The sequence below is a fragment of the Pyrgilauda ruficollis genome, unplaced genomic scaffold (assembly GCF_017590135.1).
Source record: "Pyrgilauda ruficollis isolate IOZ18807 unplaced genomic scaffold, ASM1759013v1 scaffold158, whole genome shotgun sequence".
In the NCBI taxonomy this organism is placed as follows: Eukaryota; Metazoa; Chordata; class Aves; order Passeriformes; family Passeridae; genus Pyrgilauda; species Pyrgilauda ruficollis.
Genome location: NW_024514543.1, coordinates 310,442 through 381,413, shown reverse-complemented (window position 1 = coordinate 381,413; position 70,972 = coordinate 310,442). Strand labels below are relative to the sequence as shown.

At 45.3% G+C, this 70,972-nt stretch overlaps 1 protein-coding gene across 7 annotated transcripts; it reads left to right on the top strand.

Annotated features, from left to right (window-relative positions):
* Positions 1–12,824: 12,824 nt before the first annotated feature.
* On the top strand, positions 12,825–69,717 carry MYO7A (myosin VIIA). 7 transcript variants are annotated; one of them, XM_041461916.1, is made up of 49 exons: positions 12,831–12,944; positions 13,970–14,122; positions 16,786–16,803; positions 19,634–19,818; positions 21,259–21,380; positions 23,136–23,278; positions 23,366–23,479; positions 24,269–24,422; positions 25,069–25,145; positions 26,375–26,494; positions 27,700–27,842; positions 28,200–28,410; positions 28,870–29,005; positions 29,415–29,521; positions 32,886–32,942; positions 38,007–38,144; positions 40,191–40,349; positions 40,690–40,782; positions 42,128–42,222; positions 43,310–43,394; positions 44,264–44,482; positions 44,633–44,740; positions 45,291–45,500; positions 46,036–46,239; positions 47,054–47,230; positions 48,875–48,964; positions 50,175–50,302; positions 50,830–50,956; positions 54,273–54,392; positions 55,102–55,275; positions 56,435–56,662; positions 57,075–57,245; positions 58,227–58,344; positions 58,625–58,751; positions 58,866–59,035; positions 59,138–59,328; positions 59,881–60,005; positions 60,726–60,883; positions 61,373–61,526; positions 61,641–61,796; positions 62,154–62,259; positions 63,943–64,056; positions 65,142–65,229; positions 66,027–66,133; positions 66,333–66,518; positions 67,362–67,478; positions 67,952–68,035; positions 68,565–68,684; positions 69,384–69,717. In XM_041461916.1, exons 1-49 carry the CDS (start codon positions 12,846–12,848, stop codon positions 69,471–69,473), a joined length of 6,576 nt encoding a protein of 2,191 aa, XP_041317850.1. In that variant the 5' UTR covers positions 12,831–12,845; the 3' UTR covers positions 69,474–69,717. The 7 variants fall into 7 exon arrangements, with proteins under 7 accessions (XP_041317855.1, XP_041317854.1, XP_041317853.1 ...); XM_041461915.1 differs by having other exon boundaries at positions 25,069–25,160; XM_041461917.1 differs by lacking the exon at positions 32,886–32,942 and having other exon boundaries at positions 12,846–12,944.
* The last annotated feature ends 1,255 nt before the right edge of the window (positions 69,718–70,972 follow it).

Here is a 70,972-nt window from a genome sequence, read left to right as displayed (position 1 = left end):
GTGTGAGATGAGCAGGCAGTCTTTCCAATAGCATAGATGCTGGAAATGAAACAACATTTGCATCCAGCAAAATGCAGTGGGGGCATTAACCATATTTCCATGCTGATACTGTCAGCTAATTCCTGAAACATAGGCTTAATTAATATATCTATATGATGATACTCTTGGCAGTCTCAAAATTAAATCTGTATGGCAATTACTGAGTTTCTCAAAGCAAGTATAAAATTGATGAGTATTACTCACATGAATTAATTTCCCTTCACATGATTTGGGTTTGCACATGAGTACCCATTAGCTGCCAGTTTCTGAACAAGCCATGCTAGGCTCCCTGAAAACCCCACAACCAAACCAAAACTTTGGTTCCAGGAGTAACATTTAACAAAACTTATTTGTAATGCTACCTTTCTCAAAATGGGTTTTAGAGGCCATATCCCCCTTGTGAAGCATATGCAGAATGTACTGTCCGTGTAATAAAATATCCATGAGGAATATAAGAAGCACCAAAACTATAGAAATTATTTACTGTGCCAAAATGCTGAGCCTATTTCTTTTGTGGTTTCAATTTTACAGCTCCTAGAGTTCAGGATGCCCATATAATAGTCTTATCCAACTGGCAGTCTTGCCAGCCAACATTCCTTAGAAACTTCATGTAAGACACAGGTCCAACTTCCTTTTCCAAGCTGTAACTATTGCTTTGTTTGCAGTGACTGGGGATTATTTGGCGGGACTTGGATTTTGAAACAGATTTCTGGGTTCGTGTGTGTGAAAAGGACTATGTCTGGTTGATGGTCACTTTCTGAAGGCCAGATCTCTGCAGTGTGTGCCCAACAAGCTCTAAACCACTAGCTGTAGAGCTGTTCCAAGCTTGCAGTTTGAAGGCATCCACAGTGCACATCTGTGTGTGTCCTGATCCAACAAGTCGACTGTCTCGGCTGGGTCTGGCAGCTGCAGATGTGATTTGAGCAGTGATGGTTGTCTCAATCTCTATCATCTTGTATTAGCCTAAAAACTCCACTCCATCTCAGTTTGCAACCTCTAGGGTTTGTCTTGCTGAACTTGCCTACTGGTTCAGACCCTTAATGAGCCAGGTTGTCCTCTGTGGTCTCTACATTATCCAAGAGCCTTTGGAATTTCATATACTATTAGCATCAAAGTTTAATTAAAACCCATGGAGAAATCATCAGAAACAAGTCTCCTGGTGCATTTGGTAATTCCAGAGAGTTACAGCAGATGGGGCTGGTATTGTTCTGCGCAGCTCTGTGGCTGATCCACCTCCTCCTTCAGAGGGGCCCACCACCAGCACTTTCGTAAGTTTTTCCAAAACTGTAGGCAGGGGGATTGAAGAATCCAGGCAGGTGGTTGCAATTAGTCACCTGCTCTGAGCTTCCTTTTCAAGGTGATCTTGTACAAGGCAACACTGGAGTCTTCAGAACCACACAGCAAGCAGTGAAATACGGATAATTTTTCTGGGTTTTGATAAATACTCGCAGGATTCTTTTGTTTTCTATTTCATTATGAAAAAAGAACCCTGTGCTTCATGTTCTCAAGACTTTTTTTCACAGAATCGTAGTATCATAGAATGGTTTGGCTTGGAAGGAACCCCAAAGATCATCTCATTACAATCCCCTGCCATGGATAGGGACGCCTTCCACTGGATCAGGTTGCTCAAAGCCCCACCCAACTTGTCCTTCAACACTTCTGGGTTTGGGACTGCTACACCTTCACTGGGCAGCCTCTTCCAGTCCCTCTCCACCCTTACTGTCAAGAATTTTTTCCTGATACCAAATCTAAACCTAATCTAAACCCAGGGTTTTTTATTTCTTGGAGTGTCTTTCTGCTTTAGAAAGGATGCTACTTGTATTGCAACATCTCTGCGCCTTTTTTGCTGACACCTAAGGAACAAAGAGCAGCACTGAAAGGTTTTGAATTTCATCACAAGCGTGGCAAGCAGGGTTTGTTTTCTGTTATGCTTTCTCCTGGTCTCCATTTTCCTCAGGGACTTGCTCTTCAAACACATCCCTGGAGTAGTCAGCTTCTCCTCTCAGCAGGCATATCTCAAACTCCCTCAGGATGCTACTCTCTGAGCTGCAAACTAACCTCCCTCCAGAACCCCTCGCTCTCCCCAGTAATCATCACATCCCTCAGTGGGTAAGCATAGACGGTGTGCAAAAAGGACAGATCTGCTCAGATCTGGTGTGGCAATGAAGGAGAAGTGGCATTACTCCCCTTTCATTCCATATTTCCAAAGATGAGATATTCTGTCCAAGTAGTAGGGTTTGTCTAGACAGATCAGTGTGACTTTGGCTAATTCAGACCCTTAGCACAGACACATTTCTGCTGGGAAAATTGCATTTACACAAGTACAGACTACTACTATATAGAAAAATAATACATTTGCAGCATGATTAAGCACCTCTTTGTCCTAAGACTGCATCTTTGTTTATGCAGGAATTGCTGTGCAGTTTACAATAGTCCCACATCTATTTGGTACACAGGAACTAATTGCAGACTGGGTCTCAGTGAAGTGGTGAAAATGCAGGGAGAAGCAAAGGAGAGCCTGAAGTAAAGCAGTTAAGCAGAAAGCATCTTCCCACAGCATGGAAGATAAAGCTAAAATTCTGAAACACAATTTGACAGGTTGCGTGTGAAAAGTAAAAGATATTTTTATCGCAGATAGTGGAAAAATAGTCTTTGTTTCCAAAGGAATAAAATCAGCCAAAACAATTAAATTCATGTGGTTGTGTTTAGGCTTCTTTGAACAGTCTGCAAGAGCCAGGATTAGAAACATCCCTTCCAATTTACATTTCTGTGTATCATCTTCTTTTTTATTATTTTCTCCCTTAATCAGTACTGTACAATGTAATTCAAACTGTCCTTTCTGTGAATCGTTGTGATCCTGAAAAGGCTGTATGCCTCAGAGGCAGAAAAATGTTTTGTAGACATACCTATTTACCTCCATCTGTTACATAGTTCTGTAGCTCTCGTGCTCATCAGCTGGGATTCTGCTTTCATGAATCAAATAAAACAGTTCTCTGCCTTCATCCAGGGAATAAAGCTCATCCCAGAGTGTGGCAGAGCATCCATCAGCTCCGCTCAGAGGTGCCACAGCAGGTACCTCACAGGCAGCAGCTCCACTCCCCTGGCCATGCTGCCAGCTCTGTGTCCTGGCTGCTCTCCCTGCTCCTGTGCTGGGGCTTTGCTTTTTGCCTGGGGAGTTGGTTCAGGGACAAAACCAGCAAAACACTCTGAGGAAACACATGAAAACGTTGCTGCTGGGTTAATGTCCTGAGCTGGTCCACTGGGGATCAAATCAAAGAAAAAAATCACAGATTCTTTAAGGCTGATCTAGTCCAGAGCCCCTGCAATGAGCACAGACATCTTCAACTGCATCAAGTGGCACAAAGCGCTGTCCAGCCTGATCTAGAAAGCTTCCAGGGGTGGAGCATCCACCACCTTTCTGGGAAATCTGTGTCAGTGTTTCACCACCCTCACTGTAAATTAACTTCTTCCTAACATCTAATCTAAATCTCTCTTCTTTAGTTTAAAACCATTACACCCTTTTCCTGCTAAAAAGCTTTCTTGTAGCCTAAATCAACCCTATTTCAACTTGAAGCCATTCCCCCTTGTCATATCACTGCATGCCCTTGTCAAAAGTCCCTTTCCAGCTACCTCTTGGATCTTCTTTGTGTACTGTAGAGGCTCTAAGGTCATCCTGGAACCTTCTCTTCTTCAGACTGAACGCCCCAACTCTCTCAGTTTGTCTCCATAGCAGAGGTTTTCCAGCCTTCTGAGCATTGTCATGCTCTCCTCTGGTCTCACTCCAGCAGGTCCATTCCTTCTCATGTTGGGGCCGAGAGCGGGTGGAGTTTTACCAGAATGGAGGTGAGGGGCAAGAACCCCCTCCCTTGGCCTGCTGACCCCACTGATGGGGATGCAGCCCAAGATGCAGTTGGAATTCTGGGCTGCCAGTGCACATTGTTGGGTCATGTCCTGTTTGTCATCCATCCTGTCCTTCTCAGTGCTGCTCTCAATCCCTTTATCCCCTGGCCTGTATGGGCACTGGGGGTTACTCTGACCTGGGTGAGGATCTTGCACCTAGCCTTGTTGAACCTCATGAGGTTCCCATGGGTGCACTCCTTGAGCTTGTCCCTCTGGTGGCATCCCATCCTTAAGGTGTATTTACTGCACTACAGGGCTTGGTACCATCAAAGGGATGGGAACAGATAGCTGAGTGGTATTGTCCAACCGTAGGGACCTGTTGGAATCCCTCTCAAACTATGCTTAGAGAAGGAGATGGCATTCCCTTAGTACCATCTTCCTAAAACTTGACATATAGAACATTCATTTATAGAAAAATATACAAAGTATTTAATTCTGGATGAGTAAGGGCAAGGAGTTTCCATCATGCCTGCTATTCCAAACTAAGGAAGATTTGGTTGTCTGGGGGGTATGGAGTTTATTGTTCCTGGCAGGTTTTGGGTGGATCTGAAAGTTCCCAGAGTGGTACCCGACAACCTCTTACTCCTAGGACGTAAAGGAGTATGTCATGGTCAAACAGTACTGAATTACATGCTCCCCTCCTAAAGTGCTCCCTTTCTGATTCCTCCTGTTCTTATTTTCCCTCAATTCGGTTTTCCAGATTTGTACTTTTTATGATTGCTCTGTTGTTTTCATTTGGATTTCATCCATTTGCATTTAGGACAGGACCCGGCCATGGGGCTAAAAGGCTCAGTCTTCATTTCCTGTTCCACTTCTGCATCTTAGCAGATTTTTGAATCACATCCCAAGCAGCATCCATCAGCTTTTTGTATGAGACCTGATAGTCAGGGCTCTGGCACGGCTTTTGGGTGGGTGACAGCCGAGGACAGCCTAATCTGCTTGTAGCGTCAACGGATTGCCGGATTCTCCACTTCACCCGTGGCAGTAATGCCGTAAGAGTCGCAGATTAAATCTTCTATCTCCATGTTTGTCTGTGTGCTTAAACTCCTCTCCTGAGCCAAGAGGTCCCAAACAGTCAACAACAAGCTCCTTGCCAAAAGCCAGGGAAGAGGTCAAGCATCACTGGGAGCTGAGCCTCATTACACCACACTAGGTTGCACCCTGGTAAATCCAACTAAATCTATAATTTTAATTCTCTCCCAGAGCCTTTGACTGTCCCTCAGCACCAAATGGGGAGATGTTGGTATGAGTGCCACATTTGTGGAAGGTATTTTTTATTCCTGTCAGTATCAGAGTTACAGGGTGAGTAAGCAGTGCATCAATTATTGAATTATTTAACAACTCCTCTTGTATCTCTTCCCTTGCTTCAGGAAACCTTTGTGTGTAGCTCATTACCTTGGCTGACAGCTGGTGCCTGATGTGCTACAAGAAATTGTGAATGGAATCTTCTTTGAAACAGGAATATTATTAGTGTTACCAGCTACCAGCATGTGCGCTTCTCCTCTATCTTCTCATTTGTTATCAAGCAGAAATGCAAGCTTGTTCTTCCTTTCCTGCCTCTTCCTCATGATAGTGGCAAATGCACAACTTAAAATGAGTGCAAAGAATAGCGATGAGCAGTCCTGGTTCTCCCTTGGGTCACACAGCTGTGAATCCAGGAGGAGCTCCATTAAACTGAGCAGGCTACACCTGTGTAATTGAGAGCTGAACTGAATCAGACAGGTGATATCTAGAGGTGATGATATGTGGTTTTAGTAGAGCACAGACATTCTACTGCCTGAAGGATTCAGGTAGCTGCTGCAAGTCCTAACTGGCATAATCAGCTGCAGTGCACCAGTACATTCAGATTTCAGTCTGCTCTCTAAATCACACTGAAATTTGGAGCTGGGGGAACACCCTATGTTTGCACTGGTGTCATGTGCACTAAGGATTTTTTTCTTGAAAGATGAGCAGGACGGGAGTAGAGGACTCAGCTCTGGAAATCTGGATATGTGATTGTGACTGTTTCCATAAGAAAAACAAAAACAAAAACAAAAACAACAAACAACTGCACAAATGCACAAAGAGGTTGGTTTACATCAGTTGTCAGAGTATGGCCCACAGATAACATTTGGCCCACACAATGCATCAACAGTCATTCTGCAGGGTATCATCTTTCTTATTTTAGAAAAGCAAGTTTTAGAGCTGCAGGGAGTAACTGCTGACCTGAGTCCAGAGAGCCTCTGCTAACCACTGATTTTTCCATATCCACCTTAGCTAGCCTTGGACACATGTACTGCAGGTCTGTAGCTCCAAACTGTCCTCTTCACACACTCCTTTAGGTCAGCATCATCTGACCTAGTTGAATTACCTGCTTTGGTGACCACAGAAGTGCCTCTTTTTTTCCCCCTTGAATGTAGAATAAGCTAGGCTAGGCTAGGATATTTCATCTGAAATGGATGATCATCTAGCAAAGGTCTGGATGTCTTGCTGAGAGGTGAACACTGGGTTAGTTGAGTTGTACCTGACCTTTTGTCACTGAATAACTTAGCTTATCAGTGCTAGCTGCAAAATAATTGATTCAAGAGCACTTCTTCCACCCTGTTAGTATCTGATGCATTTTCTTTGGGACTGAAAAACAGTCTGGGACAAAGAAACTCAAGCTTTCATTAAATTGGGTGTTTTACCTGCTGTGAGGGTGCTTCCTGCAGGTGAAATTTCCCTTCTTTCACCAGCAGTAAGGTCCATGCCACTGCAATAGCACTCAGTGGGAGCTCAGGCCTCAGCAGCAGCCTTATTGCCTGTGTCACATCAATTCTTTAGGATAAACATTTACCCCTTAGTTTGAATATGCACAAAGCGTGTCACAGCAGGACCTTGATCTCAGCTGTGCCTGCTGCTGCAGAGGTGTAGTAAATCACCAGAGCAGGGTCCAGCATGACTCTTCTGGCTCATACTTGTGTCTCTGCAGGGAAGGGTCTAATGTCACCCCGGGGAGCTGTAATCTAAACCGGATGGCATTGCTGACAGGCTGCCAGCCAGCTAAAGGTTTATTTTCCTCCTCCCCTTATTGTACTAAGTGTGTTTATTTGTTTCCCACATAAGGCATAGCATATCCCCTCAGAAAAAGCAGGCTGATAGGAGGCTTAGTGCTGTTGCTCTGCCTTTTGATGCATAGAGAAGGGAGGATGGTTTCCAAACTGGGTTATCCCTTCCAAGGAATGGGGTTTCCCATTTCCAGGAGGCAGCACGCTCGGGTCATTCAGGCAGACCTCACTGCAAATGCTGGGTGTCTCTGGCTGACACGTGTGACTCTGCCTAAGTGTCCCCAGAAAATCTGCTGCTAGCAGAGGAGCTGTGCAAAAAATAGAGTGGTAATGTGCGAAATTACAGATCTTCAGCAGCCCCAGTGCCAGGAGAAAAATAAGTGCACTCGTATAATAGGACTGCAGAGGCAGGATTCAGCCCTCTAGGGTCCCATCTGTCCTTTGGATCCTATTCCAAGGACATCCTAGGGCAAATCATTGCAGTCCTCTGCTCCTTAGCTTACTCTTTATCAGAACACTGGGATACACAGCCTCAGAAATGTGGTACAGGGTATGAGCAATGATGGTATTGTCTGCTCCAGTGCAAGGTGAGATATATACCCCAGCTGTTCTCTTGTATCTGCTGGTCCCACACTGCTCCAGTTTCTGTGACATAGCAGTGGGGAGAGGTATTCTGGTGAATCAAGAGCCTCTGTAGGACCCCAGTCAAATCCAAAGAGCCTGTCCTATGGGTCCCTTGATACATATCTAATCAGTCTTTCCTTCCACATGGATCCTCTCATTGTTTTTCAGTTTTGATTTGACATCTATCTTCTACTTTCTAGGGGAGCAGAGCTGCAGTCATTTACAGCACCATGTGTTCAGGTCATGCTGGAGGGAGACATCTCCCCTGGGATTGCTACATTCTCTCTGTCCCCTTCTCCCTGCATTACTATCATGCCTCATGTACATTTTTACTTGCTTCTTTGGTGGACATCCATCTAATTCAACTTCACCTGGCATCTTATCCATGAGACATGATCTCTTCCTTACTTTCCCTGCACAGCTATACAGGTGTATAGAGTTATACACCTTGTTGTTCTAGGGCTCTGTAATACAGCTTAAGCTTTCAACGTTGCCTGCCCTTTGGGCAAGGGTTACCTCGCTGTTGTCACTGCTGCTCATGGATGAGCAGAACTGGCTCATTCTGAGTTTAATGTACCCATCATCTGCTGTTGTCCTTGGAGACTGTGTCCCACGAAGGGTACCTATGAAGCCTTCCTTTGTCTAGACAGCTTACCTTCAAGCATATAAAATCACAGAATCATTAAGGTTGGAAAAGACCTCTAAGGTCATCGAATCCAACCATTAACATTACGCTGCCAGGTCTGCCAATAAACCATGTCCCTGTGCCCTGTTCTTCGTGGACAAATGGATTCAAAACCCCATGGAATCAAGGCATTAGTAGAGCTTTGCATTAAAACAGTGATAAATGAGAATGCGTTAGCAGCTGCACTGTTTTATCTAGTTGCTCTGGTCTCTATAAATTCTCAGGTCTCTAAATGGCACTGCTTTAGATTCAAAATTTTAATGGATGAAATTGGAGCTGAGCTCTAGTGGTCTGAAATTCTCCAAATGACCAGAAAAGCCTTTCTTAGATGAAAATGAGAAATTTCAAGTGTATCGAATACAGGACAAGAAAAAAGCAAATCTGAGGTGACTGTAAAATGCCTTGTGCTCTTCTGGTTTGGCCAGTGGTCCTGATTAGTCCTTACTAAAACAGTCCTCCCTGTAGAGAAGGAGTGATTGCAGAAATGGGTCTGTGGAGCTGGCAGCTGTAGAGTCTGTGCAACCTCATTATCTCCGTGCTCCTTGTATTGAGCCCATTTTCATCCACAGCACAGGCTCCCCTCTCACCTATAGGCGCGGAGGCCGTGCTGCGCTGAACACCTTCCACTCAATTATTTAAAATTCAGTTGCTATGGATCTACTCAAGGCGATCAGTTTAAAGAAAATGCAGATGGCCTCTGGTTTTGAGTTCCCGCTGCGCTTTGGTTAATTTGGTATGTAAAGGTATTAGGTTAATTAAATGCCATGTGTTGCATGGGGACTGACTGCATTTGTGGATTAATAAGTATCCCAGAGTGTTCTGTGCTGAAAGTCCTCAAGCTGGCAGACGGTTATTTCACTAAGAAAGGAAGGTAACGGAGAGGAGTCCTGGGGAAATGAAGAAGTTTCCTGTTAATCCTGCGGTTGTTTTTCCTGAACGGGTAGTTCCAGTGTCCTTCAGGTTCTTGACCGAGTATCAGCCCTTGCTGGAGAGACTGGAAGAATTTAAGTGAAGAGAAGCAGAGTTGTACAGTTTGCTTTCAGATTCCCGCAGGGCTGGTCACATACAGTGAGCGTGTCACCTGGCCAGGGAGGACCATGGCTGGTGCGTGGAAATTTTCCTGCTAGGAGAAGATCTTCACAAGAGCCATATTGTGAATCAGGTCAGAGGGTGTCCTGTGAGCAGCAGGCATGGCCGCGCCGCAGGGCTAGAGCAAACCGGCCATCGTATTCGGGCACCCATGGTGGAATACACGTAGAAAGCAGGGAGAGGGACAAATACCACCACAGCGTTTTGGAGATGTTGAAGAAGAAGAAAGTCGTTTTCGTGCAGCCGTGCCCTGAGGTGGTGGAAGATCAGGAGAGAGACCAGGGCAGATGGACACTACTTCGCAATGTCAACCAGGTCCTGAAGCCCACGACCATGTTAGCGGTAAGATAGGGGGCCCAAGCCCTGAGCATGGCGGTAAGCTTTCAGGCTGCTTTGAAATCTGTCTTGCTGTTGATGGGATCCTTGTACTGCTTACGCCAGCTTCTCTCACCTTCCTCCTTTGTCCCCCCCACCAAGCACTGCAGCTCCCCTGCAGTGCAGCCTTCTTGCTCTTCACATTTGGAAGCTCCTCCTAAAGATCCTCTCTGTGAATTGTGTGGATCTGTGTGTGGTGTTTCCTCCTCTTGCACCACTGTTTGGTTGTCACTGGCCTCAGTTTGTGAGGTGCTCATGGTCTGCCCCAGAGCAATTTGGAAGATTTTTCTAGTTTGGAAGGATACTAAAACCCATTGGCTGCATGGAGGAGGAAGAGGCAGACTGTGTTGATACTGTAAAGGGTCTGGTGGCGTTCTCACTTCTCTAGTACTCTGTCATGTATTTTGGGAAATAAACTGCACCAGTGTAGGCATGAGGCAAGTTATGCAACTTACAAGCCACAGCTGGTAAATGCATGAATCACCCTGATTTGCCCTGAAATCCCCAATATATCTGCTGGGTTTGGGGCTGATCCGAGGGTGATTGCTTCAGCAGAAGGAATGTAACTGACTTCCATGGGGTTTATATGAAATTGATTGAAGTCAGAAAAGGAAATGGGTTGGCACTCTTAATAAGTGATGTTCTTTTATAACTCCCTCGACCTTCCTGAGCTTACCAGCTTAGCCCATCCCATAAGACTTTTTTCACCAGTATTAAGAACTGCACTTTAATGGGTTTAAAAAGAGCAGTTTGAGGGGATGAGCACTTTGTGCATTAGGCAGACAAAGCACAGGAGTTGTCTTAGTGGTAGCAGAGTATCAATTTACCTTGGGGAGAGCAGACTGCCTTTTATCTCAGCTGTGCGGTAATACCACATATGAAGCAGGCTGCTTTTACAGCTGTTCAATAGTAGAGATTTTTTTTAAAAACGGCATTAAAATTCTTGGATTTTTGATCGAGAGCAATTTTTACAGAGCTGCTAAGGTGTTGGAAAGGTTTGCTGCTGAGCAGGAGCTGAGCAACCCAGCTCATCTCTTGCTGATACCTTGATCAGGTTACCCACCATGTGGATGAATTTGCCCAGTGGTGCAGAGAGGATAACAGTGCTGAACGTTCTGAAATGCTTTGAGAGTCTTGGATCAAAGGAGCTAAAAAAAAAAAACATAATATAAATTGATTTATAATGTGTCTGCTCCTGATGCTGCCTTCATTAGTTGTGGGGGTTTTTTTGCCTTTTTAACTAAGTTATGAGATGTAAAGATAAGAGTCAATGAGAAAAATGTATTTATATTATATTTTTATGAGCTGGATAAAGATACTTAGAGCTGTAGCACCACCCTCTGAGGAAATGAAAACACAAGCTAAGGACTGGATCCTGTGCTCCATGAAAGCAGGATGACTTTGTTGATATCCTAGTGGAAACCTAGCAAGCAGCTGCCAAGGGTAGAGTCTGCCACAAAATGGTTGGGAATTCCTGGTGTGTAGCTTCTCCATGTGTGGATCCCTGAGTGTAACCTTACACCCTGGTGGTACTCACAAGATTGTGTCTTTTGGAAGTCTTAATGAATGATGACTTGGATGGCGATGTCTCCCGCTGCCACCACCCAGCAGAGGGATGAACATTGTTTAGCAGCTATTGGGCCAAACCAAATCCATAAATATGCTCTGCCCACAGAAATGGTTGATAGTGGATACTCAGGAAGGGGGTTATATCAGAGCACATGCAAAGCGATACATCCTGGTTTTCCCTTCTCCCTCTCCCAGCAGTTTTTCAGGACTTCAAAAGGTAGATACCACATTTGCATCAGGCTTAATAGGTACAAGTGGAGCTGGTCCTCAAGAATGTGGTGTTAGGTGGGGCTGCAAGTCCACAGCATTAATCTCAGGTTCATGAATGAAAACACACCTGACAACTAGATTGCTCCCCATTTTAATACCCTTTCACCTTGAGTATAGGGGTGGAAAATAATTCTGCTTTGTTCCAGGATGTGTCCTGCTTGGGGCTTTAGTTTGGAGTTATTTTGGAGTATTTTTTGCTTTTGTATTTTTGCTTTTGTATTGAGAAAATTGCTTTTGTATTGAGAAAACAGCTTCTTTAAATGCTTTTTTGCATTTAAGTAATGTAATATCCACAGAGCTGAGGAGCAGATAGTGCCTGCCCAGCAGGACTGACAGAGGTGTATAGGATCAGTAGTGACATAAAGTGAGTGCATAGGGGTCAACTGCTTGCTGTGTCTTTCAAAATGAAAACACAGAGATCTGAAATGAAAGAGGTAAAACATTTCAAATGTGTAAAAGCACACAGCCTTTTGGGATTATGGATGCTAAAACTTTGCACAGCTTCAGGACTCAAAGTGCTCACAGCAGATAAAAATCCACTGAGAAGTATTAAATACTAGCTGCCCACTAACATATTGCTGTAGCTGGAAGAGTTCCTGAAGAAGAACATATATCTGCCTCTCTGTTTATATTCTTAACCCCTCTTTAGTCATTCCCTTTTCAGTTGCCTCCAAAGAATATTTGATAGTGATTCTCTGAAAGGAAGGAAGAAAGATGCCACAAGCCTCCAGATAAGGCTTAGCAGAGCTCAGAACCATCTCCTAAATGTGATTTCCTATGTTTGTGCATTACACAGAGGAAAACCTCTACCTGGGTGGGTTTTTCTACCTGTATCACTGTTCTGTAACCACTCTGTGACCAACAACCACTCATGAGCTTGAGAAGCAGAGAGTTAGGGCAGTGGGACAGCACAGAGTTAGGTCCATATGCCGTGTGGACCATGCTCTGCTGCTGGCACTTTGCATGGGATTTCACAGATTTGTGGAATCATTGAGGTTGGAAAAGTCTTGTAAGATCTTCGAGTCCAACCATTTACCCAGCAGCAGCGTGTTCACCACTAAACCGCATCCCCAAGTGCCACATGCAAAGCATCAGCTTTCCTGAGCTTCTGTGAACAGGGGTGGTTTGTGGTTTGCGAGGGAAGTCATTTGGCTTGTGCTAATGACTTGGGTACAAAACATCAACTGCTTGTATCCCAAGGGATGCTGAACTCCCTGCAGTGCTGAGTGTAACTGTGCTGTCTTTGGTTCCAGGGGGATTATGTGTGGATGGACCTCAAAACCGGACGGGAATTCGACGTCCCGATTGGAGCAGTGGTTAAACTGTGTGACTCTGGACAGATCCAGGTTGTGGATGATGAAGGCAATGTAAGTACAAAGGCTTGTGATGTTCCTTCTTCAGCTCAATGGCCTTGCTAGGCCAGGGGTCCCAGGGCCATGATAATCCACTTTGTTATGGACTTCCCGTATGTCCTTGGGAATCAACTGTGCCGTATTTTTCTATTTGTAAAGACAAGACAATGTTGTGTCCCTGTTTTCGTGGCTGTACTGGAAGTGCAAAATTGAGAACCTTCTTGAGAGCAATGATAACAGAAGCCCCCAAATACATTTAGGTAGTTATTTGAGCAAACCCACCTACACGTGAGGTTCCTCTGTTGTTATCCAGTCCTTCCTGACCTCCTACCAATACCTGACGTGCCAAAACACTGGTCCTCCTTCAATTTCCCACCTCTGTTTTTGTGCAGTGGTGGCTATTTTAGAGTAAGGTTCATATCAAGGCGGTTCTCTGTGCTTCTTTTCTTTTTTTTTTCCTTGCTGAGGTAATTGTGAATGCTCTCACTCCCTTCAAGGGTAATAGAGATTTGGTTTGGCAAGGTCCTTGTGGGCAATTTGTAGTGGCTTTTGAAGCCCTTAGAATTGCTGAGTCTAAATAACACTGCCAATGAAAGTATGACTTTGCCAGCCCTGTCCATCCCTTTCTCCTTTTCTAATCATCTTCTCCCTTGCTCAACAGTATTTTGTGAGAGAGGGTTAACCAGTGATGTGAAAATGCAGTTGTGAAGGGGAAGACAAATGTGCTATTTGTTATAAACTCCCCTGGTGTGCTGGATGACCATGTTGCCCTGGAGGAGGCTCCTGCCAGGATGGCTTGTGTCTCCTGTCTCTTGTTGCTGCAATAAAACTCCATTAAAAAGATGTTTTCCTTTTTCTGTTACCAAACTTTCACATTCATCACTGCCTTGCCCCAGGAATAGAAGCTGTGGCACATGTGTTGATGACCTCTTGTGTATGCTCTTCCGTTTGGTCTTTCTCTTTGGGGTGGGCTGTTTGTGTCTTCCATCCAAGTGATCTCTCATTTGACTTACCTTTCTGTGGCCTTGCTCTTTTCCCAGGAGCACTGGATTTCCCCACAAAATGCCAGCCACATCAAACCCATGCACCCCACCTCCATCCATGGAGTGGAGGACATGATCCGCCTGGGGGACCTGAACGAGGCAGGAATTCTCAGGAACCTGCTGATTCGCTATCGGGAGCACCTCATCTATGTGAGTGTCCACCTCACCTCACCTCTGGTCCTGCACTCCACCCCCTGCTCTCCTTAGCTCTGGGGAACCCATGTGGGAGGAACCCTGACTGAACTGAGCATCAGGGTTTCTACCTTGTCCCAGGTGGTGAAGGGCTTCTGACTTTGGAGGACATTGCAGAGCTTCTAGATGCCCCAGTGAAAGACCCCATGAGTTAGGTGATGGGCAAAGTCCACACCACCTTGCTGTCCTGCCCCTGTAGAAGTTTTGGGCATGTGCATTAGCTTTCTGCACACAGAGTAACCAGTTGAATCCAGGCCATGAGCATGTTGTAGTCATCCTAAAGCAAAAATTTTTGTAGAGGTGTAAGCTACATGCTGAATGTGACCCTTCTGCCCTCTCCCCCTGAGCTAGTAATTTATTTAACCCAAGGGGCTGAAGGCAATCATTGCTGGAGGTGGAAGGGGTGGAGAAAGGATGATGGGGGGCATGCATGAAATAACTGGGAACAAAGAAGTAAGCAACTCCCAGAACAGCTCTAAAAAACCTTCCCAGTCTGTGTTCATGGCTTATTAGCCCTTGGCTGTCTGGGATCCTGGCAGTTGATCTCTGAGGACAGCGGTGTCCTTCCTTAGGTCAGCTCAGTCATGTCATGCCCAGTGGACCCAGTGCAGCCTTGCCAGTCCAAACAGACATTCACAGATTGAGGGATTTACAGGGAGCCAGTCAGAGCTGCATCTCTCTTCTGTGTGACAGCATTGCAAATGCCACCTCCCCAGCAGGACAGGAGTCAGCATTCAAGTCTCTGTGCTGGTTTCATTAATGTTCTCTATGCTGTGTAGTCTTCTGCACATTCTTCAGACAGAAATTCAGAGTGCACATGTGTTTACTGCTAGATAATGTACTCAAACAGCCTCTGCAAATATGGAAAAATTGGTATTACTCTTAAATCCTACATTTTTCAGATGTTCAGGTAAGTGCTTGCTGTGCCTTTGAAGGCCTTTTCAAACCCTCCTGGCCATTTAATTTTTAAAAGGCTCTAGAGACCACTAGATTTTCAGGCTGGAGGGAATTGCAAGACAGTCAGACTTCACAGATAAAATAATTGTTGTGCCTGTTGCCTAAGGCCCTATATTGTCAGTTTAGACAAAAACAGTATAATCAGAAAATGATTCCCACATTAGATGAACTGGGTTTCTCCCTTTGTAATCAATTTTTCTTGCCATTTATAATGGTAAACTAGTAAGTTAATAGCCCAAATTCATACTTGAGGTGGTATCTCCATGGGCATCCATGGCAGTCACCAGAGGTGTCAATAGAGCCAGCAGAGACAAGATTGTCTTTCAGCTATGCAAGCAGAAGTGCCTCTCAGATGCTTTAGAGCTGACTGGAACTTGGATATCATAGAGGAGTTTATGTTGGAAGAAAATTTTAGGCTAGAAGTATACCGTCCAACCTCCCCAAGCTCAAAGCACATCCATCTTCAAGGCTGGGTGCAGCACTCATGTAGATAACTGAATTCAAGCAACCTGAATGCCACCCGAGAAGTACAGATGGCCAGTAATTTGTAGCTGATTGGCTCATTCAAGGAACTTAAATTTACCCATTGCCCCCTTTTCCCCCTGCTTGTGGGCACCCTGCAGTGGCACAAAGTGGATTCCTGCCACTCTCTCTGAGAAAGTTTGGATCGTGTTGGGTATTTTTTCAGTGTTGTCTGTGTATCTCTTTGGGGGTGTCTGTGTTATCCAGCAAGTGCCTGTTGCCTCTCCAAGTGACCTGAGGTCCTCAGATACAATTCTGTGTGTACAGTGTCATCAGATTGCCTGTGAATACACAAAGCCCCTTCCAAAAAGCTCTGTCTCTGAGCTCCCTTGCCAAGATATTCACAGGCATCCAGGAAGATTAGGAGCACAAACAAGCACTGTGCAAAGTGTTGTTTGGCAACATCATCCTAATAAGGGCTGATGCAAAGGGCAGCTTTTAGCCTGGAGGTGAGTGTGGGTGCTGATTTGGGCTGAAGTGACACAATAACCACATCAGTTTCTCTACAAGTTCTTCTGGTCTGATGGTGACGGTGCAGTGTGCCCTACAGAGTTCCTGCCTAAGGGATGGCCACATCCCACAAGGACATTTGCATCACAGAGGTTCCAGGTTACTGTGTCTTGATTGCTCCACACCACTAATGCCAGGAACTGGGCACAGCACAGCAATTAGAGCAATCTCAAAATCAGAATGACACTCTCAAAATGACAGAGAGTGCATAGCTTGATAGAGAGGCATGCACACCACTTCTGTCTCCAGTTTGTAGTTGGAGGCTCAGGAGCCCAACCTTAGATCTCAGCTCTGAGGAGTGATGGCACCAGGAGGAGTAGGTTTGTGTCGGATGTGGTAAATATTGATATCAGTTTTGCAAAGCCAAGGTACCACCATATGGATGCCATGGATGCATGGGACACCCAGTCTGCTGAGCTGGTTTTTCTTCTGTGGTATAATTAGCACTGTCTCAAAGACAGTGAAGTCTCACTGCTTGAAAGGATTTCTGAGCCTGCTGAGTAAATGATTACTTTTCCAGTGGGACTTCAGTTCCTTTTGTTTCCTTGTGTCCTTAGCTTTGTGGAGCATGTAGTTCTGCTCTAATAAAATATAATTTCCCTTTTTCTTCTCCCTCACATTTTACTCATAAGACAAACTGCGGCGGGAGGGTAAGTATGACTCCTGGCAACGTCATTTGCAATTGCTGTCATGCCTTCCACTGGATCACCTTTTTCTGTTCACCGTTGTGGCCTTCTCATTTACTTTGCACCACCATTGCTGCTGCTTCATAAATGCACGGAGAGTATCCATCCGCTTTGGTGCAGAGCTTGACCCACATGGTGAAGTTGTGACATGTTTCCAGAGCTGGAAAGTCCCCAACCTGTGAATGTGGTTAAGTGCTTCTCAGTAATGATCTTAACTTGAAGGGAAGAAATGTCTGCAGCAAAATATGAAAATCTTCAACAAGGGCTTCTTGCCCTTAGTTTTGCTTGCACACAGCAAGAGAAACTATGCTGAATAGCAAGAGAGTCTGGTGGGAGTTTGGACTTGTGAGTAAGGTTAAATCTCTATCTGGAGATAGAACCAGTGCCTGCTGCTGCTCTCTAAGGGCTGCCAAAACACAGTAATGTTTGGTAGAGCTTTAACCCCATAACAATCCAGATGAAGTCAGCCATGGTGTTCTGGGTAGCAAGGGAAGCAGGCTCAGAAAGGATTTGTTTGGGGCTAATTAAAATGTAGGTCATGCAGGCAGTAATGAATTTGCTGTGAGAAGAGGTTCCTGTGGTCAGCTAAGGCAGAGTCCCTGCTCTCAGTAAAGCTTTTTTTTTCCAATAGAAAAGGGCTTTGACATCACCCAGCAATAGAAACCAGTAAGCTACTATTTCCTTGGAAGTGCCCTTTGGCCCCTGATCAACAGAGTGAACAAAGTTTTGCCTTCTGTCAGCTGTGAGAATTGGGCAAATTGTGATTATTTATCAACTAGGAATGACCTGTGAAAACAAGCAATAGTACAAGAGTTCATGCTGACAAAGTGTTTTGTGGATCACAAGGGAAGGGTCAGTGGGAGCATCCAGAAAGAATACCTAATGGTTAACACCTTTAAAAGCCTCTCTGTTTACATTTGTGGCAGGGCAGACCAGTGTGACTGAAATGCAGGGATTTCAGAGACCTCTGCAAGGAGTTAGATTTAAAAAAAAAAAAAAAAAAAAAAAAAACAAAAACACAAAACCCTCAAGGAAGATGAAAAATGTCCCTAAAATCCTAAAATTAACCCGGTGATAAATTGTAAAGAGGAAATGAATGAAGTAATGAAGACTCAAAGGAGTCTTCTTCATTAGGGATCTTGGTGTCATAATCCCATTCAGAAACTGAGCTCCCTCCTCCTCTGAGCACTGAGGTTACCTGTTCTGTCCCCTTTGAAGGCTTCTCTTGGATGCCTCTGCTCCCTTTTTCCAATACCTTCTTCTTCTAAAATCTAGTCTACATGATTTCACAGCCAATTTCTACCCTTTGGAGTTGTGACAACATTTTTCTGGAGCTCAAAGAGCTTTTTTCCCTTACTGGCACATAATCCCCCGTTACAGAGAGGAGTATTGTGTCCTTTCTCTGTTAGCACTGTAAAGTCAAACCTCATGTGGGACTGAACTGAAAGTTGCTCTCTTGTGCTGGCCATGAGTGTAGAAGGTGAGGAGCCCCTAATGGCTTTCACCCTCCCTACTATGGGACACAATTGCCACCTACTGGCTGCCTTCAGGAGGCCTGAACTGGTGGCAAGTTTTGGACAGATGGGGGCAAATTATTTCTTCTCTCTCACAAGCATCCTTGGCTGTGCCACTTTGCTGCTTTGTGCCAAAGCCTTACTGGGTTTAGGCCATGCAGATGAAAACCGATAAGGATTATATGAATGTTGAAATTGTTTATTTTGTTTCCTGAAAAGACGTATGCAGTAGGTGGGGCACTTTCACAGCTGGTTCCAGCAGGAAAGAAAGGTAAGATTAATCTTACAACTTCAGTTGCTAAAAATTAACCTAGAGAAAGTGACTCAAATGAAGTCACAGAGTGAAAGTAGCCTTCATCTCATGCCCCTTGGCTAGCACAAGGTGGAGGCCCATTGACTCACCTGCTCTAGACACTGACTTTTAGACAGATGAAACAGGGGAAGGAGATCCTTATTCTCTGCCTTGAGCTTGGGATGTGGCCAAACCTCATAACCTTGGCACTGCATCTGAGCAAGATAACAAAGTTCATGAGTCCTTTGATGAGATTCTTGACAGAAACAGCATCTGGAAGGGCAGAAAGGAAAGAGGAAGACGCTACAGAGGAGTTTGCTACCCAAGGCCCAGGACAGCTAGACCAAAGGCCACTTACAAAATTTCAGAAATCGATGAGAAGGGATATGTCAGGACTTTGTGGGCAATATCCATCTGCACAGGACAAGGTTTAAACTGAAGTATGGAGAGATTTGGTTAGACAGAGATGGTAGAGAAGAATGCATTGCAGAAGGAAGTTTAGCAGCTGCTGTGGATTAATAACCTAAAAACAGGTTAGATAGCCGTCTGTCAGAAGGGTTTAGATCCAACTGGTCCTGCCTTGAGATATGGGAATAATTGTCAGGTTTTTTTCACCTATGGTTTCTCATCATATGTGCAATGCAGTAGATATGTCTGGATATATGCTGGTTCTGGTGATATTTTTGCAAATATGAGCTTCTCTTAAGTCTTTGAATCTTAACTGAGAGCATACAAAGTATGAATTAAGGCTTGAAACCATGCTGTGCATGAGCAAGGCTGAATATGAACTGATTTAGGTATTCTGGCACTTCTGCTCCCATTTTACTCCAGGCTCCCCCTGCAAGCATTTCTGACTTGAGCATCATCTTTCATCCAGCTTTTAAAAAGCCTTGATTTTTCTGGCCTCCATCCACATCCCATCCAAGCTGATAAAGTCTCTCAGCTACACCTCACTGTCTCCATAAACCTTCATGTGCTTCTCCTCCAGACATACACTGGTTCAATACTGGTGGCAGTAAACCCCTACCAGCTCCTACCCATCTACTCACCCGAGCAGATACGCCTCTACACCAACAAAAAGATTGGTGAGATGCCACCACACATCTTCGCAATTGCTGACAACTGCTACTTCAACATGCAGCGCAACAACAAAGACCAGTGTTGTATCATAAGGTGAGTTTCCAAATGGGCCGTATCCTGAAAGCAGATGCTGAGCAGATGCAACATGCTCGATTTGGAATAGCTTATCAGATAGAGTCAGACACTGAGGGACTGATTAGATCTTCTATCCACATATGCCCAGTGCAGAGGAGGTCTCTGTTCACAGTCACTCTGTTCCTGGTAGAGGTGCTTTGTCAGTACTTTGGTATTTAGCCTTACAACCCAATAGATCTCATATTCTTCTTTAACCTCCACTTTTAAATGTAAGCTCAGTACTCCTACAGACATCAAAAAAGCAAACATGGATACTTTCTGCACAAGGAAAGGTCAGGGACAAGCTTGATCACTGGACCTGTGGTCATTCACACTCCTGAATGGTGTCTCCATGCATGGCTCTGCTCTGGACTGATCAACCCAAGGATTACCTGGTCACAGTTATGGGTATAGTTCCCTCCAGTATCTGTCCCAGATGGTGGTATGAGCCAGATTTGATGTCCTCAGCTCTCCAACACAATCCTATGAATTCTTGAACCCACAGTCCTTTTTGTTTGAAGCACCCTTTTCCCCAAGGCATGCCTACCCTGTTTAATAGCATGAAAAACCATAACTCTGGAACATCCCGTGTGCAGTATTTCACATGCATGAGTCTGAAAAGGCCATTCAGTAAGGCTTATTTTGCTGGTCTAAAAAAGCATCATGTGGGGCCCATAGGAGAGTCTATGCAGTGTGCCAGCGGCCTGAAAAATGAAACAATTTGCCCATGAGGCCAAGGCTAGATACTCAGTGTCAGGAAGGTCTGTTTTGGTCACTTATTTTGGCTATCCCATGTATCAGACATGCCATAGACTCACCCAAATATTTCTGCCCAGCCTTTCTCAAGATAACTGAGGTTATCTTTCAATGAAGAGAAGAGTTTGAGGAATAGCTCTGGCTTCCTGCCCCATAAGCTTCTCCTCTCTCACCTGCTCCTTGTTAGAACAAGCCTAGGAGACCTGTCTAGTCTCTCCTGGTAAAAGGCTTTATTTATTTCACAGTCTGCCTTATCACAGCTCAAGACCAGTGATGATGTCCCATAGGAACAGCTAGATCCTGGACAGCAGGTCATGGTCTGGTGATCATACCTGGAAAAGCACTCACTGAAAGTATTTCACAACCTTCTTAGCACTGATAGAATGATGGCATTTGCTGGGGATACCCAAACTCAAGCAACAGCTTGGGCCAAATGGAACATGGAGCAAATCTGGATCTTGGCTGGAAGCTGTCTGGTACCATGTCCTACCATTTGTCCCACAACCAGTCCTTGGGATGCTGGAAACCCATCCTTAGTGGTATCATCCTGCCTATCCTAGCAGAAGAGAAACAAGAGACAGAAGTTCCTTTGGAGACAGAGGGAGGAACATTGGCAGGGATGCAGCACGGCTCTCACTGACCTCCACTCCTTTGTCTTTGCAGTGGAGAATCTGGAGCAGGGAAGACAGAAAGCACAAAACTGATTCTGCAGTTTCTGGCAGCAATCAGTGGTCAGCACTCCTGGATCGAGCAGCAGGTCCTGGAGGCAAATCCCATCTTGGAAGGTGAGGCCTCAGATAATAAAGAATTCTTTTGCTGGAAAAAAAAAGAAACAGATTCAGGAACCATAAAAGAAAACCGAATGTAAATCACTTATGTCACACTTTAAGTTTCCAAAAAAGTGACAATTTTTTTTTTTTTAAGTACACCTTTGCTAGACAACACATTCAGATTCTTTCCATCTAAATTTATTTTTCACAAGACTAATTTTCTCTGATTTGAGCTGTCAGTGTTTCCTTTAATATTTTTGACAACTATTGTTGAAAGCAAAGCATTTCAGCTGACCTGTATTATTTTTTCAACTGTTTTGTTACTTTAAAAATTGGAAAAAAAAGTGATTTTCCACTTAAAACAGTACTTTTTTCCCCCCAGAAAATCCATACAAAACCCTGAATTTTGCCTAATTCTGTGTGTAGTATGTAAAAGTGCTGGTCAATACTTTTTTGCATATCTGATGTTCAATCAAAGCTCTTTTGAAAGACCTCACCACCTCTTCCAGTGCTGGACTGCATGCAGAGCTTCAGTGTCCCATCAGTGTTGTATTCAGCTAACTACTTATTTGATTTTTTGACCATAGTTGCAAAAATCCTATTCCTATTCTCAGATGGTTCCATAAAACATCCGTTTAATAGGACCTGAGCTTCACAGCACCTTGTGCTGGCTGTATGCAATAGCAAACCCCACCTTTTCCTTCCAAGACCAGTGAATGGCAGCAGAATGCAGAAAAAGAAATAGAGGTGTCCAAGAAAGAACCAGATAATGAGAACCAGCTTGTAGCCTTAATAGGTTAGTTGGCAGGCTGTTACTGTGATCAATCCCACTGTTTTAATTGGATATCTGTAAATTAAATAGGTTATCTAACCCTCTTGACCCAACATGATGCCAGATGTACCTTTTACACTTACACAGAAAAATTGTATTTTCTTTAAAGAATAGCACTGGAGTTGTTCTCTAAGGGCAGAGGTTTGATCAGCCTGGTCTAGTGAGAAGTGCCCCTGCCCTTGGCAGAGGGGTTGGAACTAGATGATCTTGAAGGTCCCTTCCAACCCAAACCATTCTGTGATTTTTACCTCCTCTGCTTGGTAAATAACTCTCTAGGAACCAACAGAAATGTGACAAGCACACAGGGCACTATTGAATATGCACTTGGTCACTGCTGGGATTCAGGAAAGAGAAGCTCTGTAATTCAAGTGCATGTCCATCACCTTCCAGAAATCCTGCAGCAGAAATTGCAGGATGTGCTGGCTTAGGGCACTCATCCACACCCAACAGAGGATGGACACAGGTACCTTTCTCTGCACAGTCTTCTTGCAGGAAGAAGTTTTCCACTGGAGGTTGGCTTAGTTGTCTGTATTTCCCTTTTGGACATATTTTCCCTTTTCTTTCCCTCTTAAGTCATCAAATTATTCACCAGCACCTCTGTCATTTTCTGCACAGTGTCATCTTTCACTCTCTTGCTCAACTCTCCTCTAATTTCATCAGCTGCTGCCCAAATCCTACCATCCTAGCCTTTCTTCCTTGATAAGGTCACCCCATTCCCAGGCTTCCTCTTCTGTGCTCCTCTCTGTATTTCCAAGAAAAGTCATCTGGTATACATCTTGTTTCCTCACATTGAGATGAAATTGATCCAGCCAAACTTAAGGGAAGGCTTTGAGGCTGCTTTTAACCCTGTCAGCCTCACTCTTTTGACTCCCTCAATGAGACCAGATCCATCATCCTCCCTGCATCAGACCCTCTCTAACGCACCATAATTCTTGCAGCGTTCGGGAACGCGAAGACCATCCGTAATGACAATTCCAGCCGATTTGGGAAGTACATCGACATCCACTTCAACAAAAGAGGAGCCATAGAGGGGGCAAAGATTGAGCAGTACCTGCTGGAGAAGTCCCGGGTCTGCAGGCAGGTAAGGTGGTACACCTGCAAGGTGCTGGCAGCTGATCTTTGCCGTGCTGTTCTCCTCACAGAGCTGGCACTTGCTCTTCTCCTGCAGGCCCAGGATGAGAGGAATTACCATGTGTTCTACTGCATGCTGAGAGGAATGACCGTGGAGCAGAAGAAGAAGCTGGGTCTTGGGAAAGCCACAGACTACAACTACCTTGCGATGGTTAGAGAGCAGTGAAACAGAGGTTTGGTGTGGTGATGTGGTGAAAGGTCCTTAGCAAGGGAGAAGGAAAAGAGAGGTGCTTCTGCAGCCAAGAGCCGCTTTGCTGGTTATGACCTTCCTGAGCCTTAGCCACAGGGTTTGACAGATCTCTTTGTCTCACCACCACAAGGCTCATAGTCTTAGTGGAAATCCTTAATCCCTGTGTCTAGACCAGGCTATTTCCACACTTTCTGTGAAGTATGGCGTGTGGTGCCTATGCCATGTGTTTGGAAGTAGCCAGGGTGTTAGATAAGACCTGCTGCTCTCGAGGCAGTGATGGGTGTAGAGGAGTGCTGGTCTGGATGGCACATTCTCAGCAGAATATGGGACTGAGCTGTGTGTGACCGAGCCAGCAATCTCCAATCCCACTCCCTATATACCAGTGTTGATATCCAGAGGAGCTGATAGAAGCAGGTGTAATTGAGGCTGGTGCATCATCAGTAAGGCTGGGACCCAGCTTTCTAACTGGATCAGTGGGAGCCTCCAGCTCTCTATCCCCATCTGAGAGAGCTTTTTCTCTTCTGCTGATGACAGTCACATGCAGGGTACCTGGGAACACCAGGGTCAGTGTAAGTCACAAGGCTCAGCACTGAGTCATAGAATATGACAAAGAGCAGAGCCAGATCTACAAGTTCAGCATCATCCCTTAAACAAAACCTTGCTGGTGGGGGAAGCCCTGATAGCTTAGGGTTATACTCCGGTGCTCCCTGGCTTTGTCCCATGCAGTGTGTGCCCCGTTTGCCTCCCCAGGGTAACTGCACAACCTGTGATGGCAGAGATGACAGCAAGGAGTACGCCAATATCCGCTCCGCTATGAAGGTCCTCATGTTCACTGACACCGAGAACTGGGAGATCTCCAAGCTGCTGGCTGCCATCCTGCACATGGGCAATCTGCAGTATGAAGGTAAAAGGACAAAATACATGGTCCAGTGCACTGCTGCTCTTTATTCTGCCTGCTGACAGGGAACCAAGCTTAGGCATGGAGGGCTGTATCCAGAACAACTGCCATGGTGCCATGGCAGGGACTCAGGTGTTTAGTATGGCATTGTAAGGACAAGGAATACGGAGTAATTCCACCTGCTCACAGCAACACTGCCAGGCTGCAGTGTGCTCAATGACATCCACGTTTCTGAATGTTGTGAGGTTGAATATGGACACAGACCATTCAGTAGACTCAGGTTTTACAGAGAGAGACTAATGGAGTGTTTGACAGGTGCCTGTGTGATTGAATATTGTAAATGTACCAAACAGCTCTGCTGTCAGAAAAGAATAGTGATTTTAAAAGCCTCTTCAGAAGACAAAAGCCTAAAGCACTTAGATGCTAAAACATTTCTACATTCTTTACTATCCGGTCTGGCAGAGCAGAGTACAGGTCCTTTGCAGTAGCAGCAGGACTCCAGCAGATGTGTGAACTTTTCTCTCCCTTCTGATGGCTAGATTTTGCATCATCACATAGAGGCAATAGAGAAAGACCCTTTCCCTCACCCCTTCCACTTTCTGCAGAGACACATCCCTTGCTGATGGCTTTCCCTCTGCCTTTCTTTCCCCAGCTCGGACCTATGACAACCTGGATGCCTGCGAGGTTGTTCAGTCAGCATCGCTCATCACCGCAGCAACATTGCTAGAGGTCAGTGGCCCTGCAGTGCAGCTGTTCCTTTCTGATTCCATCCCAGGTTTTTAGTATTGTGGCAAAGCTTTGTCTGAGCCTGCCTCTCCTTGCACCACCAGCTCCAGGAGGCTGAAGAGGCCTGGATAAGCCATATTGTGTCCTGCATTGGCAGCATGAAGGTGAATGTCTCCATCTGGGCTGAGTAGCCAGAGGAGGCTACAAAGATACTCAGAGGGCTGGAGCACCTCTTCTGTGGAAACAGGCTGGGAGAATTGGAGTGTTTCAGCCTGGAGAAGAGAAGGCTCTGGAGACAGCTTAGAGCACCTTTCAGTACCTAGAGGGGTTCCAACAGAACTGGAGGAGGGTCTTTTGACAAGGGAATGATAGGACAAGGCAGAATGGCTTCAAACTGAAAGAGGACAGATTTAAATTTGATACAAAGAGATTCTTCACTGAGGGTGGTGAGGCACAGAACATGTTGCCCAGGGATTTTGTGGCTGCTCCACTTGTGGGCATGTTCAAGGCGGGTGTGATGGGACTTTGAGCAACCTGGTCTAGCAGAAACTGTTCCTGTTGGGGGGTTGGATCTAGGTGATCTTTAAAGGTCCCTTCCAACCCAAAATATTCTATGATTCCATGATCCGATTAGCTGAGCTCCCCTTCACACCAGCAGATAGGAACAGACCCTCTGGTGGGTCTAGCACGTTGTACTATAAAGGGCATCCAAAATACCTCAGTTCTTAAAGTAGGGTGTTTCCCTCACTGATATAAAGCAAGTTCATAAAGGTACTTGAGACAGATGTCATATATATTCTGTGTATCTGAAGAGTGAGGTGAGATGACCCTCACTGAAATCATCCATGCAGTGACTGGAGCACTCTTCAGTAGCCTTCTCAAGAGCTAACAGGGGCATCATCTCATCTCCATAGGCACTGCTTGTCCCAGAGTGTGACCCACAACTCTCTGTCCACTTAGGGAGTGGGCATTTCCCTGAAGAAGTATAAAAAAGGGGTCAGGGTGATGCAAATCTTTAACCCATGCTGGTAGCATACAGCTTTGCAGGCTTTGCTCTGCTTTCTCATCCTGTCTTCCCACACCTCGTTAATGTCTCATGCTAAGTCACAAGAACACCTTCCAGATTAAAATATGGTATAAAAATGTTAATTTTTTTCTCTCTGAAAAACCCTGTGTCTTCATTTGAGGTACCTCCCCTGTACAGCAGCTGTGTTTGGTGTTGTGTCTGTCAGGTTGAGCCTCAGGACGTGATGAACTGCCTTACCAGCCGGACTATAATCACAAGGGGTGAAACTGTCTCCACCCCTCTCAGCATGGAACAAGCGCTGGATGTGAGGGACGCTTTTGTAAAGGTAAGTCTCAGGGCATTTGCTTATGCCTTCTCTTGATAAGCTGAAGAAATCTGCCCCTTCTGAGACTGGAGCATCCACTGCACAGGAAAAGAGTCTCACTTGGTGCCTGTGTGAGCTCAGATCAGCAAATGCCCTTGAAACCATGTTCTAATTGGGATGTATGAAGAGTTGAGATGGAAGGAGTGTAGGTAACCTGCTCTGCAAGGGATTTGCAATCTGTACTGGAGATTGTACTCAAAGGGGGACCTGCAGAAGGACCCAGTATTCTGAAATTAGCTCAGCTTCAGTAAAAATACAGCTACTGTAAATCAGAACAACTCTACCAACACCTCTAGCACACACACCTGAATTTCAGGATTTGGGAACATAAGCAGCAGTAAATACAGCTGAGCAACACAGGGCCAGGGATAGAGCAGTCCAGAAGCTATCAGAGCACTTAGAACATCTTGAGGCTTTGGAGTGAAGAAGGTTGATGGGATAGGTGTGCATCACTGCTGTGCTGTTTGCAGCCCCATGTAAAATTGCAAGATAAGCATTATTGGCATGCTTTTGCCAGCTTGAGTCCTCATTTTATCTGTGGGGAATTGGTCGATCAAGTTGGTTTGATAGCTAACCAGCCTGCAAATCCTGGCAGTGTCTTCTCTAGTGGTGATGGGCCTTTGAATTGGGCTCCCCTCTTGGTCACACTGCTGTAGCTTATAAAATAATAATTAATAACAGTTTAAAACATGAAGTTCTGGAATTACTGAAGCAGCAATATCTGTGTTATTAGATCATCAGACTGTTCAGCCAGTGCTGCAATGTTTCAGTGAGCACCTTGTTCAAGTGGGCAAGATGTTCTTGCAGCGTAACATGGCTCTGCTCTGCTGATCTGTAAAGAGAAATGTGTGGAAACCAAGGAAAGGACTATCTGGCTTCACAGCAAGCCCATAGATCCAAAATTTAGCATTATCCAAATTTGGGGGTTTGCTCTCAATTGTCTTTTAGCTAGGCTTTCAGGTTTTCCTTGATCTACATAATGCTTCTTGAAGCTTTAAACCATGCCAAGAGCCTGGCACAAATGTTGGTGAGCACGTCCTCAGGAACTGTCTGGTTGTTGGCCATGCTTTAGGAGAACCTGTGCCATCAAGGGTGAAGTGGTGACACAGACTAGTGGGACAAACTGCTGAACTGTCTCAGTGAGCTCCATCTTTGGGATCTTGCAGGGAATTTATGGGCGACTTTTTGTGTGGATTGTGGAGAAGATCAATGCTGCAATTTACAGACCTCCTTCCCAGGAACTCAAAAGTATCAGGAGATCCATTGGCCTTCTTGACATCTTTGGCTTTGAGAACTTCACTGTGAACAGGTATGGAGTCACCAAAAGGAGAACCAGGTCTTAATCCTCCTTCACAAGCCCAAGCTCAAGGTCTTGCAGTCCTTTCACCTCTCCTGAAGTGAACTGGACTGGGTTGGATCAAGTCTTTTTCCATATGAGAAATTATCAGAGCTAATCAATCAGTTTCTAAACTGATTTAGACCACACACATAACATTGTTTTGGGAGAAAAACTGATTGTCTGAACCAATAAAGAAATTCTAAGCCAACAGCAGCCTTATTGAGTGGTTGACAGGGTCTGAGAGTATTGCCTCAAGTGCGGAGAGAGATGTAGAAAAATTAACCAGGATGTATATAAAAAGGCCTTTTCTTGACCTTCCCTCCACAGTTTTGAGCAGCTTTGCATTAACTTTGCAAATGAAAACCTGCAACAGTTCTTTGTGCGCCACGTCTTCAAACTAGAGCAGGAAGAGTACAACCTGGAGAACATCAACTGGCAGCACATCGAGTTCACTGACAATCAGGATGCCTTGGACATGATTGCCATCAAGCCTATGAACATCATCTCCCTCATTGACGAGGAGAGCAAGTTCCCCAAGGTGTGTTTTGGGCTAAGCCTTGCTACCAGTGACTCTCCTGATTTTATCCCCTTTGCACTTGTATGCTGGCATCCTGTGAGGGATCTGCTCAGCCCCAAACACACATTCACCAGTGGCCTGCCTATTTATAGTTTTTATTACTCTCTTAAATTTTCTTCCATCAGTGTCACCAAAACAAGTGTTTCTGATGGGAAAATATGCCTGCAAGAGGCTCAAAAACACCTATTGGCAAAATTTAAGAGAAAATAATTGGAGCATTATTTTGAATACAGCACTACATAACAGTGATATTTAATAAATTTCTGTAATTTCTGCACTTGACATATCTTCTCCAGCATATCACTTCTCAACATAAATGCACATTGTCACCAAGACAAGAAAGAAACATGCTATTTACTGGAAAGTTATTTCAGTGGGAATAGACTTGGTTAAATGTCAGATCTTTTCATGCATGTTCAGGGTACAGATGCCACCATGTTGCACAAGCTGAACTCCCAGCACAAGCTTAACACCAACTATATTCCTCCGAAGAATAACTACGAAACCCAGTTTGGCATTAACCATTTTGCTGGAATTGTTTACTACGAAACAAAAGGTATGGGGCAGCTCCTAGAGCACTGCAGGGGTTGAGGGGATAGTCATGGCCAGGCAAGCCACTTCTGTGTTGGAGCAGGGCAGGGTTGTAGCCCATGGTCATGTCAATGTTTTCCTTTTCTGGCTGCAATGACTTGACCCTCCAGCTGTGCCCATGAGCTGCAGTGTTTGGTGCTGTTTCATTCATGTGTGCCTGTGACAGAATGGCAGTGCTTTGCACCACTGCATCCTCAATCCAGTCTGAAGATGCACCTCTGTCTTCCTTCTCATGGTCTCTCTCTCTGCCCGCTCATTACTCCCATTACCTCATCAAGAACATCCAGCAATCCAACAACCCAGAAGCTGCTTGCAGCTCACGTGCTGACCATGTTGCACTGTGTCATCTATGTGTTGTCCCATTATTTCTCTAGGTTTCTTGGAGAAAAACAGGGACACGCTGCATGGAGACATCATTCAGCTGGTGCATTCCTCAAAAAACAAATTCATCAAGCAGATCTTCCAAGCAGATGTGGCAATGGTAATGCAGGCGGGAGAAGATCTTCATTCAGGAGGAGGGGTGTTCAAGGGGTGGAAGATTTGCAGAGTCATATTGCTCCTATGCTCCTTGGGGTGTTCCAAACCTGTTAGTGAGAGTCAACCATCAGGAAGTGTTAATGCAGTGTCATGGGTGCATCCACATTTATGCCCCCAGTTCACTGCATTTGGTTCATCAAATATTATTTTTTTTGCTCTGATGGCCCCTCAGACTTGTGTAGGGATTGGAACAATTAAGTTTGTGATTGTAGAAATCTGAGAGAAAAGTAACTGTGCCTTCCAGTTAGGTCATCCAGATGTGTGTATAACAGATGAGAAGTAAACTAACAGAGGGCAGATTTCGATTAGGTGTTAGAAAGAAGTTCTTACCTGTGAGGGTGGTGAGATACTGGTATAGGTTGCCCAGAGAAGCTGTGGATGCCCCATCCCTCAAAGTGTTCCAAGTGTTCAATCAATCTGGCCTAGTGGAAGGTGTCCCTGCCTATGGCAGGAGGATTGGAACTACGTGACCTTGAAGGTCCCTTCAAACCCATAGCTTTCTATGGGTCCAAGTAAAAGCCAAATACTTGTGGAGCAGAGTAGAACAAAAGGACAGTCTTGCTGGTCCTTAAGCACCACAACAAGACTTGGAGGGAACAGCTGTGTTTTACTGTTACAACAGCAGAGAGAGGGAACACCAGTTATGAAAGCTGAACTTCAAAGCTCCTCTTTCCACATCTCAGTTCTCCAGGAGGTTATGTGTTTACTCCATGCTCAGTGTGAGAGAAGACTTTGTGCCGTGAAGTTTCAGAGAAAGTCAGAGTTACTGCTTTAACCCTTTCCACCCCATTTGAGCATTTATTACTGGGATACCAGCTTAAGTGCTGAGATTAGTGATCATTCGACATTTAGTAACACAAATGTATGGTATTTTCTTCAGGAAGTTAAACATCTAAATCTCTGTACTCATCCCTCCTTCCAAATTTTTAAAATATCAGTCTTGCGGGATCTGAAAGCCTATACAGATCAGTCACTGTGGCCAAATCTCCCAGTCTTTCCCAAGGCAAAAGTCATGGGACTGCAGAGGGTGTGGGGATAACATTTTTCAAAGCAAACAAATTTTTTGGCAATCGGAGTCCCATTTCCAAATGCCAGCCAAAGCCACTGATGGACCAAGGGACTTAGGGACTTTCAGGAGTGCCAAGTTGTAAGTGCTGAATTCCTTTACTTGCCAAGGGAAAGAAATATTTACATTCCCAAGACATTTCTTTGAAAATGATACGTGCTGTTTTGCAAGCCTTGTTCATAACCTTCAGCCATTCAGTTTTGCTCCTGCTGAAATTAATGATCATTATCCTTTTGACTTCATTTGGAATAAGAGAACATTTATCAATTACTAATTAAGCAACCAATTGGCATGACACTCCTTTGGGTTCAGAGCTATCCTCAGAAGTGGATACTCCTGTTGAAGTAGCTGCTAACTCCCTTAGCATCAGTGCTGCTGCTTACTTTGCTTTTTATTGCTTATTCCTTGCTGCTTTTTATTTTTGGTGTAAGCTTTGCGGTTGACCTTGGAAGTGATTTCTTTCTTCTTTGGGCAGAGCAGAGATGCACTCTGGGGCATCAATGAAAAGGTTTGCACAGTCACACAAGCTTTCTCACAGGGATCCCTACCAAAGCATCTTTAAATATGCTGGAAGTATATAATAGCAAAGTTGAGATGTCTGCCTGGATGCTCTCTAGGATCTGAGAATTGAAATCTCTGAAAGCATTGGATCCCTTTTTAACGTAAACTGTTTGAGGTTTTTTTATAGTTCCAGTAGACATCTTCAGAATCTGTCCCAAGTGGTGGTGTCTGTGCTTTGATACTTTAATGATGCCTGAGTTTCTTTTTGGAATGAGAGATTTTTAGCCTTCTGTCATAGAACTGGAAGAAGAGCCAACATTGTGTGCCAGCTCCCCTAGTCATGCACAGTGTCACTGTGGACCTGGAGAGCACTAATTCCCTGAACACCACCATACAAAAATTCTCAGAGCGGGATCCAACATGGGGCTGAGATGCTTTTTCCATTGCTTTCCACCAGTGTTCAGTAATGTTTTCAGCCCCTTTTTTAGGAAGTGCTCCAAAAGAAGGAGCAAGTGAGCCTGGGTCACAGGCATAGACTGCATGTAGCAAAGCTCTGTGGTGAAGCATCCTTGGAATGCCTTGGAGCTGTGCATGCCTTCCCCAAGCTTCAGTGAGGCAGTCTGTGGAGGAACTTTCCAGAGATACTCAGGCTTGGGCAATCAAATATAACATCTTCTCTTAAAGAGAGACAAGGAGACAAGACAGACAAGACAAGCAGAGCAGCTAAGGGCTAAATCAAATCATGAGGCATTTTGCTCAACACCTTCCAAATGGTGGTCCTCAGGAGCTTACTGATGAGTTTGTAGGATTTTGTGAGTCAGTTACAAGTCCACATCTGTTTTACATTCAGTCTTTCAAAGGGGGCCCTTATATTCCAGAAACTTGAGAAAGCCACAGATCAGAGAAATTTGAAAACTGGTTGAGATTGTATATTTGAATGTTGTAGTAACTGTTTGGTCCCTGAAAGACCTAATACCTGTACACAACGAAACCAAACCTGTGGGGAGAACTGGAGCAGGAGGGGCTGTAATGTCTCATTTATTCATGGTCATCACAGAGAGGGTTTATCTGCATGTGTTTGCTGAACAGGAACATTGCTTTGAGCAGAGCCAGATGAAATTATGGATTGAGTGGGAGTTGTACACTGTTCCTCTGAGGAATCAGCTGGTATGGTCTGGCAGCACTGATTGTTCAAGGAACAGGTAGAGGGAGCAGTGGAGGATGGAAAAATAAATGGGAAACTGGGGAGGGGGGGGAGGCGGGGGGAGGTTTCCCCTTGCAAAAGTTTAAATTCTATCCAAAATACCTGATTTTTGGGATTAAAATTAGGGAGGAAGGAAGGGATTTCTTTACAATTTTTGTGGTTTGATCCTGGTACCTTCCCAACTACTGTATATTGAGAGCAGAGATGTGTGAGGAAGAAGAGTGGGAATGGCTGAAATTGGATGGATAAAGAGTGAGGTTAAAAAATGTATAAAATTTGTTTCCAAGAAGCAGGAGCTGAACACTGGCAGATCCCTCACATTCAGAGAAGTGAACATCAAGACAGAGGAGAAAATCCAGGAGAGGGTTATACAAAAATCTAAGAATTAATGCATTTTGTTCATGAAATGTATAACAGCTGGACTTCCAAGACTAAAAATGTCAGGCTCCCATTTCAGTTATTCCTTCTTTTCACTATTTGCTCTTCTCTGTCTCTGTTTTGTGTTTTGTTTTGTTTTTTTACCTGTGCTTCGTGTAGTTTCTCTGTGGCTATGCATCCAGCACATTTGGCCAGTCGCCCACACCCACACCAAAGGTAAACCGAATACATGAGTTCCTCTTTTGTATACTCACCTCTCCTTGGCAAGGATTGTGCTTTACTCCTGTTGGTTTATTCCTCTTCCTGTACTATCTATAGAGGATCCATTTCAAGTGACCAATGTGTTGGAGAGCATTTTTACAGCTTGTTGAATAGGTACAGGGGTATGACTGTGTCACTTAATTCTAGGACTCAACTCAGAAGAACTTTGTAATGATGGGGATTTGGTTTGGGTAAAATCAGAACCAGGCTCAGCCAAGGTTTTGAGGATTTTTTTCTGATATTTGAATCACTTTAAATGACTTCAGCTGGATCATCTGGGTTTTGGCTGTTGTTTACCATGGTGCCACAATGGGCTTCAGTGGGACATTATTCCTGCAAACCGCTGCAAATCTGACCCTGTTTTGCACTTTCTGAGGCAAGACAGCTCACATGCAAAGAGATACCCTTGGACTGCATTTCTGGTTGTTAGGAAACGCTATCATTTTTGGAGGTGGAGGGTTAGTTCTTGTTCAAGGGGGACCTCAGATCCAAGCATTCAAAGACAAGATAATATGAAATTTTGTCATGATCATCAAAACAGGCTTTTGGCACCTCCTTTAAGTCTTTTCTGTTACATCTCATCTGCTGACTGGTTCTGATAACTTCCCAAAACTTGCTTGCTAGTTATTTGGCCATAAGGTAGCATATTGTGTGCTAAAAATTTTATGATATAAGCTTTGTGACTCTGCTCACGTTTCCACAGCCCCTTGATAACCAGAGGATTAGATTGCTTTTCAAAATTCAGCTCTTTGCATGGGGCTGAATTTCATCCCTTTTTACTTCTGCAGTGTCTCAGATGTTTGGATTTGGAATTCCAATGAGGAGGATCTGACCCAAAATGACTGAAAGCCATTAATCCCAGAGGTGGACTCCTTCCTCTCTGTATCACGGTTAAAATTGTTTCAATTGGAACATATCACTGGGCCTTGCTCCAGAGCTGAAGCAAAAATAATAGTCTTTCCTGAGTTAGGACATGAGAGAGCTGGAGAGGGCCTTGAGTGATAGGACAAGGGGAATGGATTTAAACTGAAAAAGAAAATGTTTAGTTGCGGTATTAGGAAGGATTTTTTTCCTGTGAGGATGGTGAGGCAATGGCACAGGTTGCCCAGAGAAGCTGTGGATACCCCATCCCTGGAAGTGTTCAAAGCCAGACTGGATGGGGCTTTGAGCAACCTGGTCTAATGGAAGGTGTCCCTGCCCATGGCACCAGGGTTGGACCTAAATGGACTTTAATATCCCTTCCAACCCAAACCATTAATAATTCTGTGATTCTGTGGTGGGATAAAATCCAGGAGACAAATGTGCAAAATCTGCCAGAAAAGTTTAGACCAGTTTTTTCCTCTGAAGATGTCAACAGGTGATGCAGGGAAACGGGAGCTTTGTTGTTGTCATAGTTGATCTTACAACTAAACTTTGCATTTTGTAGGTTTTCTAATGAATAATAGTTGTTCGTATTTGTTAGACACTGAGGTAAAGATGGAACAGCCAAGATAAAAATTATTTTTCATATATATATGTATACATACATATATATATATATATATATATGCATCTCAATACGCTTGTAATTCAAAATAGTGATACTTGGCACTGTTATGTAGCCCATGTCAGCATTGCATTGGAAGGCATTTTCCAGACTGTACAGCCTTTAGGAGAAAGACTGTCTTCACTATATGATGCTGCAGAATGAGGTGGCCTCAGCTTTCAGTGGTCACCTGAAGGTCACCCCAGTGACATTTCTTATAAAAATATAACAAAGAAAAATCATTTTGCCCAGAAATTGCATGTCACATTGGCATGGCTCAATTTAGTGGCCTTATAATCCTAAAGAGATCGGAGGATGGTCCTTTGTACAGAACCTTTCCCCAAAGTATTGCTGGTGGCACATGCTTTGCCTCCTTCCCTAGCTTTCCTCAAGTATTTAATCTTTCTGCATTTACATTGAAGCAGGCTGTTGTCTCCTGGTGGTGTTTCTGGTGCACCAGCACCTTGTCCTTCAAGGAGGAGAAGGTGCAAAGAGACAGAAGGAATAACCTCTACCATTTCTGGCTCATTTACCATTCTCCTTGCCGTTTGTCTTGGTGTTACTGCAAACAACCATGTGTGTGTTTGCACTTCCAAAGTTCAGACTGGCTTGAGATGGCAAAAAGAAGTGGAACTGAAGCATGTCTGGATGTCATGCTGGTCTGCACATCATTCTAAACTCTCTTCTGCATGCTTCTTTTCTGTAAATCATTTAATTATCTTCTTTTTCTTGTTTTGCTCTTCTGTTTTTGAGTATTTTCCTTCCTTGATGTTGAGTACAGGCTGAGTGCTACAGTCTGGGGTGTAGCACCTGTGAATCCTGCTCATCCTTCCCCATTTTACACAGGTCTCATCCTCCCTTCTACTGGGCTTTGTATGAACACAAGTGAAGAGATAGTCTGAGTCCCAAAGATGTTGCAGTCTGAGAGTTTGAAAGCTAGGAAGTATCTGGCTGGGGAAAAGCAGAATGTATCAGCCCTTTCTCCATCAGGCTATGGGGACTGGGTCTTGTTTTAGCTTAAAAAAAAGCTTCTCCTCTGCAGTAAACTCTGTATTTTCAGTGCCTTGCTAGGCTGTGTTGAGAGGCTGCTCCACTCCTTGTTTTTGAAGTCATTTTGTTGAAGTAAGGGAAGAGGTGTGATTCTCTCCAAGCTGGTGTTGAGGTGAGGCAGAAGGAACCACAATTACTTGAGAGGGGTCACCCAACCCTGAAGGATGAAGCTGGTTATTTATTGTGTGTCTGAAAGCCCAAAAAGTGCCCATAGGGGTGGTTCCCACCATTAAGTGGGGTCTGTGCTCAAACATCAGCCCTGAAATGTCATCCCTGAATGGATGATGTGGTCTTGACAGGGGGAGCCCAGACCGCTCTGACTATTTGGACAGGAAGACAAGCTGCTCTCTGGTCACTGTCCCTTCCTTCAAACCCCTCCCAGCAAAAAGCCCTCAGATGTAACGATGGAGATGGCACCACTGCTTTTTGCCAGATCTGGATGCATGCAGGAAAGAAATGCAAGGCACCAGCAAGCTGGAGAGGCATTTCTTGCTGTATGGGAGCAAACCACTCATGCGTTCCCTTGTAGACCCTTGTACAAAGTTTTGCTCCCTTCCTAACACCATGGCTTAAAAATGATCTCTCCCAGCCAAGCCCAAACTGACTAAAATTTGGCGAACATGCAATTGTTTTGGACTGCCAGCCCTGCTCCTGCATCTGTTGCTGCTTCCAGCCCCTGTGGCTATCCTCCCCCACCTCACAGAGGTGACCTCGTGCATAATTAGCAATGTGATAAGAAAACATTCATCAAAGCCTTTCAAACCAGGATTCTTGCTGAAACAGCCTTTTCCTCATAAAATCTGCAACAAAATATGAGCATCAGGCTCTACAGTGCTCTGCAGGTAGCAGCTGTATCCATTAATTACTCTAGATTTGTTAGCAGTTTGTCTTTCTGGGGAGGATTTTGCTGGGAGAGATCGCTGGTAGCCCCCCATGCCCTTCTTGGCAAGCAGGCCAGGTTTTTGTGGTGTTTGCATGAGCTGGGTTTTCTCTTGTTGGAATTCCATGATGACTTTGTGTTTGTCTTGATTGGGTTTGTCTCAACATCACATCCAACCTGAGCTGTGTAAACTCCCTCTTTGTGGCAAAGGGGTTGGACTAGAGGGGATTTGTAATCTCTTCCGATCCAAATTATTCTGTGGTTCTGTGGAATTCCTCAGTTTTGAGGGGTGGGAATGTTAAAGGTTATTAGTGATATGTGATGAAGCACATGTAAAAATTTTAGCAAAAGTTGAAATAAACACAGCAACAGAAATGTGCAAATAAACACTGCAAAACACGGCATCAACGCCAGTGCAGATGAGGATTTTGTGACTCCACACGTGGCTTGACCACCTGCAAATAAGAGGATATTTGAAGCAAAAATTAATTAAAATCCTGCTGGAATTCTCCTTTTGGGAATTCTCCGACCATCAGGTCATGTCACAGGTCATGTTACATGCACAGCCTGTTTTTAATTAAGAGGGAGTTACCTCCTGGTGCCCAACTCTTCCTCCAGCCCTCCAGCATTAGCTGCTGCGCCAGATCCCACTAGACACAGCACCTCTGTGACTGATGTGTAATGAGCTCAGGTAATAGTGTCTGGCACGTGAAATGAGCTAGGGACTTGATTTGCAGGTGGTTTAACAAGGTTTTCCCAGATCAGAGAGAAGGGACTATTAAGGGGAACATACACAGTCTCATTTAGAAACACTTGCCCCAAAATAGAGATTGGATTATTAATATGACCAGGGGAGCTGAACCAAGAAAAATACTCCAAATCATCCTGATTCCCCCTAAATACTCACCTCGTTTAGTCTAGTTAATATTCTTTTCCAAAAGTAACTTGAATCTGTAGTAGTACAGGCTGAGGAGTCTCAGCAGAACTTTCTGGAACTGTTTCAGAGTCACCCTTCAGCAAGCATTTTTCTGGATTATTTTTTACCCTAAATGAGTCTCTGGTTCTTGTTCCAGGGAGCAGGAGGAGCCCTGCCTGACACGAGGAACCATGACAGAGGGTTTGGCATGCCCATGCCGCAATGCATGGGGACAGGGAAGCCCACACTGCTCCTGAGAGCATCCCTGGGCAGGTGCACTGCCCCAAGCTGTAATACAGAGAATTTTGGTGGCCCAGAAGAGGCTGTTTGCTCTTATGGGCAGATCTTCCTCATGGCTCTGCACAGGGAAGATGGGTTTTCCAGTCACACAGGGAGGTTCAAGCAGGAGAAATTACATCATGGCACTTTTCCTGCCTGCATAGAGCATATGGACTAGGCTGCCAGAGCCCGGCCATTGCAAGTTCACAGGCTCTGCCTTTTCCCTCTCCTGCCACAACTTGCAGCCACCTCTGGCCCCGCTCCCCGCTCCAGCCCTGGCTGTTGCAGGAGGTTCCTGGGGCAGCAGCCAGAGGGGAAAGTCAGTGTTATCCTTTCATTTCCTGAGTGCACTGCGCTGCGGTTTTGCAGGGAGCAGAGACGAGGAAGCGCTCGCCGACGCTCAGCAGCCAGTTCAAGCGCTCCCTGGAGCTGTTGATGAGGACTCTCAGCGTCTGCCAGCCCTTTTTTGTCCGCTGCATCAAGCCCAATGAGTACAAGAAGCCCATGGTAAGTCCTGCTTTTCCTCTCCTGGTTGCTTTTTGTATGGGACTGCCCGTGGGGTCATTCTGCTCTGGAGCTACTGGCAAAACTCCTTTGGGCATCAGTGGAGTCAGGAATGATGCTACATGCTTGGAAAACCAACCCAGAGCCTGCTGTGCTGCAAGCAACAGAGTCAAGAAAGGGTTGGCAAAATCAGGCACTTGCTTTGTAGTCCAACAGCACCCCAAAACTTTTTGCAGGAGTAGCTCCAGTCCCTGCCTTTCTTCCCAAGGACAGTCTCAAGGAATTCACCCTGCAGCCCCTTATCCTATAGGAAATGCCTCTCCATTTCCATAGGGGGTAGGCTCCTTCCTGCCAGAGACTTCAGCTGAGCCATGGGTTTAGTTCTGTGGCAGAGTTCAGTGCTTTCTGAGAATCATCTTCCCGTGGGTGTTTTCCTGAAAATCTTTGCTCACAAGGGATCTCCCTTATTTTAAATCCTGTTTGATCATTTTCACTGCCTATTTTGCATGGTTCTAAAAGCAGAGGAAAGTAAGAGGCAAAATAGCACAGAGGAAACATGAGAGGAGTTATCTTGCTCCAATTCACAGAGATTTGTTTCAAAAATTATGGGAGAAAACTTTTGGGAGCAAATGAAAAGGAGGGGGGGGCTCTGAATCCCCCTGACCACAAACTGCTCATGGAAGGGACTCCGAGTTTTGCAGCAGAAGACAGGTGATAAGGTGGGTGCTGCACACCCTGATCCCACTCCCCACACCTTGCAGGATCAGACACTGATGCTGTGAGCAATCACTGTTTCCTGCTCACCAAACTTAATTGTGGTACTGCTTGGAAAGGAAGAGCTTCATTTAATAAATAATCTAGGCAGGGCTGGAGCTTTATCTAAAGTCAGTGTCTGTTAGCAAAGCTCAGTCGAGTGCAAAAAAGCATAAAATCCTGAATTTCAGGACTGTTGTGTACAAGTAGTGTTTGTTTGAAACTTATTTTTGCTGTTCAGAGAACATAATAAGATGCAGAGTGAAAGGTTTGGTGGGCCTCTCAGATAATTTTACTATGCTCTTATCCTGGTTTTGGTGAGAGTAAAAACCTGTTAGCCTGTTAATTGAATATTTTGGGTAAATATTTAACAATATGTCTGATGTGTGATTATCATCTGAGCAGAGATCAGAACAATACCTTCTTTTTGGACATAGGTGATGTTGAGAAATAGGTGTATATCCTGAACTGATGTTAGCAAATTATTCTGTATGCCCTGAATCTAAGCTGTTTTTACACCTGGATATCTGGAATTCAGTCTGGTATTTCGACTTCTGCATAGGAAGTCTGTATTTCATCAGGTCTTGCAAGTGCTAAGCCAGAAGTCTCTGTTCAATCTATTTGTCTACAAAACCTTCAGTGGGACAGGAAAACAGTTTCAAGTTAGAGAGAATTAAACAAAGAGAAATTAATCTCCCCATGAAAGAAATAAATGGGTGAGCTAACACTGAATCAGAGACTGCAGTGTGATATGAAATGTGATTTCTTGCTAAATTTAATTTTGGCCTTGGTTTAATAATCCAAAGGAAAAGGAATCCCAGATAAAGGCACACAGAGCTGTGCAGGGTGACTGCAAAACAGAACATTGTCTGAGAGATCATTTTCTGTCCCTGCCTTTGAAGGAAAACGTACTGATAGTGATAGGAAATGGCATAGCGGAAGTGAAAGGTCAGTGGAAAGTCCTGACTGTTTGTTACTTTATGTTATTCTAAAACTTTTACTTCCTTCTGAAATGTGCTTTACGGGGGAAAAAATTGTTTGTATGGGGATGCTGGCTGGAGTTCTCTGGGTCTGTATATCATCCCATGCTGCTGCTTCTGAGTATTGTTCTGGTTAGTCCAAGAGTAAGGCGTGGGATGAATTAGATAACAAAACCATGCAAAGAAAATCAAAACTGTCTCCAGCAGCCTGTGCCTCATCAGGCCCATGTGGAGGAGCGCATAGTTGCCCATATGTACAATGAACTAGCCCTTAAAAGATTTGCAATCAAACCCCGGTGTCCTGTACCCTCCCCAGCTGTTTGATCGGGAGCTGTGCGTCCGTCAGCTGAGGTACTCCGGGATGATGGAGACCATCCGCATCCGCCGGGCTGGATACCCCATCCGCTACACCTTTGTGGAGTTCGTGGACCGCTACCGGGTGCTCATGCCTGGGGTGAAGCCAGCCTACAAGCAGGTGAGAATCCTCCTTCATGGGTAGCGAGTGCTCTCTGCTGGGCAATCTCCAGAGATATTTGAGGGGTGTGCCTCCTCTCCAAAATCAGTTGCACAACATCCCCAGGTGTCACAGTAGTGCTCTGGGCTTTCCAAGTGAAGAAAAATGGTTACAGGGCTGGCAGGGACAGGTATCCGTATTCAGCCTGTCCCTCTCACTCATCTTAAACAAAGTGACAGTAAAGCCATAAGAGCCTCATTAGCAGAAAACTGCAGGATTTAGGACCAGAAGAGGTTTACACTGGGCCTGGGAGGAGATGGGTGAGTCTGGTCCTGGTGAATCCCAACTCCTTTTCTGTCAGGGTGACCTGCGTGGGACGTGCCAGCGCATCGCTGAAGCAGTGCTGGGGAAGGATGATGACTGGCAGATTGGCAAGACAAAGATATTTCTAAAGGTGGGTGGATCTCCACATTCCCTCTGACATCTTGGGTCCTTGCCTCTGGAGGTGTCTCTCACCATTTCCTTTCCACCAGAAGACATGACCCTTTTCCATGGTCTCTGGGCTGGCCTAGAGCAGAGGGAGGTAGAGCCTGGCTTAAGGCAGAACATTTGGGGCCGGTTTAGGAGCAGCAGGCAGGAGGATGTCCTGACACGGTGCCAGAACTGAGGCATTCACAAATCCATATCAACACAAAAGTGGTCACATCCAGTGCACAGCCTTTTCCCTCCTGGGCTGAGTGGTTCAGCTTCGTGTCCTGCCTTCACCCAAAAGGCACAGCAGCAGGACAGATGCCCATGCAGAGCCCTGCAGAGAGGGGGACATGAGCACAACAGGCACATTTTGCTTTCTGCACATCCTTGTGCAACCCATGATGTGCCTACAGTCTCCTTTTCTGCATCAGTCCAGCTGACACAGAGTAGTCCAACACTACAGGTCCCCTGCAGCCCCATACACACTCAGCTTTCCTTACAAACCCATTCCTGTGCTGTTCTGGGAAGGTGAGGCTTCTCTTGAGCAAAAATCACAATTATAAACCCTGACTGCTTACACCTAAATTCACCCCCAAATCCCACTGCCAGTACAAACACCCCCCTCTCTTCCCCAGAACTTGTTCCCACTAGTTACTCTTTCCAGATCCTGTTATCAAGATTTCACAGCTGTCAGGGCAGGAAACAGAGAAATTGGGAGGTCCTGAGGGGCCGCGGGAGGTCGAGCAAAGCAGGAAACATGTGGAACTGCCTCTGCTGCACGCAGTGCGGCATGGCTCAGCTTGCCATGACTGGGAAAGAAAGCTGCATCACACACAACATGGGAGGAATCAGAATAAAGCTTGGATTGGTGCATCTGAAAGCCTCAGGGCAAAGGAAATTCCGTATTTTGAGGAGCTTTTTATTTCCTTAGGTTAGGGAAGCATTTGCACTCTTGGCTGGAAGAAGTGATGGGACCCAGGTAGCCTGGAGTTTTTTTGCAAACCTCTCCAGTGCTCCTAGGAGCTGCTCCCATGGCTGAGAGCACTAGGAGGGAGCTCTGCACGGAAGGGCAGTGTAATTCTGTTGTTTTCAAACTGTGAAGTATTGCATTTGCAGCTTCTGGATGACCTGGTTCATTTGGGAATGAAGACTGTAAATCACTATGGTTTCTGTTAGGATTTCCCCAGTGAGCAGGTGGTGTGATACTTGGGATGTAAAATGACCCCAGAGTTTATTTTGGACAACTGTCCTGGGGAAGGGTCTTGTACCACCCACTCTGGCCACATATCAGGCTTGAGACATTGATGTTGTGTTGCTTCCTCCCACAGGACCACCACGACATGCTGCTGGAGATTGAGAGAGACAAGGCCATCACAGACAAAGTCATCCTCATCCAGAAGGTGGTCCGTGGGTATAAAGACAGGTAGGTATGAACCCCATGGCCAAATGGGAGGTGGGCTATGTGGGATGCTTCATGCAGCAAGTGGATCCTGGAGGCTGCATCACTTCTTTGGTGCCCAGATGACCCCGATAGTTTGGCACTCAGGTGCAGCAAGTACTGGAGGCATAACAGTAGAGAAAACAACAGGGTAACTGTGTTATCTGCCTCAAACCTGGACAGAATAGGACCTTCTGTCCCTGTTCATTGCCATCTTCAGGGGATGTGGTGTTTGCTATGACAGTGCAGCTGTGGGCTCTGAGCCAGCTGTGGGCCACACTGAGACTCCAATTTATGGAGATCCCCACAAGACTGCAGAGGGAACTCTGGGTCACCTACTACTAAAGTTGCTTGGCCCAAGGGGTTCAGAACTCTTCCCTTTGCAGCCCAGTTTCAAGACATGGGAAGAGGACAGGTAGCTCATGGCACCATTGTGGATGAAGAGGGGGAGCCACAGCCAGGGACAAGCTGCACCTATGAAGGAGGGACAGTTCTTGAGGTTTTATGCTCTATGATTATCCATGCCACGGCTGTGACTCAGGTTGTGCTTTGCAGAAAGGCCACATACTAAATAACTCATCAAGCTTTCACACACTGATCGCAGCAAGACCCCCCCAAGGCCTCCCAACACAATTGTTGTCTGCAGGTAGGATCAGATCAGGCTGAGAAGGACTGGAGGAGCAGATAGGGATAGCAGCGTGGTGTTAGTGAGGTTTGCTCTCGATCATTTGGGTGGGATTCAATCCATTTTCAGGTGCCAGAATGAAATGGGAAGGACACATAGAGAAGAGATTTTAGGTGTAAGAAGAGGATGCTGGGCTGGAATTCCTATCATCTCCTGTTCTTCCCATTCCCATAATGTGGCATAATCTCCCTACAGAGACCTGTCAGAGAGAGTGCCTACAGATGTTTTTATGAAAGCAAGGAAAGCTGGGGAAGGAGACATTTTCATGCCAAAAAATCAGTGTTTATTCCACCTGGACAATCAGATTCAAATCTCCAAGAAATGAGGCCCAGGAGATGATAACTTGTGTCAAAACCACAGAGGCAAATGATTGAAATGCTTTTGCAGGTCCAATTTCCTGAAAGTGAGAAATTCAGTCCTGATGATTCAGAGATACTGGCGTGGACATAACTGCAGGAAGAACTATGGTGCTGTAAGTACAGGGGTGCTTCCTCATGCCTCTGCCTTCCTGCCTCTCTAGCCTGGGACATACATAAGGGTTTCCTGGTTCAAAACGTCCCATTGAATGTCGGAAGTGGTGAGGTTGGCTTTTATCAGTTGGAGTGATGAATGGAGGTTTGCTCTTTTGCTTTGTCATTTCATTGAAGAGACCACCTTCTAGTTGTCTTCTCCCCTGTGACTTACGTGTCCATTACACCAACGGGTCACTTGGGGTTTTGTAAGCCTTTCCCTAGTTTCCAGATGACTGAAAACGCAAGAGCAGCTTCCTCTAAAAAATGGATTCCGTCTCCATGTGGGATCATATTTGGGTTTCTCACCCTACCAGTCGATAGTCCTCTTCTCTCCCTGTACCCACTAGTTTTGACCCATCAGCAGTGTTTTTTTGAAAGTGTGTTAAGGTCTAAAGTGTCTCAGTATAATCTTTCAAGCCTGCAACTTGGTAGAAATCGCTACTTCCAGGCTGGCTAGAATGCTGCCTCCTGCCATCAGACAGCACCTTGACTGTCAGGCAGGGGTTCTGCAGATGCTGGACCTCTGTAGGAGCAACCCTCATGGCTTGTGGCTACCTTGGGATAGCCAACCAGACATCCTGAGTCCTCTCAAAGGCTCGTTGGGGAAGAAACTGTTTGTCCTTCCTGGGCTTTGAATCAATGCAGCAGCCAGAGCGCTTCATTTCTCCACCCTCTTGTAGAACCTCCCTCCAGAAGGTTTGCTGTCAGGGGGACTGATTTCAGTGGCTCTTATTTAGAGCCGTGCAAGCAGGAGATTAGCAGTGGAAATCTGCTTACGGTGGGTGAGCCCCTGGCTGGCGGTGCGGTTTCATCCTGCTCCCTCCTGCAGATGCGGATTGGCTTCCTGAGGCTGCAGGCCCTGTACCGATCCCGCAAGCTTCACAAGCAGTACCACATGGCTCGCCGGCGGATCATCGAGTTTCAGGCACGGTGTCGGGGCTACCTGGTCCGTCGGGCCTTCCGCCACCGCCTCTGGGCTGTCCTCACCGTCCAGGCCTACGCCCGGGGCATGATCGCCCGAAGGCTCTACAAGCGCCTCCGGGGGGAAGTAAGTACCGTGGAGGAAAAAAGGAGATGAGGAGAGGGGAGAAATACATGCTTCTGTGTCGTGTGCTCTTGGGATCCAATTTTAAAGGAAAAAAATGTCCGAAAATAATCAGATGCCTATTCAGAAAGGCTCTTCTGTTTATTCCCACAGTATTATCGACGCCTGGAAGCAGAGAAGCTTCGGCTGGCAGAAGAGGAACGACTTCGAAAGGAGATGAGTGCCAAGAAAGCCAAAGAAGAAGCAGAAAAGAAACACCAAGTACATGGGGACTTATCTCTTTGTGGGGTTCTGTCTGTTCTCCAGGAACTAGTTTTGCTCCTTTGGTGGGCAATGACAAAAATATCTAAGGGATTTCTGCCCTGCTTGAGTGGTTTGTATTTAATTCTCCAAAGTACTCTGTGCTCTATTAGTTTGAATCTTCTCCAGAATTTCTGATTTGCTGCACAGGAATGCCAGAGATTATAGTTATTATTCACTTTTGCTATTGTATGAAGGCGGAACTGGGACACTCTGTGTATGTGTGGACATGCAGGGCTGTTGTATAAAAGAAAAAAATTAGGTCAGTGAGAGTTTCTGTGCATGGACCAACACCCCTAAACAGGCACTAAGGAATGGGGAAAATGAATTGCTTTGTCCTTCTGCAGTTGGAAAACTGAGACACAGACATGTCACTGATTTGCTCCAAGTTATGATACGGGTATAGTGCCCTAAGCACGAGGCAGCCTGCCTCCCTAAATCCATGCCCTGTGGAATTTACTGCCAGCTCTTTGGAAGGAGCAGTTCAGTCATTGCACTTCTCCTTTTGCAGGTACGCCTGGCCCAGCTGGCACGGGAAGATGCAGAGAGAGAAGTAAAGGAGAAAGAGGAAGCACGTCGGAAGAAAGAGCTCTTAGAAAAAATGGAGAGAGCTCGCAATGAGCCAGTGAATGACTCAGAAATGGTGGACAAAATGTTTGGATTCCTGGGAACAACCTCCTCCCTTCCTGGCCAGGAGGGACAGGCACCCAATGGCTTCGAGGTACTGGAAGATGTACTGGAGCCTGGCTATCACATGACAGGTGTTGGCAAAACATTAATAGATCAAGAAAGAATACAGTAATAAAAAAGTGGGTCTCTGAAGGCTTCCTTCAGGGTAAGGCTCTCCTGTGTGACCCCAGAGGGTTATTGTGCTGTGGCTAGAGATGGGCAGGCATCCTGGCAGCTTTCCCTGGGACTACCAAATGGAGGAGAGAACTAAGGTCATCAAGGACTTGTGGCCTTTGAGATCTTCCCTTTTAGGTTCATCACAACTTAGGGCATTTAGCTCTTAGACATCCTTTCCCCATGCTATGAGTCGGGCCATGCTTGTTGCTTCTCCTACTGCTCTGGGGACATTCCTGGGCACAGGCATGTTCTTCAAACCTTGGGCTCTAGAGCTATATTCCATGGTTTTCCTCCAGCTGACTTTTCCTTTTGGGATGGAAATCAGACTGGCAGAAAAGTCAGGCCCAAAGGGAAATGGTAGTTTGATATCCAGAGCCATGCTGAGTGTCTGACATTTCCTTCCACAACAGGATCTTGAGCAAGTCCAGAAGGAGCTGGAGGAAGAGGACCTGGATGCAGCATTGCCTCTCCCTGAGGAGGAGGAGGAAGACCTCTCAGAGTACAAATTTGCCAAGTTTGCTGCCACGTATTTCCAGGGCACAACAACACACACGTACATCCGCCGGCCCCTCAAGCAGCCTCTCTTGTACCATGAAGATGAAGGAGACCAGTTGGTGAGGCAGGGGATGAAAAAACTTGAGCAGGGCTCGGTGGGTTGGGGCGAGCCTGGGTAATCCTCCAGCCAAAGGGCACCAGGAGTTTCCATTTTGGGATACACTCATCTGCTGCACCTGTGTCCATGGCCACTGTCCCACCAGTATGCTTTGAGTGCTGGTAAGACAGTGAATATCAGAGGGATGGGGCATTAGAGAGGAGGGTCCCTCTCTGTACCTTGGTGTTAAGACAATGAGGTGCTGTGGGCTCAGGGCATGGACAGTGAAAATCGTTGCTTCAGTACAACTTCCAAAGCTTCTAAGGAGCTGGAAAAGTGGCTTCTTACCTTGTCATACACACCAGTGCAGAGCTAGAAGAGAAGAACTGCTTGTCCCATAGCCAGCAGTACACGAGCAGAAATGAATTGAAACTCCATGGCTATAATGCATATTATATTATCCATGAGCTTGCCCTCACTGTGGTTCCTCTTCCCCTCTGCAGTGGGTTAGGAGCTGCCAGTCCCTGCCCCTTGGTAAGGCTGGCCTGTTAAGAGGCAAACCCCTTGTAGGGTTCATAAACATATTCATTGTGGCACAAAGACAGAACCTGAATGTCCCAGCCAGCAGCCTGCCCAGCATTCAGAGAAGATGTGTGTTGCAGGCAAAAAACAGTGTGCCACTGCTACACATGGAACAGGGAATACAGGGAAGTATTTTATCTCCTGCAGATGTACAGAGAGACCACAGTGGGGATCCTGATGGATCCAGCCTGGCAGGACCACCCCCTCCACTGCCCTGGTGTGAGCTAACGGGCTGTAATTTTCCTTTCAAATAGGCGGCACTTGCTGTATGGATCACTATCCTGCGTTTCATGGGAGACCTCCCTGAGCCAAAATACCACACAGCCATGAGTGATGGTGGTGAGAAGATACCAGTAATGACAAAAATCTATGAGACTCTTGGGAAGAAGACCTATAAGAAAGAACTGCAGGCTCTGCAGGGAGAAGGAGAGGTAACTGCTGTGGCTGTAAAAGAGATGTTATTATTAGGTGTCGGATATTGAATTGTGTTGGAAAGAAACAACTTGTGGGGTTTGCTGCAGGCAATCAGTTTGTTGACTTTATTTTCACTTATGCTATGAAGGCAGAATTGCCTGTGATCCTGTCCCTTCCTCACAGGCAGAGCTGAATGTCCACCAGCTGAATGTTCCCCAGTGAAGGAAGTGCCCTGATATCTCTCATGGGACTTTGATCTCTCTCCTCCACCCTGCAGGGCTAAAGTACATGGGGGAATGCAATGTCCTATGTTTCTTATTTGGGGATTTCTTTTTGATCTGCCCTGAGTCAGAAGAGACTAAATTAAAAATATGCCCTTAATCTTGGAGGAGGAAGTAATTAGTTACCAGGAGATTAGGCTGTGAAATTTTTTTAAAAAAAAAAAAACAAAAACAAATCCCTGTTATATCCTGAGTGCCTTCTGGATGTCACTGGAGGACTTCATCTTAGTATCCTTCCCAGACAAAACATTATTCTAAATAAATCAATGTCTACAGTGCTGATACATTTTCATCTTTGGCAATTGCTTTATTCAATAGGACAAGATATAATCTGCTATTGGCATCTTCTGGATGCCACTGTTTAATTTTCAAGTTTTCTTGACAAATCTCTGTAGTATTTGCAGAGGTAAATAGCAAATCTCCTTGTTCTTAAAGTGACGATACCATTCAGCACTTCTAGTGAATTACCTGACGACCTCAGGACCGTAATTCTGTAAAAATATACACCACGAATCACCTTTCATTCCTTTGGCCCATAATTTCTTGCTTGTTTATTACAAAAAGGCATATTTTGGCCAACTAGTAGTAGAGAAGGAAATTTAAGCTGTCCTTTTTCTCTGTGGTTACATTATCTCTTCACAGTACAAAAAGATGCCTGAGCAAAATGATATGCAAATCCAGGTTTACAGCACCAGCTCATGTTTATAATGGATATAAACTGTCACAGCCACAGGACACAAGGTGTCAATTGGATGTGAAATCATGGTCTTTTCAAAGCTGTTTAAATGGGTAGAGGTTAACTGGGTCCAAATGCGTGCTATAAAGGTAGAAAGTCAGCAAGTAATTTGATGATACAGAGTCAGTGCCTGGAGCTGTCCCACATCAGAGGTGTCCTTCTGGGAAACCTGATAGAGCACAGGCCTGCTTAAAAGTTGTGAAACCACAGTGGGTGGACTACCTGTCCATGAATCCCTGGCTAGATGACTTCCAGCTAAAAACCTGCTGTGCAAATGGCTTGTCTCAGAGAGTCGTCTTGCTCGTCTCATTTCCACTGTCATAGAGCAGAACTGGGTGGACCTGGGCTCAGCACAAATCAGCCATGTATTCAACATAAGTTTTTTCATATGTTCCCAAGATGTAATTTTGTTCTAAGGGACACTTACTGATTAGAGAGTATCTACAAAATTCAGAGCCAGCCCTGGGTTATCAAGGGGCTCAGGAATATGGGTCCAGACTTCTGGTTCCCACCAGCCTCTGACACATCTCACTCTCTGCTCAGGATTAATGGTCTTCTGCAGGAGCCCAGGGAAGGGCTCCAGAGAGAACACTTGTTCAGCACTAGCATCTCACCACTTTGCATCCACTCCTCTTGCTTTGCAGAGTACTCATGTTGATGGGCACAAGAAGAACAGTGTGCAGCACAAACTGGTCTCCTTAACGCTCAAGAAGAAATCCAAACTGACGGAGGAGGTGAGGGGAGACGCTTGGCCGCCTGGCAGCACAAGTGCCGTTGGATTGTCTGCAGCCCTCTCTGACTCTCTTCTGCTTTTCCCTAGACAACATAGAACCAGCCCTCCTCTGGGTTTGGCGCTACCTGTCTCTCTGCCTGAAAGATTTAAGGAGTGTTTAAGGGGAAAGGTTGGCTTCCCGTGTCTCCTTGAGTCATTCTGCACCTCGCGCCGGCCTCCCCTCGGCTCCTGTTCTCCATCCATCCAGCACCTTCCCTCCCCTCTTTCACAGCCCTCCATCCAGCTGCCGATACCTCTCAGCACCCTGTGATGGTCTGATTGTTATCCCTGCTTTTAGTTTCCTGCCCGTAGATAGCAGAGGTGGAGTCTCCAACAGCACTCTGCTCCACTCCAGTGCCAGGGACAAAACGCCCTGTGGGAGCAGTTATCCCAGGCTGAGAGCTTTTGAGAAATGCCATCTCAAAAGAGTGAAGAATGATAAATCTTTCAGGTGGGGGTGATGGAAACAATTGATAGACTGCCCATTTCCAGAGCAGGCACCATCTTACCTGGCTGCAGCTGCTTGAGAGCATGAAGATTGCTCTGTGAGATATTCCCTAAGGGGTCAGTGGGGAGAAACAGGGCCCAATCCAGCTCACCCTAATGGGCTCTGAAGATGCTATAGAAATGTCCATCTCTGTAAATGGAGATGGGATTGACTAGCTGAGACAGTGAGCTGCTAGGCAGACAAATGCCATCCTTGTTTTCACAAACAGCACCATGCTTATGCAGTTTCAGCTGCACCATTAGCATGGGGAATGGGTCCATTTTGCCAGTGAAAACATTGATGATTATTTTAATGTGATTAGATTAAAGGACAGGTCCTCCTTGGCAATTAGATGGTTTATTCCAGAGACCCTTGTGGCCCTGTCCCAGCAGCAGGACCAGCTCAGAGCTGGGATGCAAGGGGGTACCATTGTAGAAACCCTGTGAAAGGACCAAGCAGGTGGAAGTGTAACTAGACAGGACCATTTTTAATTTCACCCATACATGATTAAAGCCAATACAGTCAAACCCTCCCATTGCTGTTAAAATCCTAGATGGAAGAACTTCTGAGAGCCCTCCTGGCTGGTGGAGGAGTCCTCCTGGGGGAGCACCACACACTTGGGATGGGGGTGGGGGGGACACAGTAACTGGCTGTCCTGAAAGAGACCAATTTGTTTGGTTGGCAGGTGACAAAGAGACTTCACGATGGTGAGTCTACACTGCAGGGTAATAGCATGCTCGAAGACAGACCCACTTCCAACCTGGAGAAGCTCCATTTCATTATTGGTAATGGCATCCTCAGGCCAGCCTTAAGGTTAGAAATCAAAACAAAGGCATGAACATGCCATTCTTTCCATTTCTTCTTCCTTGAGCTTTTCTTGAGCTATTCAAACAAGTTTGATATTATCTGCAGGTTTACAAAGCTCTTGTTTCATTATTTTTATGGTTATGTTGTATAATGCAGGCTAGGCTGGATCATGTTCCTTACTGCCCGAATCAGGCCCAGTGGAAAGACCATGCAAACAGATTCAAACATTTCTAAAAGTCCTAATGACACTGGATTGTTCTTTTAAATGCCCACTCTTGTTCCTTACTACTCTGTTTTCCATTTGACTATTGTATCTCTTTTGTTTGTGTGAATATTTTTAATGGTGTGCTAATGAAAAACTCAAACTCATTTCAGCTGCTAAATGAAGCATTCAAAAATTGGAAAGTGTTAAATGAAGGGCACTTGCTAGTCTCTGGTTTAGCCAATTTATATGTTTATTAATAGAAATTAATGTTAAATAATTTCTCCTTTTTATTGTTTAACTTTTAATTATTTTTTTATTCCTATTGTAGGGATGAAATCTACTGTCAAATCTGCAAGCAGCTGACTCAGAACCCATCCAAAAGCAGCCATGCTAGGGGTTGGATACTGATGTCTCTTTGTGTGGGATGTTTTGCTCCTTCTGAGAAGTTTGTGAAGGTAAATTGTAGATGACATTTGTCTAATTAATTATCTACCAATACATTTTCTTTTCCACTCATGGGACCAGCTTTTCTCTTGGGTTTCACAGTAGAGGGAATCCCCGTCTTTGCCAGAAATTACGATGACAGAGTTCCTAAGGAAATTAATTGTTCATGATCCCAAGTTCAATGTCTAATGTCAATCAGATGAGTCACTCCTGAGAAGTGACTGTCTCTTTCCTGTCACTCTAAAGATAATGTAGACAACCAAATTACATGATGTCTCCTGCATATAGATGTGTGAAGATGTGGTTAAGTAACTTCTGGTAGGAAATTTGTTTGTGGGAGCCTGCAAGTGGAATTTACACAACCAGAATAGCCCACATTTCTTCTCTGTTTCTTATATGCAAAGGTCTGTGCATTCAGCCTTTACAGGCTTTGACAGTCTGACCTCAGGCACCTACTCTACCAAAACTGGCAAGGAACAGAGCACAGCCAATTACAAATATAAATGTATGCTAAAAAAATGCACATAGAAAGGGAAGGATTTAATTTATGTGGAAGTACATTTGCAAAGGTGCTCTCTGAATGATGCTGTGTTCCCCATCATGTGTCATAATGAGAACATCCAATTCCAAAGAGCCACATGAGATGACATGCAAGCCATCTTTAGCAGCACTGTGGATCAGCAGGACTGAAGTCAATGGGGAATGCCAAGTGGCTGACACTTTTGAAAATCAGGCTGTTCTTAAGCATTTTCTATTTTCTGAGCAAAGTTCTGCTGCCTAGATTTGAACAGTCTGCTTTCCAGGTGAGTTATAGAGTCGTGGAATTGTTTGGGTTGGAAAAGATGTCTAAGATCAAGTCCAGCCACTGCCAAGTCTACCACTAAAGCATGTCCACAGGTGCCATATCTGCATTTTTTTTTTTTAATACTTCCAGGGATGGTGATTCCACCACTTCCCTGGACAATTTGTCCCAGTGCCTGACTGGAAATAAAGATGTTCCATTTATTTCCATAGATATAAGATTAGGTACTGGGTGTTCAGCGCTGAAAGAGCTGAAGCCAGGAATAGAAATGCCTCCTTCATCCCCAGGCCTTGTCAGTGTGAAATCTAATAAAGAAGATAAATCACTGGCAAAGTCACAGAAAATTAAATTATATGTGGAAATGAGATCTGAGAAGTATGGTGCAGGAAGCTGTGTTGGTTTAAATCTTTAATAATAGAAGATTACTTTAGGATAGTGAAGCACTTGTCAGAAATAATTTATAAGCAGTTCTGGAGACTCAGACATAGAGTCATAGAGGCATAGAATGGTTTGGGTTGGAAGGGATCTTTATAAGTCATCTAGTTCAACCCTGCTGCCAGGAGGGCATTCCTTCCACTAGACCAGGTTGCTCAGAGTTCCATTCAGCCTGGCCAGGGATGAGGCAGACACAAATTTTCTGGGCAACCTGTTCCAGTTCCTTACCCCACCCTCGTAGGAAATAATTTCTTCCTTATGCCCAATCTAAACCTGCCCTATTTCGGTTTAAAGCAACTTCCCCCTTGTCCTGTCATTCCATGCCCTTATCAAAAGTCCCTCTCCAGCTGTCTTGTAGCCCTCTAAGTTCTGGAAGGTGCTCTAAAGATCTCCCTGGAGCCTTCTCTTCTCCAGGCTGAGCAGCCCCAACTCTCTCAGCCTGTCTCTATAGCAGAGGTGCGCCAGCCCTCTGAGCATCTTAGCAGCCTCTTCTGCACTTGCTCCAGCAGCTCAACATCTTTCTTGTGTTGAGGGCCCCAGAGCTGGATGCAGCACTCCAGGTGGGATCTGGTTAGGGCAGAGCAGGGGGCAGAATCTCCTCCCTCTCCCTGCTGCCCACGCTGCTGGTGATGCAGCCCAGGGCACGTTTGGCTTTCTGAGCTGTGGGTGCTCACTGATGGGTCATGTTGAACTTCTTGTCCATGAATACCCTCAAGTCCTTCTCCCCAGGATTAGTCTCAATCCATTCTCTGCCCAGCCTATGTTTGTGTTTGGGATTACACCAGCCCAGGTGCAGGAAATTGCTCTTGTCCTTCTTGAGCTTCACGTGGTTCATGAAGGCCCAACACTTAGGCATGTCCAAGTCCCTCTGGATGGCATCTATTTCCTTCTATGATTCTATCAAAGTATCAATTAGAACTGAACATTTTGAGAAGGATTTTGCTGATAATGAGGCAGGTCTTCAATATGTATTCCAGCTCCCAGATATTCAAGTTACGCTTTGGATCCCATTAGACACCTTTATCGCATCATGTGTTAAACATGGGCCAAGGCACATTAGCACTCCTGTTCTTTACTCCTTTCTTTCAACCAACAGTGGGTCTAGGTGGGAAGGTTCAGTCACAAGGAAATAGAAATGTGAAAAAATATGTAATTGTGTAGTTCATTATTAGCAATAGCATAATCAGAACTACACTTTTACATTGCATCGACCATTTACGATCTTCTGCAGCAGATCTCATCTCTGTTACCTGGCTGTGTTACATAGGTACTTCATAGTCTCTGTAAACTAGGATTGACAGAGATATCTGTCTCTCTGGCCATGTTATTTATGGCTGGCAGTGTTATAAAGCAGTCTGTGTTTCTGAAGGAATAGCTGTATGTTATCGTTCAGAGAACTCTTATCTTTCTACAAAGTCTCTCAGAAAAAAAATAGCTTCACAGATTTATTAGTCTTAGCTAACATTTTGGCCAAGATGTTTGTGTAATATTTTTAAGTGTGTTATCTTTCATATTGTGGAAATCACTGGATTTAATTTTCTCCACAATAAAGTGGTTATATTTTTAACATACACTGAAGTGCTTCAAATTCTTGTTTAGGCCAAAATGGTATTTTAAATCTGACTAAGGAGATATCTGTTTAATATCACTGTGAAAGATAGATAAATGTTCTGAGTGGCATTCACTTACAATCCCCCTCAATCATTACTTACACATATTTTTCATTTGTTCCCATCTTTCTGGCTGACACTCAATAGCATTTTATAACACATCTTTAAAATACAAAGATAGAAATCACTGGCAGCAATAGCAGGAACAGAAAAGCTGCTGCTCTGGCTTCGATCAAAGGTCTGTCTGGTCTGGTATCTTATCTCCTCTGAGGCCAGAAATGCACAGTAGAAGAACAAGGCAGGGGTGCAGACTGTCCTACTGTCTCTCTGCTTCCAGTGATTTGATGTCGGAACATCCAAGCCTGAGTGGTATCACTGTCATTAGTCACAGAGGCCTTTTCTCCAGTAAAACATTACTTTTTGCAAATGCTTGGCCTCTTAAGCCAAAGGTCTAAACAATGTGTTCCCTGCTGCCAACAGTATTTAAGGAACTTCATCAACGGAGGCCCCCCAGGTTATGCTCCCTATTGTGAAGAGAGGCTGAGGCGGACGTTTGCCAATGGGACAAGGACACAGCCACCCAGCTGGCTGGAGCTGCAGGTATGAGCCCTCCATGTCCTCCCCAGGGAGCTGGGGCTTAGGGTTTAAACCTTTCACTGTCACAAGAGCCACATCTCTGTCAGGACAGAATGTGGGACAACAAAATGCCTATTTCTGTCAACAATTTTCATGAAATTCCAACATATTGCATTCCCTGTACATCCTGGATTTGCTCCAGAGTATGTTGAAGATCAATCCTTTTGGCTGCATCAGTATTTGTAAATTAAAAGTGTGCTGTTGGCATTGAGGCCAGCTGGCACAGAGCAAGCCCCTGTGTGTTCAAAAAACTATCTTCCAGATGAAGGTGGCTGCAGGCAAACTGCCTCCCATGAATGGTCCCTGGGGCTTTTTTGGGGATAATTATAGCTGGAACAGGCAGTTTGTGCAAAAACTGCTCATTTTCTAAACTGGTTTGCAAGCATATACAGCTGTGTTCTAGTGTCCGTGAGCATTCCCAAGCATGCTTTTATCTTCTGGATTAGGCACCTTGATGACTGAATGTAGTAAATAAAATATCTGTGACTTCCAAGTGCTTCCAGTGGCTGACTGTACATTATCCTGTTGATAAATATGGTGTGGTAGCACTGAAAAGCAGCCAGTCAGTGGGATCAGGAATTAATAAGTAGTTTCCAGAGTGGGGTGGAAGAGTATGCAGTTAAATACTATTGAAATACATGTAACATTATAAAGTTTGACTTTAATCCTTTAGGCGACCAAGTCCAAGAAACCGATCATGCTGCCTGTCACATTTATGGATGGGACAACAAAAACACTGTTGACAGACTCTGCAACAACTGCTAAAGAGCTCTGTAATTCTTTGGCCGACAAAATCAGCCTGAAGGACCGATTTGGCTTTTCGCTCTACATTGCACTTTTTGACAAGGTATGTTTTAAGTTCTGTTCCTGAATAGTTCTGGGAGAGAAGGGGGAGGTTCTCCTTGCTGTCACATAACTTCCCGAAGGCAGAGGGATTATTTCCACAGTGCTAGTGTCAGCACGATTTTCACAAAAAGAGTTGTCAAACTCTGCAGCTGGGTTGTAGGAAAATCTCACTCCTTGGAGATATTCAGAATTTAACAGGAAAATTTCACAGAGAAACCCATTCAAAGATGCACCTGTTCTGACTAGTGTGGTGGACCAGAAACCTTCAGAAATTCCTTTCCTCCTACAAACTTACGAGATGCTATTCTCTTACTTTCAGTTGAGCTTATTAGAGATGAATATCCAGTAAAGCATCCTACCTCGATTTTTATGCAAGGGAGCCAATTAAATTTAATTGGAAAGGTAACAGTTGAAATTAAGCTTCTGAAATTAGTTAAAATCCAAACTGCCATGCCTGCATTTAACCTGCTTTATTTAACCTAAAAACATATATATTTTCAGAAGTTCTGTTAAAATACAGGTGAGCATAAATGAGAGGGGTAAAGCTTCATCAGGTGAGACAACAGCTATAAATCAATGAAATTCAAGTATTCCAAGAGCTTCTGTATAAGAGGATGAAGCATATTTTCACCTAGAGATGTGGCCACCTCTGCCTCTATGTGGGGAAGAAAATGGTTTTATACTCTGTCTTCTTCATCTTTTTTGAGGAGACATTCAGCAAGGGATGCTAAGTCTGAGGAGATATAGTGCTTTGGGGCTTTATGGCAGACCTCAGTGAGGAGACAGGTAAATTTCTGTAACAAGACAGGCTCTTCTATTCTGGGTTTTTCTGATGCTTACTTAACTAGGTTGGATCCAAGCCCATGGCTTTGAAACAGTGTGTTTCAAAGCACAGTGTGAATCAACAATAGTTTAAAATGGGACCATTGGCTTTGCTGAATCATGTTGATGCTCTCCTTTCAGTCTGGATGGGAAGCTGGAGCTCAAAATGGAATGGCTCACCCAGCCATGCTGCAGGACTTGGCTGGCTAGATGACATAGAACCATTGATTATTTTGATTATAAAGGCAGTCTGAGTGACTCAAAAGCAGATCTCTCTACCTAAAATGGTCTGACCTATTTGGTCAGGTGAATGACACATTTCTCTCTGCCCTGCCTAGGTGTCCTCGCTGGGGAGTGGCAATGACCACGTGATGGATGCTGTGTCCCAGTGTGAGCAGTATGCCAAGGAGCAGGGAGCGCAGGAGCGCAACGCACCATGGCGGCTCTTCTTCAGGAAGGAGATCTTCACCCCCTGGCACAACCCCAGTGAGGACAACGTGGCCACCAATCTCATCTACCAACAGATCGTGCGAGGGGTGAAGTTTGGGGAGTACCGATGTGACAAGGTACGTGACCTCAGCAGCTCCCAGTCTGGTCCAGCAAGTGTCTTTGAGATGGTGAAATAGGTTACAACAAAGGGGATGATAAATATTCCTCCCTGGACACCCATTAACTTGGGCATTATGGTAATTCACTTGGAAAACAGGAGCTACAGCAATCAGATCTTCTTGACTGGGCTTGGATGCTTCCGTGTGCTGCATGAGCACTCTTAACAATGAACATTAAGGCTTAATCATAGCTTTTACTGGTCAGTGTTATGAACTTTAGATGTGCAAAAGCTGAAGTTCTGCCAAAAAGAAGCGTGCCCACATGATTCTGTAGTACACCCAGCCTCCACAACAGGCTTCTTGAGTGGTGGAGGATGGATGTTGTGATGACTTGGTGACAGCATTAACTTGGTTTGTTTGGCTCCCACAGGAGGAAGATCTAGCAGAACTGGCTTCCCAGCAGTACTATGTGGACTATGGGTCAGAGATGGTACTGGAAAGGCTGCTAAATCTAATTCCATCCTACATTCCTGACAGAGAGATCACAGCTTCAAAAACAGTGGAAAAATGGGCTCAGCTCATTATAGCTGCACATAAAAAGGTGGGGACAATAGATCACCTGTCGAGGACCACATCATGCTTCAATAGCTTCATGTGCCTTTTGAACGTGTGTCAGACATCATAGCTCAGCTCTTAGCCTGGCCTGAAGCTAAAACAGTGAGAAAGGGCAGGGCTTGTACTTGTATTCAGCTTTACCACTGGTTTTTATGCAAGATCTGACAAAAAACATCCTGCAAAGATTTACTGTGAGATGCAAAACACCATCTCAGGGGCGGCATTCCTGTTACACAAGGTTGTGGTGTTACCAGTTGTATTACAGAGGTGGTTCATGTCTGTGGGTAATGTCAGGACTTTATTGTGCCAAGCGTTGTATAAAACCTCCCTGGCTTCAATGAGAACATTTGTGACACTCTCACACAACAACACTTCCTATAACTCATTACCCAGTACTCATGACCACTCACGAGGGGTGATGTTCCTGGCATGAGGATGGACACTTATTTAACATCAGGAGCCAGCTTCAGATTAGGATCCCTACTACGTAAACATCTCCATGTGCATAGGGAGTCTCACCTCAACTTAACTGTCAGTGGAGGCACAGGGATTCACTTGGATCTTGGACATCCCCCATCAGCCTGTCAGCTTTGTACAGAAGTGGCAGGTGTCTAAGGATGCCCTAAATAAGGGGCTTAAGGGATGAGTGTCTGCTGAAAAGCTGAAAAGTAAAACACTTACTTTAGGGAAACCCACAGTCTAGTGAGATGAATCTCACTGAGATTGGTCCCTCCAGATGCTTGCCCAGCCTTCTCCAAGTCAGATTATTCCATAAAGTGGGAACTGAAGACCAGGACTTTGACCAAACTGTCACTTGTTCCTGTAGCAGTTTGGCCCTTAGCACCACTGAGACTTCCATTAATATTTGTTCCAAGATCCACAGGTTACATGGTTTGATTTTCCTTGCTCTCTTCCAGGATATAACTGTGTTTTGCTTCATGTTGGTTGTGGTTTGCTTTTTCTGTAGGGAATTTATACTCAGAAGAGGGCAGACCCAAAAAAGGTTAAGGAAGAAGTAGTGGATTTTGCACGTTTCAAGTGGCCTTTGCTGTTTTCTCGGTTTTATGAAGCCTTCAAATTCTCAGGTGAGTCAGTAGAGCACATCCGCAGAGCACAAGATGCTCTAAAGCAAAAGGAAGGAGAGATGGGGATTCCACAGACAAGAAGAGGACCATCTAGCTGGTCTTTTTTGGACACATTATTTTTTGTTGCATCCTGATTAGCAATGGCTCAGGCTATGGGTCTGCCACTATTTCTCTCCCTTAAAAAAACACAGAGCTTTTTGATAATTGCATCCTCCTTTGAAACATTTTCTGTATCCTAAGACCCTTCATGAGCTGATTGAATGTCTTATCTTAACCCCAGGGCCAAGCCTGCCTAAAAATGATGTGATTGTAGCTGTCAACTGGACAGGGGTGTACTTTGTGGATGAACAGGAGCAGGTTCTCTTAGAGCTCTCTTTCCCAGAGATCACAGCTGTTTCAAGCAGCAGGTAAGGAGGAACAGACTTGGCTGACAATCTCACCATAGATCAGTCTTTTTTCAGGCTTTGCCTCTGGATGTCATTATGTTTCATGTTTATGTCTCCTATAAAAATATATCCTAGAGGAGGAAAGCTGCAAGGGCAGAGTTTCACCCTAGCCACCATTAAAGGTGATGAATACACTTTCACCTCCAACAATGCAGAGGATATCCGGGATCTGGTGGTGACCTTCCTTGAAGGACTAAGGAAACGATCCAAGTATGTCGTCACTCTCCAAGACAACCCAAATCCAGGCAAGTAAATAGCCCAGCTCAGTGGTAGACATAGATTAAATATTCCTGAGGAGTTTGGGAAAAAAACCAACAGTTCTAACCAATGGTTGGGTTTTTTTGCAGTGGGAGAAGAATCTGGGTTCCTCAGCTTCCTTAAAGGAGACCTGATAGTTCTGGACCAGGACACAGGAGAACAAGTGATGAACTCGGGGTGGGCTAATGGGTTCAATGAACGGACCAAGCAGAGAGGGGATTTCCCAACTGATTCCGTCTATGTCTTGCCCACCGTCACCATGCCTCCATTAGAGATCGTGGTAAGCAGTCTTACGGAATTACACAACTTGGTACAATGTCCAGGGAGATCAAAGCCCTTTGTGAAGGGCTTAGATCTGGCCAGAGTCTCCCTGAACGTAAGGCAGAAACCAAAGTGGATGAGAGAGGTGACATGTTGTCCAAGGCAGAAGTGATCTCAGCCTTTCTTCTGACCTTGGCACTCAGGACACCACAAACTTGTGACTTGGAATATCCATGTCTTGTGCTAAATCCTTCCAGCTGGCCTGATTGCTTAAAGGTGTACTGTGGTTAAAAGGAACTGCTACATTCACATATGGAGCTGTAGGTTCCAGAGCACATTATCTTCCTTAGGAAGTGATCCACGCTATGGAAATACTTGTTATTCCTTGCATCAGTGACTGAGAACAGCATAGAGAAATGACAACTGCACAGTTCTAACTGGCTGTTAATGAGAATTGATGGATTATTCTCATTTTTACTGTTCTTGTTTGGTATCTGCTTCCTCTCTTTGAATACATCAGGTATATTTTATTTCAAATACACCAGGTAACAGAGAGCTTTTCATCCCACAGGCCCTGGTCACAATGACCCCTGACCAACGACAAGATGTTATCAGAACCTCTCAGATGGCAGTTTCAGACAGTGAAGAAAGAGTAAAGCCATACACTTTGGAGGAATTTTCCTATGACTATTTTAGGTGATTTCTTTAAACCATTCTCAAAAATTATAGTAGTCCATCTGCAGGTAGCTTAGGAATGAGGTAAATTTTGCTACTGGAAAAGACTCTGAATACCCAATTGCATGGCTTTGTACAATGGCAACCTCTGGTTTAGATCATGGCATTTGAGCTGCAGGTTTTCCACAGACAAGGTTTTATAAAGGATTTATTCTCATCAGAGGTGTAGCAATTTGAAATTTAATATTATGTGGGAGGATGTGCTTAGGTTATATAGACATTTTCATTTCAGCTCCAAAAATTTAAATGTGTATCACTGCAGCTGATCAAAGCTCCCACTTCTATTTGGATGGGCTGGCAATCCAAACAGGCAGACTGGATCCTCTGAGATGTCTTCCCCTTGTCAGGCTTCTACTGCTAGGTAATATTCTTTCAGTGTGGCTGCCCTGACCATTCATTGCCATCATCCTTCCTGTGGCTAGAAGTTTTTTGGGATAGGGTAGGTGATTGTGGTGTCATTGCTGCGGTAGGGTCTATGAGACTCTTCTGAGCCATAGGAGAGCACAAGTGGTTCTCTTTGAGCAGAACTGGAGCTGGATACTTGCTAAATTATGATGTTCTTTGTGATGTAAGAGTTCATTAGCCAGGTGCTGTGAGCAACTGTCCTAGGTGAAAATTGGCCACAAGCTGTTGCTATCATCCCTGTAATCTCTCCACCTCTTGCTTTGCATTTGCTACCAGACCACCTCCCAAGCACACCCTCAGCCGGGTCATGATCACCAAGAGCCGTGGAAAGGACAAGCTGTGGTGTTACACCCGTGAGCCCATCAAACAGCCGCTGCTGAAGAAGATCCTGGGCAGCGAGGAGCTGTCCCAAGAAGCCTGTATGGCCTTTATTGATATCCTTCCTCTGCTTGGGAGTCCCCTTGGGCAAGAGGTCTGATAAGCAAAGGACTGAGCAGGGCCTCTTTAGGGCGCCAAGCAAAGCCCAAAGAAAGGTTTGTGGTCCCTCTTGAGGGCTGTGGGACCATGTCACAGGCTTGGAAATGGGTCTGCACCACAAATTTGTACCTTAAACAGCCTTGAAATCTGAGGTGTGTCTACTTCTTAATCAGTGAGGATTCAGGGACCAGTTCTTGAGTCCTACTGGTCCACACACACTAGCACTGTTCTGCTCTAGCTTGGTTCAGCTGACTCTCTGCCAAGTGCACCTGCTGTGGATGGCCACAGCCCTAATGAGTCCACATGGCCTTGGAGATAGAGTTTGCTGCCTGAATATCCCTTTGCAGTCACTTCTGTAGTCATGTTAGGATGTCTTTAACAACACCATCAACAGAGGGCCTTCACCAAATATCCCAGTTAGCTCATCCTTGACTCCTGCCTCCCACCTGTGCTGAAATATATGGGTGACTACCCCTCCAAAAGGACCCGCTCAGTCAATGAGCTGACAGACCAAATATTTGAAGGTGCCTTGAAAGCTGAACCCCTAAAGGATGAAATCTACTGCCAGACCCTCAAGCAGCTCACAGACAACCACATCAAGTAAGAGTTATTCGTTCCCCTTGGCCCAAATACACTAGACTGTGTTGGGCAAAGCAGATATGAAGTGTCTGTGCCACAAGTGATTTTTTTCCTCCTGGATCTCTTCTTGTGCAGATACAGTGAAGAGAAAGGCTGGGAGCTGTTGTGGTTGTGTACAGGCCTTTTCCCTCCGAGTAACATCCTCCTGCCCCATGTCCAGAGGTTCCTGCAATCCCGGAAACATCACCCCTTGGCAGCAGACTGCATCCAGAGACTCCAGAAGGCCTTGAGGTATGGCACTGGAAGACCTTCTAGTCCTGACTGTACCACAACATCCAAATATGTGTGAAAAAATACAACTGTGAGATATTTTGGTGACTGGGGGCACAGTGAAAGCTCACAGCCTCTCTCTCTTCCACCAAACTGATTGAAAGGGACATTGGGTTACTGATAAGTAGTGCATAAAAATAGAAATTAATCAACTTCATCCAGGTCCATTTCAGTAACTTTTTTTCTTTTTTGGAGGAAAAATAATATTGAGAAAGTAGCTGAAGTTACTCAAAAAGGATATGCATTAAAAAAGGAAGATTTTAAAAAAGGATTCTTGCTATGATGATGCTGTGACACTTGCTACCTTCTGTTTTGCAGGAATGGATCCAGAAAATACCCACCCCATCTGGTAGAAGTAGAAGCCATTCAGCACAAAACTACCCAAATCTTCCACAAGGTTTACTTCCCTGATGACACCGATGAGGTAAGTGGGGGAGAAGGAAATTCTTTTCTGTCAGGATGGTTGTCAATTTTCTTATTAAAATCTCAGAAGAGGCTAGTATTGGTTCTGATTCAGAAAAACTCAGCCTTTCCAGAAGCCTCTGGGCCAAAGCCTAACAAGGAAAATCCATCCTTGTCTACTCAGGTTTGTTGCAAGTTGTGTTTTTCAAGACATGGGTGCTTTGCTGGTGTTCACTGGAGGCTTTAGAGAATGACTGCAGAAAGAGGGAAACTGGATGGGCTCATCCATTCTCTCACAGTAGCTCACAGACCTTGGCTCTCAGTTATTTGGAGCCTAAACCAACATATATTGTCCACCCAACAATACCCAAAGGGGTACCATGATGGGCCCCCCTGGGAAATGGGCAGACTATTGCAGGACTGGCAATACCTGAAATTACCCCTTCTGACCTGAGATGACACAAAAATCATACCTGCACTCAGGAAGCTCTCACTAAGCACCTTACATGCTGGTAAGGCAGCTAGTCATATTGATGCCAGAGCAGATGGGCATGTCCTTGCAGATACTTCTGTCTCACCTACTGAATTGTCTTCCTATGAGGCTTACATCTCTCTCTTCCCTCATACCCCTTGGTACAAATAAATTTGTGTATTTCCAAGTTTATTTATTTGTAAAACAGTCCATACCCATGGAAGGAAAAGGATGATTCCCCTGCAGCAGCTGGAAGTGCCCTTGTTTATCTGTAACGGAGAGCTGAGGGAACTCTTGGGGTTTCTCATCACTTTGAGCATTTTTTCCTACATGACCAGCAATGAGCATGACACTACTTCATATGCATGCATCTGTGTGAGAGCCAGTAGAAGGAGGCTGTGGGGATTTCTACACTTGGACGGGTTTGCTGTGATCCATTTGGCCATGGAAGTCACCAGGTGGACTGGCAGAGTAGCATCATTCCAGTACAGCGTGCATCTGCACTGACATGGTGCTGAGCATTAGCAGCACTGAACCCCAGATCAGACTCTCGTGGGATGTGGAACGTGGGTCCTGGTGGCTTGGTTGCATGTGGTTGCAGTTGTGCATGTGGTAGTCAGAAGCTTAAGTTCCTTGAACTGCTATGAGCTGAATCTCAATAAGTGGGCAGAGCAAAACTGAGGCAATGTAAATGCTGAGCATAGCTCAAAAGGCAAAACCAGAATTGGGATGTGCATATGAATGGGACAGACTTCTAAACATCCATAAAACATGAGGAATCATTTTCCCTCTATTCAGCTATCTAGAAACCAGGCATCTGGCTTAGACCTAGTCTAAGCCAGGCGTCTGACTTCCTCATCATCACTGGAGAGACAGTTGGGAAAAATCAGCCTGGTTTCTCACTCTGTCTTTCCTATCCCTCTTCCCTCAAGCAAAGAGTTCTGACACTTCACTGTTAGATCAGAAAAATCTCTTGCATTGCCTGGAGAGCTCTGGATAAGCCAGCAGAATCACAAAGATACAGCATCACAAAGCACAATGGTACAGCAGTAGCATGACAGAGTTTCTGCAGACATCTCTTCCAATGCCCAGAGCCCCAGTCCACAGTATCGCTGATTTCACTGGTGGTGGGCATCTAAATCCCTCTGTGCATGTGCACCTGGAGCTCCTCAAAGAGAGCAAAAAGTGGAAATTTACCCTTAGATAGCAGTGGTGATCTTCCTCTCTTTGTAGGCATTTGAGGTGGAATCCAGCACGAAAGCCAAGGACTTCTGCCAGAACATCTCCAACAGGCTGCTCCTGAAGTCCTCTGAGGGCTTCAGCCTCTTTGTCAAAATCTCTGACAAGGTGAGTGACCCACCCAGAGGCTGAGGTAGCCCTGAGGTACCCAGGACAACCTGCTTGCCAGTAGGTACACATTGGTGGGGCCAGAGGCGTGTGGTGTGAAGCATTTCTCTACAAGCTTTGTGGCATTCCTAATCAGATCTGACCTGATGCAGGTGAGGTTTGCAGTCCCACAGCCCTGACTTAACAGCAGTCACCCCAAAAGACTTAAAGCACAGAAAGGCAAAGCTCTCCTAGCCTGTTGCAGAGTTGGGTTTATAAGAAAGGACTAAGTAAGAAAAATGTGCAGCTTAGAGCTGCCTCTGGCAACTGGGAGAAATCTATGGAGATAGTCATCAGGAGGGGAAAGGAAGGGCTGTGGTGAAACAAGCTGCAGTAAGGAGTAATGGGTGAAATTAGAGACAGAGCCTGAAGCAAGGTGCTAGCATTGGCTTTCTCACATCAGCAGTTTATAACACATCAGTGTAAGAAGTGCAAAGCAGTGAGCAACAACTACAGGACATGGGCTGGGCAATGGCCAACCCTGCCTGTGGAGTCTTGCCGCTTGTTTGGGGAACCACAATAAAAGTAGGAAATAAAGCTGGTAGAGAGGGCTATGACAATGGTGAAGGCCCTTGAGGGGAAGGTGTGTGAGGAGCAGCTGAGGTCACTTGCCTTGTTCAGCCTGGAGAAGTGGAGACTGAGAGGAGACCTCATTGCAGTGTGCAACTTCCTCATGAGGGGAAGAGAACAGGAAGACACTGATCTCTTCTCTGGGGTGGTCAGTGATGGGACTCAAGGGAATGGCATGAAGCTGAGTCAGGGAACATTTAGGTTGGATATTAGGAAAAGGTTCTTCACACAGAGAGTGGTTTGGCACTGGACCGGGCTCCCCAGGGAGGTGGTCATGGCACCAAGCCTGACAGAGTTCAAGGGGAGTGTGTGTGCAATGCTCTCAGGCACATGGTGTGATTCTTACAGATATCCTATGCAGGGCCAGAAGATGGACTTTGATGATCTTTCTGGATCTCTTCCAACTCAGGATATTCTGTGATCTTACTGTATGACTTATTTGCTCAGCCTTCGTGATTATGTGCTGTGTCCCCCAGGTCATCAGTGTGCCAGAGGGAGATTTCTTCTTTGACTTTGTGAGACACCTGACAGACTGGATAAAGAAAGCAAGACCAGCAAAAGATGGTAATGATTACTTTTTTTGCCAGTATGGGTCACGCACAGCCTTCCTACCGCCCTCCAGCACTTTCAAACAAGATTGACCACATAGTCTGCCACAAGCATTGGAACAGGCTGTTTAGGGAAGTGGTGGAATCACTGTCCTCTAGTGTTCAGAAAAATGATGTGGTGCTTAGGGATACTGTTTAGTGATGCTCCTGGCAGTGTTAGGTTAATGGCAGAACTCAGTCTCAGAGGTCTTTTCCAACCTCAGTGATTCTGTGTTTCTGTGATCTGTTGGGCCACACTGGTGGGGATGGCACCCTCTGCACCATCCCTGGGGACATCACCTTGGAGGTGGTCCATCCAGGAGCAGCAAAACCTCTGTTCCAAGGCTAGTCCTGGCCCCTGTGAGAAGCACCTGCTGGAGGGCATCTCTTCAGGAAGTGCCTGCAGGAAGGTTTCAGTGATGGGATTCATCTCACCTCACTGACCACATCCAAAGTGGAACTGTGTGCAGCTCTGCTGAATTTACCAGTGGCTGCAAGACACAGGTGCCTCCAGGGTACAACTCCTGTGTCCTGTGTTAGGCATGGGTACTGTCAATGAAGTACAGTTGTGCAAGTGAACCCAGACACTTTTTCCACCTTATTAAAGCTTTGCATGGCAGTGATGTAGTTTTTTCTGCAAAGTCAGAGCACAGCTGGCCTTGTGAATGCCCCTGTCCCTGCAGGTTGTGGTGGCACATGGGCACTGCTGGATGCAGACACCGATTGCCAGCTGATACTCACGCAGTTGCTGTTACATTTGCTTCATTTGCACAGGTATAGTGCCTTCCCTCACCTACCAAGTGTTCTTCATGAAAAAACTGTGGACCAACACAATGCCTGGAAAAGACTCGATGGCAGACTCGATCTTCCACTATTACCAGGTGCGCCAGGACTCTGCAGTAGCAGTGGAGACTTGGGAGGGATTAGGAGTAGGTTGCAAAGGCTTGACCATCTGCACATGTTCCCGGGGAACAGTCTGCTAGCCAGGGGCTGGATACCTCCACAAACTCCATTTCACATGTGAGGGTGAAGGTCCACAGACATCCTCTCTACCTTTCTGTTGTTCTTTCCTCCATGCAGGAGTTACCAAAGTACCTGCGTGGCTACCACAAGTGCTCACGGGAAGAGGTCCTGCAGCTGGCAGCTCTCATCTACCGGGTCAAGTTTGAGGATGACAAGTCTTATTTCCCCAGCATCCCCAAACTCCTGAAAGAGTTGGTGCCTCAGGACCTCATCCGGCAGCTCTCTCCAGATGACTGGAAAAGGGTAATCTAGCAGCTTGATTCATACACCAGGCCTGGCTGGGAGAAGCCCAGTCTCTCAGGTGACTTGTCTGACATTCAGTGTTGAAGTTGGACTGCCAAAATCAGTGACACCTGGTCCTTCTGGAGCCTTACCAGAGATTCAGCTTCCCTGGCACCACTAAGAGGAGAGATTGTACATGCATGTTCACATACACATGCCTTGCCCCAGGTTTTTTTGTCCTGAGACTGTGGCTGTACTGATGGATGCAAAGCCAGATGGAAACATGCTAAGAGATGTTCTCGTGAAGAGGTGTTCTGTCATTTAATGCAGACTACTAAGTGAAGGGATAATCCTTCCTGCTTTACACAGGGAGAGCTGTAGCACAAATGCAAAGTCTAGCCTTAAAAAATTAGAGGTGTCTCACTGTCAAGAAATAGTCCAATAAGTGCTTTCTGTTTCCTGTCTGATATCAGGATCTCTGGGTTGAAGGTCTCTCAGTCTCCTCTCCTGCATAAATTGGATAATCACAATTAATAATCTCTTTAATGGAGTCACCAGCTCAGCTTATCTAAGAAGGATCTGCCTTGGTTCCAGGCCCTGCTCTGGTGACCAGCCAGCACATTTTTGAAGTGTTATTGGAGCAAAGGCTAGAACCAAACATCAAGGTCAGGTTGGGCAGGACCCAGAACAACCTGGTCTAGTGGAAGGCAGCCAGGAGAGTTGGACTAGATGACCTTTCAAAGGTCCCTTGCAACCCAAACTCTGCTATGATTCTATCATTAAGGAACTGATGCTCCTTGCCTGCAAATATCCCTGGTGCCAGGTACTGCAAGCCCTCCATCTCTGTTGTGTTCTCTGTTGCAGTCCATCGTGGCATACTACAACAAACACGCGGGCAAAACAAGAGAAGAAGCCAAGCTTGCCTTTCTAAAGATAATCTTCAAGTGGCCTACATTTGGATCAGCATTCTTTGAAGTGAAGGTACCTGCCCTGGGGGTTCTCTGGCAGCTTTTAGCCAAGATTGGGAGCCCTGTACCACAGAGGGGTTCCAGATCTGAATCAGACTGGGACAATCCTGATGAAACAAGGAAAAATGTAATACTCTGAATTGGTAAAGGGCAAATACACTTGTTTATTGCTGCTGTGTCTCTTTACACAGACAGAAGCATTGTAGAGCTTCAGCATATCTCAGTCATTGGGGCTATTCCCACAGTTGTACTGCTGAACACACAACAGCTCTTCTCTGTTTTGCCAATGCAAAGGGAAACCTGTGATTTTCCAAGGGATATGTCTCTACCTACCACAAACCAAATCCAGACCATCCACCATGGCACTACAATTCCATCAAGGACAGTAGCAGCCAGTGCTGTCAGGAGAAGACAGGCAGAGAGGAAATAGAAGGGGTCTGATTTTGCTTGACACATCCCCTAACCAGTTAATCTCTTTTCTAACAGCAAACTACAGAGCCAAATTATCCAGAAATCCTCCTAATTGCCATCAATAAGCATGGAGTCAGCCTCATTGATCCCAAAACCAAGGTAAGCAAAACATGGGTGTTCACCAGATTCTCCTGAGCCCCCTCCCAAGGCCCTCAGGGGAGACATCCCAAGGAGCCTGATTTTTAGTACTTAGTGAGTTTTCATTAAGCCAGGTTAAAAAGGCTGGATAGACAGAAAATATTCTGGAGGCAGAAATTCACTGTTGCACAGAGCCAGCCCAGACTTTTCCAACAAAATATGAGTTGGGAGCATCAACTATTAGAGCTCTGTACCTGGAGGGTGCACATACTCTTTCCTTAATCGTTTCACAGGAAATAGGACAGGAGTTAGAATAAATGAGAACCTACTAGTTACTTCCACCACCTGCATGGTCATTCTAGTGTAGCAGTCCTTCACAAGCTCTGGAGGACCTGGAGTCTTGACCTGCCATTTTAATGAGTCTCATCACAGCAGACATCCTTGGCCTGCTGTGATGGAAAGTGAATAGGGACAATGAGAAGTGTCCACAGCCCCTCATGGAAATTGAGGCTCTCTTGCATGTTGAGTGTCAGTTTTGTGTTCCCACCAGGATATTCTCATCACTCACCCCTTCACCAAGATCTCCAACTGGAGCAGTGGCAACACGTATTTCCACATAACCATTGGCAACTTGGTGAGAGGAAGCAAGCTGCTCTGTGAGACCTCCCTGGTAAGAAGTGTTAAAGATTAGACCAAATCCTGACTTCAGCAGCAAGTTGTGTCTCGGGAATTCTCTGGGCTGAAAGTGGTCTCTCAGAAGAGATGCTGATACAGTTTTTTTCTTCTGATTTTCCTACGGCTCTGCTCAATGAATCAGGGCTCTCACTTGCTCCATCATCCAGCAAACAAGCAAGCCTAAGGTGCTTGGGATGTTGCTATATCAGGAGCATGAGGGACTGCTCCCTGTAACTAGACTGAAAAACATATTAAAGCTGATATGGGCTCAAGGGGTACTCCTGAGCCCTTTAACCAATACCATTTACCCAGCTTGTCCCTAGTAGCAATCACAGCAATAAACCTCCTCCTAGACTATCTTAAAGTACAAAGGATAAAAGTTCCTTTTGGATTAATTGTTACTAATCTGAGGCATTCAATATTTTGCTGGCCATTTGAAAATTTATGCCCTATCCAAAGCTCCCTATGTAGTGAGCCTCAGCAGCGAGCTCCTCCATCTCAATGTTGCAACGTTTGGACAATTAGTGTTCCTTGTGGTGGTGACATTTCACTCACAGAGAATGGTGAAATGTAGGTCAAAATGTACCTGAAAATATGCAAGGCAAGACCTGGTAGCCAGTGTGTTTAGGAGGCTCAAGCCAGAGACTGTAAGCTGTATTCTAGAAGCCGGTAACATCTTCCCTCTCCTCCTCAGGGGTACAAGATGGATGATCTTTTGACCTCGTACATCAGCCAGATGCTAACAGCCATGAGCAAACAGAGGAGTGCAAAGGGTAGCAAGTGAACTGCAAGAAGCCACTGGCACATGGTCATGGGGCTAATTCACCAGCTGAGGGCTGTGGGATACCCGTGCAGCTGGGCAAGAAACTTTGCCTCCCAGATGTGGAAGATGAGCCGAACACCATCAGGGAGTTCAATGGACTCTGACCTTGAGGGCTCCAATCCCACCTCCCCTTCCAGTGAAGATGACTATTTCTGACCTCCTACTCACCTTCCTCACCCTCATCCCAACTCAATCCTACACCTCAAAGATTTCCAGGGGACACCACTGCTCTCAGAGAGTGACCAAGGCAAAGACACTCTAGCAGGAGGTCACAAAGGCTCTTGGAAGAGGATTTTTGTGTGTGTGTGTGTGTGTGTCTGTGTCTGTGTGTGTGTAGCTTGCTTTGTTTTCATTTGTTGTTTTTTCTTAAATATGAGAGCTGTTAGGATGCTAACAGGTTTTTGGTGAAGTTCTGGGAATTTCAGGTTTGAAGAGGAATAAGAGAGCCCTGACCCATGCTGGAAAGATGTCCAGTGAACACTGCAGGGCTTGATTTTTAGTCATTACAGATGAATACACTGTGTTCTTAAGATGTACAGAAAGAAAAAGCAGGCAGGGAGGAGCACATTTTAACTAGGAATCAGAATAAACAAACTACTGATCGAACAGGCTAGAGTACTAAAGTCCTATCCATGCAATGCTGGAAATATTTAAAGAACAAATTTCAAAGTTTTGTTTCTTCTTCTATTTATTTTTTAAAATATTAAAAAGGAAAAAAAAAATCCTGTATTTTGTGCCGGTATCTGGATGCTGACCTGCAGAACAATCCCTTGCCCAGAGATTCCCCAAGAGCCATGACTGCCAGAGGCTGAGTAAGGCACATCTTTCTCAACCTAAGGGTTCAGCTGGAAGCGAAGCTTGGAAAATTAATGATCTCCTTTTGCTCCCTGTGTCCAGAACCATTAACCTTGACTTTTACTGCAAACTTCAATATGGATATAGGGGGTTTGAACACCCCATGTTTGGAAGACTGAAGCTGAGCCTATGTTGGGCTGTAATTCAAACATTAACTTGGCCATCGGGTTTGTACCAGCTGATGATTTTATTGTGATTTTTGTGTGTGTTTCTGTGTAAAGCAGCTCTTCATGAGTCCTAGCTGGACTTGAACCACTCACAGCAAGGGCAGACCCTTGATTTTGGTGGTCTTTTCTCCATCTTTGATTGGCTGTACTCATCTGCTGTCTGTGTGTCTCATCTGCCACCCAATGTCACACAGTGCGGACCAACCTACTTTGGAGCAGAGATGGGACCTGCTGGCAGAGAGGAGCCTAAAACCATATTGTGTCTGGAAGGATGCAGGGAGAGAAGCCTGGGGGGTGCCTTTCCAAAATCCAGGCTTCAAAGGAAGACATGGCTGGGTGTGGGGTATCAAGAGAGGGGAAAATTGTACACCAAGATCTAGTGTTGGTGTAGCCAACACTGAGTGGATCTCAGTAGATGTTGGGGCCACTCATGGTCCT

Coding starts and splice junctions, on each gene's coding strand:
- MYO7A (XM_041461915.1), top strand. CDS start 12,846: ATGGACCTCAAAACCGGACGGGAATTCGACGTCCCGATTGGAGCAGTG. Junction 55,276..56,434: donor ACATTGCACTTTTTGACAAG/GTATGTTTTAAG, acceptor TGCCCTGCCTAG/GTGTCCTCGCTGGGGAGTGG. Junction 60,884..61,372: donor AGCCTGTATGGCCTTTATTG/ATATCCTTCCTC, acceptor CCTGCCTCCCAC/CTGTGCTGAAATATATGGGT.